The 72,089-nt window shown below is 34.4% G+C and overlaps 1 protein-coding gene, 1 long non-coding RNA gene and 2 other non-coding genes across 4 annotated transcripts; 3 read left to right on the plus strand and 1 right to left on the minus strand.

Annotated features, from left to right (window-relative positions):
• The first annotated feature begins 22,231 nt into the window (after positions 1–22,231).
• On the plus strand, positions 22,232–25,728 carry LOC107614347 (uncharacterized). Its single transcript, XR_002352327.2, has 3 exons — positions 22,232–24,107; positions 24,934–25,075; positions 25,410–25,728. It is a non-coding gene; the product is annotated as an uncharacterized LOC107614347 (long non-coding RNA).
• A 25,090-nt stretch (positions 25,729–50,818) lies between these two features.
• Positions 50,819–51,949, plus strand: LOC107614442 (cuscuta receptor 1-like). Its single transcript, XM_021108212.1, has one exon. It carries the CDS (start codon positions 50,819–50,821, stop codon positions 51,947–51,949), a length of 1,131 nt encoding a protein of 376 aa, XP_020963871.1.
• Positions 51,950–61,499: 9,550 nt separating this feature from the next.
• LOC148547737 (small nucleolar RNA R71) lies at positions 61,500–61,607 on the minus strand. Its single transcript, XR_015897145.1, has one exon. It is a non-coding gene; the product is annotated as a small nucleolar RNA R71 (small nucleolar RNA).
• Positions 61,608–70,673: 9,066 nt separating this feature from the next.
• On the plus strand, positions 70,674–70,781 carry LOC148547738 (small nucleolar RNA R71). Its single transcript, XR_015897677.1, has one exon. It is a non-coding gene; the product is annotated as a small nucleolar RNA R71 (small nucleolar RNA).
• The last annotated feature ends 1,308 nt before the right edge of the window (positions 70,782–72,089 follow it).

The raw sequence follows: 72,089 nt of genomic DNA on the forward strand, positions 1-72,089 counted from the left end.
TTACAACTCTCAACTTCTTCAGATTCAATAATTAAGGCCCAAACTTAGTTATCCACATCATTTGAAGCCTTAATCACATGCAGAAAATTGAAGATCTGGAATATTAGTTATTTAAATCTCTCTAGAAGCATAAGAGATTTGGTAGTTTCATATTTAATTTGAATTGCTATTTTGAATTTGAAATTGGAGCCAATACCTTATCTTTCTCTCTGAAAGATTTGATTAGGATAGTTATCTTGTCTTCTAATTTAAAGGATAAGATTAATTTAGTTTTGAAATTTGAATTCTAAAAATTAGGCTATAATTAAATGAGCGTATCTCACAAAGAGGATGATCCAATTCCTCTGCTTTTTGTTTCATTATTTTCTTTCTATTTCATGGGTAACTAATTTTCTGTCAAAGAGTTAGGAGCTCTATCTATATTTTCTATGGGTTATTAATCTACGTTTAGTTTATTTTGAAGTTTTGCATTGATCTATTTCATGATTGAGTTATTCGTTCTTCATTCGGATTAGTAAATTGAAAGGTAAGCTAATCTCTTTTAAATTCATTTATTAGAATTGAAAATTTTGATATTTGAATTAAAAATTGAAAACTCTTTCACATGAATTTTTGAATTTGACTAGGGATAGCGGCTCAATTAGTGTGCGACACATACATGATTTTCAATCACTCTAATTTGAATAAGTGACTTATAATCCAGATTAGAACAACTTTCAAAAATTGTGTTTTCTTTTAAGATTTAACTGGACATGACTAGTTCGAATATGTGATATATAATTCAACCTAAGGACTACTTTTAAATCTTATTTAAATTTAAAATCAATTTTTGTGTTTAATCTCTTGATTAATTAATTGACGCCTAATTAATGCTTGAGAAACTGAGAAGTCAAGGAATTAAAAATCAATTACTAAAGGTTTTGTTGTGAAAGATCTTTGCAAACTTCAAGATAAATAAACAAGATTGATTTTTCTAAGAGTATAAACATATCTAAAGCCCTTGACTCTCATAATCACTGTCTTCTCTCAATTCATCATTCAAGATCATTGTCTATGGCATCCAAGCATTCAATATTTTCAAGATTCTCAAGCCCTCAACAAGATATCTCTTGCCCTCTTCGATCATCAATCAGGTTCTTTTGATCTAATTAGGTATTTAATCTACCCTTTGATTGCTCAATCCTTTAATTTTCGTGAAAATAATATCCACTTATCGTGGTATTACTTGTGCGATCTGATGCACTTGTTGATATCCGTGAGTTTAGATTTCCACTCATCAACGATATACACAATTTTGTTGCTTGATCGCACTCGACTACTTCTCCCGTTGGTCTCCTATCGTCGTGAATGTGTCCACCGACCAAAGGGACTTATTTTGTGCAAAATAAATACACTTTTTGTATTTGATGTTTTAAAAAAAATTTAACATTTTACTAAATTCTATTTTATTATTTTTAACATTCTAAATAAATTTTAATTCTATTTCTAGTCTTCTATTGTCAATTTTTTTATAATCAATAATTAATCAAAATTTTCTTTTAATTTTACTCTTATCAAAATTCTAATTTTAACTCCAATTTAATCCAACTCAATAATCTTAAATTAAACCCTAATCCCTTACCATCCCACCCATTTCCTTCTCACCTTCCACCAAGCACCCCACTATCTAATGTCATCTCACCAACATCACCTCCCATGTCGTCCCCTTATCAGTTATCACCACTGCTTTCCCTCCCATTTTCCACTGCCACCAATCACTATGGTCACCCATGGCATTGCAATATTCACCCTACATGGCGGAGAATAATGCAACGATATCACAGGCAAAGGCGGCAAGAAAGCAGAGGAAAAAGGCGAGGGTGAGCCGAAAAGTGGCATACAAGAGAACGGTGACGCGGAGTAGATTTCGACAAGCAAAAGTTGAGGATGAAGGCGGCGGTAGTGGTAGACACAAATCAACAATGCAGCAGTGTCAACTCATGGTGGTAGCTGATTTGACGGCGAATAGAATTGCTACTCTATATCTCTCTCGATATCTCTTTTCGATCGATTTCTATTTGTGTTTTATTTTTAGATTAAATAAATTAAATTAATGACTAAGAATGATACTAAAAAATAATAACGATACGAAAATAAAGATAAACAAAAAAAATATAAATTAAAATTAAATACAAAGAGAATCACTTAACTTTTTATCTAGCTAATTTTTTGATGAAACAAAAAAGAGACTCCTCAACCTAATTTATCCACACCATAATTTGAAAATTGAATTGAAGAGACTCACTAAACATTTTACTCAATTTTCCGCTGTAATAAGAGACACTCATTCAACTTCATTTGTCCATGCCATGGTTTTATCATGAAACCAAAAAAGAGAATTTTACACCTCTAGTCACTCAATGACAAGTATAATAATTTATGAGGTTTTTATAACCTCTTATTAGGCTAAAATAAAGATAAATCCTAAGTCCATAAACATAAAGACTAATTTAGTAATTAAATAAACAAAATTAAAATACATCAAACTAAATTGAATATTTTAAAAATATAAATTAATAACTTCTAAATAATACTTAAACTCTTCATATCATGAACATTTAAAGCATATATCATTCTCTTCCTCTTCAAAAAAGATTCATCATTGAATCTTGTAGTTAAAAAAATAGTATTTGAAAAGAACAAATACAAAGAAGATAATTTATATTTTTTATTTCTTTTTTTTTTTTTTTTTGCTTTTCTTTTTGCATCGAATGCTTTTCTTATTTTTTTATAAATAATAAAATCAACAAGAACGACAAAACAATAATAAAACACAAATAAGAAAGACAAGTACGACAAGAACATAAAGAAGGACGTGAGAGATACTGGAACTCTTTTTTTAGGACACAAGAAAAACAAATATAGATTAATAAAATTAATCTAATATTTGAAATCTGATACCAAATGGTACGGAAAAAAGATTAACAAAAATATATGAACAGAAATTGAATAAAAAAAAGATAAATTGAAATTGAAACAAAAAGGATAGATTGAAATTGAATACAAAAAAAAAAGTTCTAGTGTTTCTCGCGTCCTTCTTTATGTTCTTGTCATCATTATCTTCTGTGTCTGTATCTCATTATTGTTGTATCATCCTTGTTGATTTTATTGTTAAAAAGACATACATTGCAAAAAAAAGAAAAAAATATATAAAAGAGAAAAAGAAAAAAAATCTTTGTATTTGTCCTTTTTATATATTTTTTTTTCTACTTACAAGTTTCGATGAATCTTTTTTGAAGAGGAGAAGAATGATACGTGTGTTAAATGTATATGATATGAAAAGTTCAAGTATTATTTAGAAGTTATTAGTTTATATTTTTTGAATTTTTATTTTAATTTGATGTACTTTTCTTTTATTTATTTAGTTACTAAATTAAGCTTTATATTTGTGGGTTTAGAATTTTCTTTGTTTTAAACTAATAAGAGGTTATAAATACCTCCTAAATTATTGTAGTTGTCACATAGAGAGATTAGAGGAGTGTCACAAACCTCTTTTTGGTTTCGTGATGAAACCATGGTGTATGTGGACAAGTGAGGTTGAATGAATCACTCTCTTGTCAAATAGGAAAATTGGATAGAAGGTTGAGTGAGTCTCTTCGATTCTATTCTCAAACTATGATGTGGACAAATCAAGTTGAGATGTCCCTTTCTTGTTACATCAAGAAACACTACAAGAAAAACACCCATTCAGGCACTCTTTTTTTAGGTTACATTTGAAAAGCGTAGCCTATTCCTAGAATAGGCTACGCTTTTCTCCGTGTTTCCTTTTTGTAAGAGAATAGAAAACACATTTGTGGCATCACTTGAAAAGTGTAGCCTTAGGTATTATAAATATCACTTATAAAGTGTAGCCTTATCTTAAAAGTTATAAGTTCACTTTTTACACCAAAGAGTACACTTTTAAAGAGTAACCTATTTGTCAAGTTTCAGGTGCGCTTTAAAAATGTTGCCTAATGTATCTCAAGTCAAATGTCCAACACTTAGTAAAATTTTTTTCAATATTCAGCAAATGATACACATACAAACATTTAGCCAAATAAAATGAAAACATAAAATCCCACCTTAGTTTTTCCCTTCTTCGCGCCACCCCCAACTCAGAGAAGACTCTACGCCATCACCACTCACTGCAACATCCCTAATTTCTAACCCTAAATTCCAAAATCCCCAAATTAACTCAGAAAATCCTAATTTCCCCAGTTTCTAACCCTAACAGCCACAACCTCACACTCCTTCAACGTACAAACAAAAGCAGCCACTGTAGAGAGAAGAGGGATCGGAAGAAGAAGAGAAGAGAGGAAAGGCCTGCCCAGCCGTCACCATTGCAGCGCCGTTGCAACTATTGCCACCTTCAGAGCTGCGGAAAGTCGTCCTCCCTGCTATTGAATGCCGCCGTTGTGTCGCACATGAGAGAGAGAGAGAGAGAGAGAGACAGATTCGAGAGGAGCTACCCACGATCGCTGCCGTCGAAGCCAGGCTCGTCGCCGTCAGCACCCACGAAGCTGCGAGGAGCCGTTGTCGTGCTCGTGTCGCTGTGCGCCGTTGAGCTTCCCTCACCCTGAGCTGTCGATCTGTCGCCACCGCTACAAGGGCTTGTCGCTGGAGCCACGACTGTCACTGAGCTTCCGTCGCCGCAGCCGTTCAAACCGCTGCTGCCGTCGATTTGGAGTTGCTGCGATTGGAGCCACTAGCGGGGGTGAGTTGCTACTTCCCTGTTTCCGTCCTAATCATATTCAACGTCCACTGCCCTAAGCTGTTTCTGCCCTTGAGTTCGTTGAGTTCGGATTCCTTGTGCTACTGTAACTGTCATTACTGCTGTAGGAACCAATGTTTCTGTTTGGCTGCTGTTGAAGGTCTTCCACCATCACTGGAGCTGCCCAAAATCATCGTGGAAGTTGCCAAGATATATGGTTGATTTCTAATTATGCCAAGACATCATCACTAATTAAGTTTTATGTTGATTTTTTCGTGTTGTACTACTTTGCAAGTTATTGTTGTACGAAATTAAAATGAATTGGAAAGAAACTGAGTTGTCTTGTGCCCCATCTGAAAATGATTTTAATCTGTGTATGACTGTGGTAATATTACATGTCAGAAACATATAGGATTTTAATCTCTTTATGTACTTCTTTGAAACTTACTTGGTGAAAAAGCCAGATTACAATATTAACCGCTTGACATTGCTGCTCTTATACTTAGCCTTATGTACAAGAATATGATAACAACTTTGAATGGACCAGTGTTAAAGAAAACTGCTCTGAAATATATGGTGATCATGGAAAAAGAAAACTTTTTCTGCTGCCTTTTCACTCTCATACTAACTACTTTTTTTGAATTTGATCTTTCCAGGATTTTGGGAACTCCAACTGAGGAGCAATGGCCGAGAGTTACTTTGCTTCATGATTGGCATACCTACCCAAAGTGGGAACCTCAGAACTTGGCGAGGACTGTGCCAACTTTGGGACCTGATGGAGTAGACCTTCTCACGGTTAGTGTTCCTCTATAAAAGCATTATTCTAATGAGTTCCTAAGAATAGGATCCTCTAAAGTGAGGACAGATAACTGTAAAGCAACAATGTTAGGGCCTAAACACAATGAAGTTATTGATGCAAGGGTGCAAGATGATTAATTTCTCATTTTCTCACTTTACATTTTAATAGCGGTAGAAACTCACAGTTCTAATATTAGTTCAAAGGTTGAACTGGTCTGGACTGGACTTGAATAGCATTTGTTAAACAGTGCTCTACATAGTAATATATCTAAAGTTTTTTAAGTTATCTGAAGTAGCTCACAAGGTGTTGCTTGGGAAGTATTATCTATTGTAGCATTTGAAATAACTAGAATTCATGTTACCTTCAATTTGGCTATAATAATACGTTTACTTATCTTCTGTACAAACTTAGGACTGACTATACTAGATATTTTGTCGTGCAGAAAATGCTCAAGTATAATCCTGCTGAGAGAATCTCTGCCAAGGCAGCACTTGATCATCCTTACTTTGACAGTCTTGACAAGTCTCAGTTTTAACAGCAGATACTGTCCAATGCTTTTGTGCAGATGTTGTATGTCAATGATAGTGATATATGGAAGTAAATGAAAGTTCACTCCTAGCGTGGAATTTAAGCATATGTGAGATTGATGTTGTTTGGTGTTAAGTAATAGTTTGTCATCATCATATTGGTGATATGATCAGCTAAGTAGAAACTCTACTGAACTTTTATCACTCTGTATTACTCATGTAGGCTGTGCATGATCACCATTGTCCTTGTGTACTTGAAAAAATGTCCTTGTGAGATGTATGAATTTTTACGATTAACTTCATTCTAGTACTTTTGGATCATTATTATAAATATATTTTAGTTAGAAATAATTTTTATTATTTAAAGAAATTATTTAGTATAATTATGTATTTATTTTTATTTTATAATATTCAACTCATTTAAATAAAAAATACAGAATTATTATACATGTAATCATATTAACTATTATGTTGTATTAATAATTATTATATATAGAGAGAGAAAAAATGAGACTTAAGGCTACACTTATATACAGTAGCTATAGTATACAAAAAAAATGAGACCTAAGGCTACACTTATATACAGTAGCTATAGTATACCAAAAAAAATGAGGGACCTAAGGCTACACTTAAAAAATATAGCCATGGTATATAATGTGGCTACGCTTTACAAGTGATGCAGTAGTGTTGAAAAGCGTAGCCTATTCTGGCAAAAATGGAAGCTGAAAAGCGTAGCCTTTGGTCCTGGACAGCATCACTTGAAAAGCGCACCCTATTCCCAAACACCAAAAACGTAGCCCTTGGTGCAGAAAAGCGTAGCCTTTGAGAATAGGCAACGGCCGAATAGAAATCACCCCAGAAAGCGTAGCCGTAGCCCAGAAAGCGTAGCCGTAGCCTAAGGCACATTTTTTTCCACTTTTGGCTACACTTTTCAAATGTACCTGAATGAGTATTTTTCTTGTACTGAAATTAGATAGAAAGTATAGTGATTCTCTTTGTATTCAATTTTAACATATTCTTTTATTTTCTATTTTCTATTTTTAATTTTAATTCATCATTTTATATTTCAATTCTTATATTCTTATTCATCATTAATTTTTTTTCATATCATTTGATATCAAATTTCAGGTATTAGACTAATCACTATTAATCTATATTTGTTCTTCTTGTGTCCAAAAAAAAAGTTCCAGTGTCACTCGCGTCTTTCTTTATGCTCTTGTCGTCCTTGTTTTCCATGTTTGTGTCTCATTATTGTTTTGTCGTTCTTATTGATTTCATCATTAAAAAAAATAAAAAATATACTGTCCAAAAAATATACAAAAAGGAAATGAAAAAAAAAATCTTCTTTGTATTTGTCCTTTTTATATACTTTTTTTCCACCTATAAGATTCAGGACGAATTTTTTTTGAAGAGGAGAAGAATGATGCGTGTTTCAAGCGTTCCTGATATAAAAAGTTAAGTATTATTCAAAAGTTATTAGTTTATATTTGTAGAATGTTCAATTTAGTTTGATCTATTTTGATTTTGTTTATTTATTTACTAAATTGGACTTTATATTTATGGACTTAGGGTTTCTTTGTTTTAACCAAATAAAAGATTATAAATACCTTCTAAACTATTGTAATCGTCATATTAAGTGATTAGAGGTTTAAAAACTCCCTTTTTTAGTTTTGTGATAAAACTAATAAAACTGAAAGAGTACATAAAGAGTACGCAAAGATAAAGAACGTTTTGTTATATATTTCTTGATCGATATGAAGGTAAAACTATATATATATATATATATATATATATATATATATATATATATAATAAGATAAAGATAAGATAAGATAAAATAATAAAGGCTAAAATTGTAACTGAATTTATGTATTCTATTAACCCGAATTTGTGGACTGTGAGACTTTTTTATTGTTGTCATGGGCTAAGGTGAAAGAATGGTACCCACAAGCTGGAGGATGAAAGATGATAAGAACACCAAGCTTATTGAGATTAAGATGGAAAGGTTGAGGAGACAAAGGCTTGGTGAAGATGTCAGCTAACTACCCAGAAGAAGGAATAGGGAGAAGTTTCATCACTTTAGCTTGAGCTTTTTGTCGAAGCAAGTGACAATCAACCTCTAAATGTTTAGCCCGTTCATGAAAAACTGGATTAGCAGCAATATGAAGAGCACTTTGATTATCACAATATAAAACTGGTGGGCGGATAGGAGAGTGCGTAAAAATTATAACACATTTAGTATCCATTGAAGTTCACAAATTGTGTTGGCAAGTGCACGATATTCTGCTTCCGTGGATGAGCGGGCAACGGTGGTTTGTTTCTTGGTCTTCCAAGAGACTAAAGAGCTACCTAAGAAGAAACAATAGCTTGATAAAGATCGCTGAGTGTCAGGACATCCGGCCCAATCAGAGTCACTAAAGCCGAGAAGCTGAATTTTTTATTCTCTTGGAAAAAAAGTCCTTTACCAGGGCTAATTTTCTAATATCGTAACACATGCTTAGTAGCTTGAAGATAAGATTCAATAGGAGATTCCATAAATTGACTTAATTGTTGAGTGGCATACATGATGTCTGGTCGAGTAGTGGTAAGATAAATAAGACGCCCAACCAAATGGCGATACACAGAAGGGTCAGATAGCAAGGGACTTTTATCTTGATATAGTTTTGTGGTACTATCCATTGGAATAGAGGCAGGTTTAACACCTAATAAATCAGAATCCTCCAAAAGATTAAGACAATATTTTCTCTAAGATAAGAAAATTTCTTTTACTGATTGAGCAACTTCAATACCCAAAAAATCTTTTTAATGGGCCCAAGTCTTTAGTTCGGAAGTGTTAGTGCAAAATGGACTTAATGGAAGCAAGTTCAGAAATGGAATTACCAGTGAAAATGATGTCGTCAACATAGACTAGAAGTATAGATATTTGAGCACCAGTAAATTTAACAAATAGACTATAATCAGATAAGGTCTGCTAATATCTATAAGATAGCAAAATATGAGAAAGTTTGTCATACCACATACAACTAGATTGTCGTAAACCATACAATCACTTTAGTAGCTTGTAGTATTGATTTGGTCGAGGAGATGTAAACCCGGGTGGCAGAGTCATGTAAATATCTTCAGAAAGATTCCCATGAAAGAAAGCATTATTGACATCTAACTGATGTATGGATCAATGCTTCATAGAGGCCAATGCTAAAACTAATCTGATGATGGCAGGCTTGACAACAGGAGAGAAGGTTTCCAAAAAATCAACACCATCAGTCTGGGTGAAATCTTTGGCCACAAGGCGTGCCTTATATCGATCAACTAAACCATCAGGCTTGTGTTTGATGCGATAGATATATTTACAGCTAACCGGCTTAGCACTTGCAGAACAATCAACAAGACACCAAATTTTGTTCAGCTCAAGAGCATCAATTCATCTTTCATAGCACTACGTCAATTAGAGTGTTGATTGGCATTCTTAAAGAACTTTGGCACAATGCCAAAATGTAGAGATAAAAGAAACCTTTTATGTGAAGATGAAAGAGAAGAAAAAGACATGACTGAAGATAAAGGATACCTACACTTTGAGAGAGATTGATTTGTAAAGGTGAGAGAGGAATTGCACAAGTAATCAGAGAGATATGCTGGAGGTCGCTCGGAATGACGAGGATGGGGTTGCTCAGGTGGTGAGGAAGGTGACGAAGGATAAGGAGGTGATGGTGGACTAGTGTCTAGTGCAAAAGGAGAGGAGGGTGTGTGCCTCGAAAGAGATTCAGTTGTCATGGGTTCAAGTTGGTTAGGACACGATAGTGAGGAAGAATGAGAGGTTATTAGAGAAAATAAAGAATTAGATGGAGTTGGGTCAATGGGTATGGGTGAGGGTTCAACTAGAAGGGTTGGTGTTTTTTTGGGTTATGTGTGTTGACTGAAAAATTGTTTAGTTCAGAATTTATTGTTGGGTTGGAAGGAGAAATTGGGCCATTAGTGTGGACCAAAGGAAAGACTAATTCATAAAATATAACATTTCAAGAAATTTCAATCTTTTTGTCATCCAAAGATAAATGATATATCCTTTAAAACCATTTTGAAAACCAATGAAAACACCCTTTTTGGCTCTTGGGTCAAGTTTTGATCTATTTGTCATTAGGGTAGAAACAAAACATAAACATCCAAAAATATTAAGGTCATGATAATTTGGTGGATGATTAAATAAAATCTCAAATGGTGTTTTAAAATTAATTGCAAATGATAGAACTCTATTAACCAAATAAACAGCATGTTTAACAACATAAGACCAAAAAAATAATGGTAAATTAGATTGAAACATAAGAGAACGAGCTATATTTAAAATATGTTGATGCTTGCGTTCTACCTGTCCATTTTGCTGAGGGATTTCAACACAACTACGTTGGTGAATAATGCCCTTTGAAGCATAAAAATCATGTAAAATAAATTCTAGTCCATTATCGGAACAGACAATTTTGGCTTTAGAGTTGAATTGTGTTTCAACTAAAGCAATAAAATTCTTTACATGATTTTGCACTTCTCCTTTTGATTTTAACAAAACAACCCATGTAAAGTGACTAAAATTGTCAACGATAATTAAGAAATCTTTATGATTATGAATAGAATTTTATCGAAATGGGCCCCAAATATCAAAATGTTCAAAAATTACATTAGCTTTATTAAAGTTTTGAGAAAATGAAAGTTTCTTCTGTTTAGAAAAATGACAAATATCACAAGCTTTATCATGATGCATAGAAATAAAAGAAAATTGCTTATGTAAATAATTAAGTCTTTGTTAAGAAAGATGGCCCAAACGGAAATGACATAGGTCGGATGGTGTAATGGCTGATTTTGTTTGATAGTATGAATGGAGTGTGAAGCTGATGGATTGTGAATGAGAGTACTTTTAACAACATACAAGTTTTCTCTCATTCTACCCAAACCAATCGTCTTCAAAGTGATTGCTTATAAAGTACAAGAAGAAGATAAAAAAGTGAGTTGACAATGAAGATTGGAAGTAATTTTGGATATGAAAATAATGTTAAAATTGAAATAAGACAGGTAAAGAACATCATGAAGGATTAAGGATGAAGAAAATTGCACAACACCCTTATAGGAAGCAATGACTTTAGTGTTATTTGGTAAGTGAATGATAATGGGAGAGACTTTGTAATATGAAATAAACCAAGATAAATTTGATGCAATATGGTGTGTGGCACCAGAATCAATAATCTAAGAATTTTAAAAGGTATTTTTGTTGAAAAAATCATTTAAAATAGAAAATATCTTTAAAGAACAAAGATATGAGTACTCGAACTAGGCAAAATCCCATTTTGATTTGATGAACCATTATCTATATATTCTGAAGAGGGAGACTCGGCCTTTTTGAAAAATGCTATGAGAGCTTGTTGTTGGTTTAGTAAGAGGTCCAAAATTGGGTTTGAATTGGGCTACTGGGTATGCTTTCAATATGACCTAAGGCTACCCTCTCATCATGAACTGGAGCGGCGATTGAAGGAGGAGTGGCGGCAATAGCATTGGCGGAGGCAACGGAGTGATGTGGACGACCAGGGTGACATGGATGCCCTAGCGGGTACCCGTATTTCGAGTAGCAGACTTCAATCATGTGGCCATTACGACCGCAATGCATGCAGAACTTAGAAGAACCACCACATCCTGCGCCAGAGGAAAAATTAAACCACCGTGACCCGTGCCGGAAGAAAAGCCACTACGACCGCGACCTTGTGAAGGGTGCCGCGAATCGTCTAAAATCCCGGCAACTGCTTGTAGCTGTCGTTCATGTTGGATGACCAATGCAAAAATCAAGTTCTGATACCATAATAAAATTAAAAGAGTACATAAATAGTACGCAAAGATAAAAAACGTTTTGTTATATATTTCTTGATTGATATCAAGGTAAAACTATATATATATATATATATATATAGAGAGAGAGAGAGGGAGGGAGGGAGGGAGGGAGGGAGGGAGAGAGAGAGAGAGAGAGAGAGAGAGAGAGAGAGAGAGAGAGAGAGTATTTGTCCATGAAAGATAAAAGATAAGATAAAATAAAATAATAAAGACTAAAATTATAACTGAATTTATGTATTTTGTTGGACTAAATTTGTGGGCCCTGAGACTTCTTCATTGTTGTAATGGGCTAAGGTGAAAGAGTGGTTTAATAGAAATTATGGTGTGGATGAGTGAGGTTGAATGAGTATCTCTTGTTGCATCAAGAAATTGAGTAAAAAGTTGAGTGAGTTCTTTCGATTCAATTTCCAAATTATGGTGGGGATAAGTTAAGTTGAGGAGTTTCTTTTTTATTATATCAAAAAATTAGATAAAAAATTGAGTTATTTTTTTTATTCAATTTCAAATTATCCTTTTTATTTGAATTTTAATTTTAACATATTTTTATTTAATTTCAATTTTTTTGTTTATCTTTATTTTCGTATCAAATAAATTTTGAAAAATCTTAAAGTATTTATCTAAAATTAAATCAAATTAAATGTTAGGGTAATTTTAAAATTTTTTGAGAATGTTAGATATAATTACCAAAATAAAAATATAGAGTGGTTATGTTAAGTAGTATAATTTTCTCCCTCTCTTTATGCAAGTTTCTCTTCTCTCTTGTCTCTCGTATCTTCTATACATTTAGAGTTCTATTTTGAACCAATTATCGTCTAGACTTACAGGCAATCCTAGCACTAATGACCGTAGTCGGTAAAAATATCAAAACTAGCGGGTATAGGGCTGAACATGGATTGGATAATATCTGCAAATCTGTGGTATTTATCCGTATCCGATCCACAAATTGCAGATATTATCCGATCTGCACTTTAAAATGATCGGGTTGCAGATATCGCACCTGTATCCACAGATCCGCACTTAATAAATAAATAATATAAATAGTTAAGTTTAGAAATCAAACACCCTAACCCTAAAACCTTCATTTTGGCGCTGCACATTTTTCTCTTTATCTCCCTTTTCCTTTCTCCGTCTTCTCACTCCTCAGACCTAGACATCTCAAGTCTCATTCTCTAATCTACTCATCAGTGATCATCACTGCCGTTCACCTCTTCTTAAATCTCATTTGTTCGCCGTCTCGCATCCCGTGGCCTTTCTATCTCGCATCCTGTCGTCTTCCTGTCCGCATCCGTGATCTCTTCCTCACCACCTCGCCGTTTTCTCTTCTCGTTTCTTTCTCAGCAACGCTCCTCTCTTCGTGGATCAGCGGTTGCGCTGCTCTTTTCGTCCTCGACAGTCGCGTTCATACCTTCATCGTGGTTTTTCTCTACCTTGCCTCTGTTCTTTGCCAATCTCATCTTTATTGTTATTTTACGTCTGTTGGGTATTTTAGTCACCATTTTGTTTTTGTTTTTGCTCCAATTTTTAGTCTGCTTAAGTCCTTTAGTTCTGTGTATCTTCTGTTTCTTTCTTTGATGTCTTTTTTGTTTAAAAAAAAAATAAATTTTATGTTCTGTAATTTCTTGATTTGTGACTTTTTTGTTGTATTTTTTTTATTTAGATGCTATTAAGGTTTGATTTAAGTTTTTGCTTTTTGTAAAACTACTCGCAATGTGTTATGATTTGATTGTAGTTTTTTTTTTTAATTCTAAATTTTTTTAGTATGCTATTTTTTGTATTTTACAGTTAAGATATTAATATATTTTTTAATTTTTAAATTTTAAAGTATATTTTTATTTTTGTTTTTTTATCAGATATATTCGATATCCAATTTTATTCGTAAATATACAGATTAAATCGAATCTGAGTATAAAATGTGCGGATATTGGATGAAAAAATATTTTTCGTTATCCATTGTACTACTGCCTAATTGATATGCAGTCAACTCAACTTCATCCAAAATTAACACTCGGCGTCTACTGCGGAGGATTCTCCCCCAAATAAGTTATCATTTATCATAATAGATAACCCAATGAAAATCACCAAAAAGAGGAACGATCAAAGAGTGTTGACTTGAAGACTTTGCCAAATTGACTTGACCCAGCATCGTGTCTAACGGGCTAATGACTTAGTTACTACTAATTTTGACTATCGAAAAAAAAAATATTTAGCCCAGTACATGCCGAAAGCTATTGAATATGTAGCATCTTGCAGTTAGTTAATTCCTTTTTTTTTTGGTGACTAGTTAATTTCATTTTTGTTTGATTCTTCCAAGGTTGCGAGAACTGGACCGGTGAATAAACTGGTGAGGTCACTAGTTCAATGATTTATTAGTTTGATTGGGGTTCAATTGGAGTTCAACCAGTTTAATTAAATATTAAATAAAATTATTAAAAAATTTAAAAATAATTTTAAATATATAAATTCAATAATTTCTAACTTAATAAAATTTAAAATTTTACATAATAAATTATCCATAACTTAATATTAGAGGTTCACAAACAAGTTCAAACATCAAAGTTTATAACTAAACAACTTTATAGATCATTAAGGAAGAGAAATATAGTGATACTAAGAATTTGAAAAGTGCCACGTTCAACTCTTAAGTAGCAAGTTTAAAAACAGAGCAATTTCTAGAAATTTGAGCAGCAAGTAGCAGCAAAATATAAGCACATGAATCCAAAAATTGCAATTAACATGAGAAAAGCATGGATTGCATGTACAGAGGCAGCATCAAACTTAATTTCACAAGTACAGTTCAGCAGGGCAGCAGGTAGAATCAGGTCACATGAAACAGAAACAGCACAGCAATGATCACACCAACATCATTCAGCAAACAAGCAGTATTAAGCCATGTTGGATAATCAAGAACGGAGCAATTATCAGGCCTAGAATCCTCTAACCACAACCTACCTACCTAACAGCATATATATCTATCTATCCTAACAAACAGAATTAATCAGCAATCTAACTAAAATTAACAATAGAAGTAATAAAAGAAAGTAAAGAAACAGAGCAGGAAGCAGGGATGAGGCAGGGGACCTGGAATATAGCAGAGACAAGCTAGGAAATGGAAAGGGGAAGAAGAGCAGAAGTAGTGCCGCCCAGAGTTGGTGGTGGCCGGCTGAGCTCGCGGCGGCGTAGAGAGCGGCGCGAGCGGCGGAACGATGCAGGGCAGAGAGATTCAGCTTCTCTCTGTGGCAGTGGCGAGAGCTGCGGGGCAGAAGCAAATCAAAATCGCAAACACATAAATCAAAAAATCAAAAACCATGAACAACTAATAATTCTTCAAAATCATGAGGCAGCAAACAAGCAAATCAAAATCGCAAACAAATAAATCAGAAAATCAAGCACATGAAATTAGAAGGCAGAAAAGAGGAATAACCGAATAAGTGAATAACAGAGTATTACTTACCGGCGGCGAGTAACGGCGACGAAAGAGGAGGCGAGCTCGGCGACGACGAAAGAGGAGGCGAGCTCGGCGACGACGAAAGAGGAGGCGGTGGTGGTTACGATGGTCAACGCCGTCGTTGCTGTGGCTGCGGGATGCGGTGGCGACGGAGATGGGCTGCTCGATTGATGGTGGTGGCAACGTCGTGATTCCTTTTCTGGCTTCTGGGTGTTACTGAAGAGTGAAGATTAGGGCTGTGAAGAATTGAAGATTGATTAGTACTTCGTTGTTTAGACATTTAGCCTTTCTTTTTAAAAAAAAAAAAAAAAAAAAAAAAAAAAAAAAAGACAAAACGACGCTGTTTAGGGATTTTACCTTTAAACCAAAAACCCGTTAAAAAACCGGACGGTTCAGTCGCTTCATCGGTTAATCGCCGATTCGACCGATTTTTTACCAATTTTTTGCCAAACAGTTTCTAATCTTACCCGGACCGATTAAGTGACCGATTTCCGGTTAATCCGATTGAACCGGCCGGTCCGGTTCGATTTTCAGAACCATGAATTCTTCCATACCATGTTTTTGAAAAAAGAAAAAAAAATAAACTACTAAAATAGTATCCAAAAATCTATATAGTTGATAAAAATAACTCAAAAAATACTAATAACAACAAATTTTTAAAAAGTTTAAAAACGTGACAAAAAAAATTAAATATTAAAAATATATTCTAAAAAAGATTTTATAGATCATATTTTACTGTAATTCTTTAATCACTATTAAAAAAATAAAATTTTAGTCGCCAAAAAAATATCTTTTCATCTTTAAAATTTGATAATTTTATATATCAAATAAATCTTTTTAAAAATATTATTGTGAATGACCAAATTTTTCAAACTTCAGATCCCCCTCTCTCTCCCTCTCTTTCTGTCTTTGTCGTCACTTCCTTTCCTCCCAGCCTCCATCATCGCCAAAGGCAGCAACCCCCACTCTATTATTCACCGCGTGTCTCTACTTAGTCTCTCCTCACTGCGTGCATCATTGCTGCTTTTTCACCCCTTGCCGTGAGTCGTCGCTGCTCCCCTCCTCGCCATGGGTCGCTGCTTCTCTGCTCCTCGTCGCGCGTCATTTTTTTTCTTTGCCTCCTCGCTAATCTTGTTGTTGCTTCTCTGCCTCCTCGCTAGTCTTATTGTTGCTTCTCTGCTTTACATCGTGTCTCGCAGTCGCTAATGTCCTGCCCCTAGCGTGTCTCTCTTTCACTGTTGGGTGGTCTCTGCTCTTGTGATTTTAGGTAATTGTCTCACACTCTCACTGCGAGCTCACTGTCACCACGAGCTCACTCTGTTATCACCGTTCATCTCTCACCATTTCTCCGGTAGGCTAAGACTTCTTCAGTTTCATCTCTTTTTCCAATTGATTTTAAGATTCTCTGGCTATAGCACTCTAAGGTCCTTGCCACTTGATATTGAACATTTTCTTCTGTTAGATACTTTGGTTGTTGATAATTGTGACAAGTTAGAATTATCAGAGGGACATAATGATTAATATTCCAATTTGAGATAAAGGTTCTAAATTTTGTATCTGTGCCAAATTTGGTGACCTTGCCCTACTGGCTTCAAGGATCTATAAAGACAAATTACAAGAAAAATGTTGAGTACCATCGAATTTATCGTCCGATTTAGCGTCGCAGAGTAGCGGTGGATTTACCGGAAGTAACGTCATCGAATTCGTAAGGTTAAGAAATTACCGGCGGATTTACGTTCCAACGGTAAATTTACCGATAATAATTGGAGGGAAACAAAAATAAATTGGCGTGTCCTTTAGGGACGGATTTATCGTCGGAAAAATCCAACAGTAAATTAAACCCACTTAGTGAAATGCTGCATTTTGGTGACCCACAATAGTTTACCATCGGAGTTTTTCGACAGTAAATCCAACGGTAACTCTGTCGTAAATTTGAAGTGCGAACCCTCTTTTCCAACATTCAAATTTCTCTCTCTCTCTCTCTCTCTCTCTCTCTCTCTAACCCTCTTGCCTCCCACTCTCTCTCTAACCCTCTCGCCTCCCACTCTTTCTCTAACCCTCTACCCTTTCTCTCTTTCTCTTCCTCTGTTTCTCCTCCTTCCCTGTCACCACCGGCCACCCTAAGCTGTCGCAGCAACCTTCTCTTTCTTCCCTTATCTCTAACCCACTCTAGCTCGGCCCTTGTCTCTCATTCTCGTTCGCAGAACAGAGCAACCACGCAACCCCTGTTCCTCATTCTGGCTAGTTTCAACTTTTGCAACCATTCGTTTGCCGCTGCAACTCCTTTCATCTTCTTTGTTCCGCTCTGTTTTGGCAACCCAGGTTACTACTTTGTTTTTAATTTCTATTTTAGTTAATTTTAGTTTTATTAATCTGATTTATAGCTAGTTAGTTATAATTAATTTTCTATTAGTAGATTTTAGGTGGTTAGAATAAGTTAAATTAGGTTATTAGGTTCTGAATTGCTGAAAAGTGTTTGGATTATTGAACTGAATTGTTGAATATTATTGCTGGAGTTGTTTAAAATTGTCTGAATTATGTTTATTCATTGTGTTACAGCTGATTTTACTGAGATTTGATTGCCGGATTATTTGAATTATACTTGGTTGTTGCTAGTTTTGAATTGTTTGTTGCTGGTGTTGATTGTTGATTTGAAATTAGGACTATCAATTGCTATTTGATTTTGATTTTGCATGTTTGATATTTGTGCATGCCAAGTGTTTGTCAATATGCCTCAGAGCTTTTAATCCAATTTTCGGTCTAATTCTTGAAAATCAATGCTCGTTTGAATGTTATGATTGTTATTGTACATTGATAATAGAATTTGATTTATTTTTAATTGATCAAAACTTTTGAATTTTTGAATGATTAAGACATTTATTTAATAGTACAAGATTAATTAAGTTGGTCTTTTTTAACCCATTTATATCAACTTCGTATGTTTAATTGGTTTTGGGTTATATTAGGAATGAATTTCAAATGTTGAAATTAATCTTGTGGTATTAGTTACAAGAATTACATTGGTGTTTAAACTTATTATTGATTATTTAGTTCTGAACTTAGCTTACTGAACTTATTTTGAATTTAGGATTTTCTAAAATTCTGAACTTAGGGTATTGAACTTGTTTAGTTTTAATTTTAATTAGAACATGTTCTAATTTCTGTTCCTTGTTTAATTCTAAACTTAAGGTACTGAACTTGTTTTGAACTTATGGTTTTCTAAAATTCTGAACTTAGGTTACTGAACTTGTGTGATTTCAATTTTAGAATATTGGCAGATTTATGTTCCTTATTTAGTTCCGAACTTAGAGTACTGAACTTGTTCCGATTCTAATTAAACATGTATTTATTATTGTTGATTTGTTGTTTTGAATTTTTGATTATTGTTGATTTGTGTTGATTATTGTTGATTTAGTTCTCTTTGTTTAATTGGTATGATCTTTGCGGACATGATGACAGGTGAAAGTGTTACAAATCAGCCTAGTGGTCATGGTAGAGGGAGGTTTCTGCCGACACCCTTGGGAATTTTGGATCATCTCCCTCTACTCTGACTACCCCAGTGATGTCACAGGTTGCAGGTGCATCGGACCAGCCGTTCATCATGGTCCCTAACTCCAGCTACGTCCTTGCGTCTACGACGACACCACCGCCTCCATCTGCTCAGTAGCCCAATGTCTTAGCGACGCCGCTTCCAGCGACGGATATCGCGACCCCAGAATCCTCTCACAGAAGTGACCCAGCTGATGCCCCTCTACCACCTCCCATCATACGGTTGACGATTTGGCTTGATGGCAGAACGACGCAAGTATTACTTTAAGTCTTGTATATGTTGATTATGTATGATTATTGATTCTAGTTTTAGTGGATTTAGAGTTGTAGGTTTGAACTACTAAAGTATTTGATATATCGTGATTAGTGATTCTTAATAGTTGATTCTAGTTTTAGTGGATTTAGGGTTGTAGGTTTGAATTCCTAAGAGTGTTTGATATATCCTATTTATTGATTCTTGATTATTGATTCTAGTTTAGTAGATTTATGGATTTTGCTTCTTGATTATTGATTGTTGTTAATTGATTGTTAACAACTAGTGTTGTTTAAGTTAATTGTTGATGGATAGAGTTTGTGGCACATTCCAGTTATAAATGAAACTCTGCAAAAATTTTTAAAAAATTCTCTATATATTATGGTTATTTGCTTTTGAAGTTTTAATTTATATTATCATATTGGTTTGTTTGTAAATTGTTGATAGGTAGGTTTGCGCCTAACAACAACGCATGTACTCAGGAGATGACCAACATTATCAAGTTGATGTACGGTATCCAAGGCCGAGCTACAAGAAGATCCCCTCTGAGACCAGAGAACAATGATTTCAGAAGTGGACAGTAAGAACTTAATATAGTTAAACCTTCTTAACTAGTTAATGAAAGATATTTGAATTATCTATGTTATTATATATTATATAAATGTTGACTTGTTGAGTAAATTAGTTAATATATTTTTTAATTAAAAAAATAATATAATCTGATAAATTATGTGTGTAATTTGTATTAAAAAAATTATTACAAAATAAATAGTGTTTTGTAACTAAAGAAAAAATGTTACAAAATCAAGTTACATTTTGTAACAAAATTTTATGATAGGAAAAAATAGATTGTCACAAAAAATACCTTGAAGATCAAAATTTGTTACCACTTTTGTAACGACTTCTGATTTTTTATATCAGAAAAATTTGTTACAAAATATCATTTTGAATTGTAATAGTTCCGTTTTTTGTTACAGAAACTTTTTGTAACGGGACATACTGCAACGACCCCTTTTTTTATTACAAAATCCTTTTGTTTCAAAATTTTGATTTTTTGTAACAATTTTTTTTGTTACAAATATTACTTTTTCTTGTAGTGTTTGTTTAATACGATATATTTTGATTAAGTAATTTTAAAGTTTCTTTGTGCAACTAAACTTTATATGGGACAAGGAGCAGGATCTCATCATCAGGAAGATATACGACCATCGTATCGGGAGGAGGCTGCAACACATGCTGGAGGATGTACGTGAAAAGCGCTACCACCTCATTTCCTAGCTCTGTCCAGAAACCAAGAGGACTCTGTACGTTCACTAGGAGACCAATGAGGGGTTCAGGCATCAACATTTCACAAACAGAGCTAACATTGACACAGACATCACCGCCTTCTTCGCCTCCTTAGCAGGGCCATGGGATTGACGACAATGATGAATACCAGGATCTTTAGGGTTTAGGTCTTTGTTTTACTATTTCATTGTATTTGATTTATTTGACTTTTAATTTATTTGAACATTTGATATTTAATAATATTACATAATTGATTTCTATTATTTATACTTTGACCACTAATTGTGTGAAAAATAAATTTAAATAAAAAATTAAAATTAAAAAAGAAAAAATTTAAAAATAAATTGTGTCACAATATTTTTTTTTACCAAAGACATAATCCAATGGAAATAGTGGGGAAACTATATGTTGTGGCGCCAACGTTACCATCAGAAAAATTTGCTGGTAACAAAAAGATTTTTTGGGCCAGTAATTTGCCACAGAATTCAACGGTAATTACCGTCGGATGATAAAATCTGACAGCAATTGATTACCGACGATGTTTATACAGTCGGATTACTTCTGACAGTAAATCTAATGGTAATTAACTTTTCATCGGATTTTATTCGTTTTCCGACAATAATTCTAATAGTATTCAACTTTCTTTTGTAATGACATTACAATATTTGTTGGTTTCAAGTTGCATCAATCTTGTGGTGCTTCTTGAGCGGCTACCAACTATAAATTCAATTTAATTTTTATTGTTGATGTGCTTTTAGAATCAAAAATCAGAATTATGATACTGATTAATTGATTAGAATTCCAAAAATTAAATATGATTATATGTTTTGGCTTTCTTATATTTAGCCCGTTTAAGAATTTGTAATTGAATTGAACTTTGTTTTGTGTTAATATTATATATTTTTTGGTTTGAAAATTTGTATTATTCAATTCTTTATGTGATATGTTAAGTTAATAGAAATTTTTTTTTAAAAATATTTTTAACGATAAATTATGGATGAGTTATTTTGTAAAATTATAAAATTTTAAAATTAATTTAAAAATAATTGAATTTAAATTTTTAAAATTATATATTAAATTATTATTAATTTTATTATATATTTAATTAAATCGATTTAATTACAGTTCGAATTCAGTTAAATTATTAAATTAGGTTTATTTAATGACTGATTCCGTTTTCGCAACTTTAACAAAATAGTATATATGATATATTTTTAAATTTAATTAATATTCAGAATGGATATATAAGAAGATATAAAGTTAGGATTTAAAATATAATACCAACTAATATATAATTTTTACCCTTCGCTAAGAATAGTATAGGAAAAAGCACCTTATTTTAAATATTGGAAATTTTAAATCTAGGTATAAGTCAAATAGAAGAGCCATATTCATCTCAGGAAATTTGAATACGTCTCCCAACTTGAAGAACTATATTTAGGAAATATATGGATAGGATGAGATAGGATCGAATTATGGGAGACTAAGATTTTTGCTTGTGCGATGTAACCCTACCCCAATTCTGCCCTTTTTCTTTCTTCCGAAAAATCACGTATTAAAATTTTATTTAAAAATTTATCGTTGATTAATAAATTTATTGATAATATTAAAAAAATATTAAAATTTATCTTATTTAATATTTATTAATTATTATAACATTATATATATAAAATAAAATTTAAATTTTAATATTTATTTAAATAAATTAATAAATTAATTATTAAAACAATTCAAATCGATTAGTTCTGGTCCTACTTATCCTGTGGCTTTTGCCTTTAGTCATGAAAAACACGGTCCAGGGGTGTAAATGGTGTGCCAATTTTCTTCGCTGATTCAAGTATGACTAAACTTAGCCACTCCATTTCATAGGCCAAGGAGGGAACAAGAAAGATAAAAAAAAAGAAGAAAGAGAAAAGAAACAGAAACTGAGAAAAGGCTCGAAAAATATAATAGAGTACAACTATTTCTAAGAAGTAGTATTCAATCTCCTTTTCCATATGGAGTGGAGTTGGAAGAAGCCATGGTTGGTAATGATGATAGCAATAATAGTGATAGGACTACTTCTATTCCAAGTATCCGGGAGTAACAGTAGTGGTTACTTCCCAGAAGAGAAGAAGGCACTGCTAGAATTCAAATCTGCTTATTCCAATGAGTCTTTGCTGCCTTCTTGGGTGAATGACTCGAAGAGTAATTGCTGCGAATGGGAGCGGGTCACTTGTGATCGCTCTTCCGGCCATGTTAACTACCTTTCTCTTGAGACGCTAAACATTTAAACAAGAACCATGGTCTTGGAAACGGGGTCATCGGGGGCATGAACAACTCAGCGACACGTGTCAACTGGTCCTTGTTCCATTCCTTCAAGGAGTTGAGAAGCCTAAATTTATCGGATAATTGTTTTGATGACTTTATTTGGGAGGAAGGTATTCTCTATACTCTAATCTAGTTTTTTTTTTTTTTCCAGATTTATTTATTTTATGATTTACAATTCACAGAATGAATCTAAACTTATCATAGATTATTACTAAGCTGATTATATATATGTATGTGTGTGTGTAAAGAACGAGGAATAGACACAAACAGACAGAATAAATTAAATTCAGAAAACTGAATCAGGTAAATAATAGTTGATAGCGATAGAGATTGAAGATCAAAGAGAAGAGCGACTACAAAATTATTTTTTATATTATTATTCTTTTTGTTTCGTTTTCTTGTACTCAATTAATGTTATATTTAATTTATCTATCACTCCATGAAAAGAAATGTTTTTTGTTGGTCAAATGGTCAGAGTCCAGCAGGAGGACAGAAAATTATTTTTATGAAAAATATTAAAAAATTATTAAAATTTATTATTTTTAGTTATTATTTAATTATTAATTTATTTTTTTAGTTTAATTCTTTTAATTTAATAATTTAATAATATACTTTATTTTATATTTTTAAATATTAATAATAATTAATAATAAAAAATTAAAAATTCTGATCATTTTATAATATTTCTCTAATTTTATTATGGCAATAAATCTCATGTTTAATCAGAAAATGGTGCATTTTAGTATTTCCTGCGTGTTTAACACCAAGGTTCTGAAAATTGGACCGGACCGGCCGGTTTGACCGGTTTAATCACGAACCGGCGATGTAAACGGTCCGGTCCTCCTCTAAAAAATGCTCAGAAGAACCGCTGAAGAACCGGTGAACCGGCCAAAAATCGGCCGGTTGGGTCGGACCGGTGACCGACCGGTTCTGCTAAACGACGCCGTTTTGATTTTTAAAAAAATAAAACCGTAACCCGACCCGACCCACTCGTGGAGCACCCCACCCCCCTCTTCTTTCCCCGACCCCATTCATTCCTGATTCATCTCACGGTGAGTGAACCCTATCCGCCCTCTGAAGTCTGAACCCAAGCCGGCCAGTCGCCCTCCATCGTCGCCGCGGTCTCAGGTGGTCAGCGCCACCGCCGTCGCCTGGTCCTCAGCCCCAGTAACCCTCCATCGTCGCCTGGTTCCCTGCCCAGTAGCCCTCCATCTCCATCGTCTTCATCTTCTCAACACCAGCAGGCAGTAGCCTTCCATCTTTGCGCGGTCATCAACACCATCTCATCGTCTTCATCGTCGCGTGGTCCTCAACAGTCAACACCAGAAGCCTTCCATCGACCCCAGGTGAGTGACTCATCCTCTGCTCATCTTCTTTGTTCTTCGCCTCTGCTCATCTTCTTTAGTATAAGAAAGATGAAGTTGATACTCTGTGAACTTCCTCTGTGAACTTAGATTTCTGTTCAATTTTTGTGAACTTCCTTGTGAACTTTGATTTCTGTTCAATTTCTGTGAACTTTCTCTGTGAATTTTCTCTGTGAACTTCCTCTGTTCAATTGTTGGTTAGTATAAGAAATAAATAATCTGAAAACTGTTGTTATTCCATTGTATTCAATTTGTGAACTTCCTCTGTTCAGTTGTATAAGAAATAAATAATCTGAAATCTGTTCAATTGTTGTTCAATTTGTGAACTTTCTCCTGTTCAATTGTATTCCAAATTGTTAATTTGTGAACTTCCTCTGTTCAATTGAATTCCAATTTGCAATTTGTGAACAAATGGTTTAATTTCTGTTATGTTTAGTTTCTGTGTGCTAACTACTTGTATTGTTTAATCAAGTTTGTTGGTATTTAGAACCTTATAAAAAGAAATGAGCAATTATATAGCTCAGAAAACCCTCCCAGTGGTATATCTTTACCTTTTATTCTGGTACAGGTATACCCGCATCGCACTGTCTCTTGTTTTTTGTTCAGTAGAACATGTCATTTTTTCCCCTTGGATCTTCATCTGTATAGTCATTCTTATTCTATATTTTGTTGTTGTTAACTCCCTAATTGGCATGTAGCAATCGACTGATTTTGAAACTATATGAAATATATGAGATCTCGCAGTGTTGTGACCCTTGTATTGAGTTTTGGTAGATTTCATACATCTGACTTTTTTTTTAAACTGTAGACACGTCCTCATGCACTGTTGAAGTGGAAATATTAGGCCAAGCTGATACAATAGGCATTGCGATGGGAAGAGTTTTGCTTGGAGAAATAGAGGGAACATGTATCACACAAGATATGCAGCTTGTGCATTTTGATTTCAATAGGTAAGAAAGCTTCGACTGCATGTATCTCATTTTGATGTTTTCTTGTCCCAACTTTTCAATTCATATATAACTCTCTCTCTCTCTCTCTCTCTCTCTCTCTCTCTCTCTCTCTCTCTCTCTCTCTCTCTCTCTCTCTCTCTCTCTCTCTCTCTCTCTCTCTCTCTCTCTCTCTCTCTCTCTCTCCAGTACTCCTTTTGAGCTGCATGATGACAACTATGTGCTAAAGGCAATGAAGTTCTGTGGGAGACCACAGAGTCATAGTATATTTAGTTTCTAATGATTTTTTAGAATGTTGCTAGCTTTTAATATAATGATAACATGTCTATTTTATTAGGTGAAATTGATGCTGATTTATATCAAAGTGGCGGTGGTAGTAATGGTCTTTATGCTGCATCTCTTATTCTTCTGCTCAACAGGGTGTGAATGAAAGTGAAGATCATCCCACCGAAGTAGATTTGCAACAAGTTCTTGCGGATTTTGATGATTGATAAACCATGATGTTGGGATTTAATATTTAGATATGCTTTTATTACTATTTAACTTTTGAGTTTGGATTTTGATAAGATCATATGTATTTGGTTGATGATATTTTATGTAGTGTTTTAAATTTCGAAGATATTTTAAGATTTATATTAGACTATAATTATATTTTAGGATGTGTATTTATAATTTATTTATTATTCTATTCTAAAACAGTTTTTTCGGTTGAACCACTGGTTAGACCGGTTAGACCAATAAACCAGTAAACCAGTGACTAGAGCGGTTTGATGACCGGTCCGGTTTTCTGAACCTTGTTTAACACTTTAACCAGTATAGCCGGTCACATAAATAAAGAATTGGTTGAGTTAAATTTTTCACTTGTCATAAATATATTTTTACAAATAGTAATAATAAGTGGATAATTAAAATATTTAACATGATTAGTTCAATTTTTATTTTGGTTTAAATTAAAAAAAGGCCGCACTTTAAAAAGAAGGCTTGGTGTCTGCTTGCATTTTTTGAATAAAAAAAAAAAGTAAATCCCCAAAAATGCATCTGAATAATTTTATCGTTAATAAAGATGTATTTAAATTTTGTTATCGATAAAAATACTTTCGAATAATTTAAAAACACGACAAAATATCGAGCATTAAATATGTATTCTCAAAAAATATTTTAGAAATTGAATTTTGATGTAGCTTTTTGCAAGTATGTTAAAAAAATAAAATATTTTTATCCTTAAAATTTAGTAATTTTTTGCTAAGTATCTTTTTTTTGTAATTTTTTCGTCAACAACTAATAATACTTTTAAAAAATAAAAATGTATAGAGATAAAATTTTATCCGATTTTTATGTGTATTTTTTAAATAGTTATCTAAATATTTCTATAAAATTTTGGATCAAATGCACAAGCAGTTTGTCAAATACAAAAGTCGTTTGTTACTTATAAAAAAATTGGACATTTTTGTCGCATTTTTAAATTATGAGAACGTTTTCACTGATAACGAAATTCGAGTGTATTTTTATCAGTGATAAAATTATTCGGGTGTGCTTTATCCTAAAAAAACTTGAATAGTTAAAAGCTCAAAGTCCATTGCATGGTCTATTTTCCAAAAAAAAATTTAAAATAAAATAAAAATAATACTCAATTAATATTTACTTAGCAAATATTTCAATCAATATAATAAATAATTTAATTTTTATTATTTGACTAATTAATTTTATTTTTTCATATGTTTAGCTAATAAGATCAAATCCTATGATAACTACAATTATTTCCAGCATTTTTTTTACACTTATTTTTTTTCATATTTTATTTTCTCATTTATTTTTCTTCTTCTTCGTCGCCTTTTAATATTCTTTTTCTTATTCACTTAAATATCAGCAATGTATTTCACCCTTTTTCTTCTTTTTCATCCTCAATTTCAATTTTTTTAATCATTTTTCATCTACATAATTATTACTCTTTCTTCTTTTTCGTAGGTCATCATTATTTTGTCATTATTAATCTTTTAATTTTTTTCATTTATGCTTTTTCATTGTTCATGCTATATAATCGTCTCTTGTAAATTTTTGGTGATTAAGAATATTTCATTTTTTTTATTTATAGGCTATATAATATATTTTGTAGCTCATCCCAGTCTTCACACTATAATACATCCATACACACGCGGACACGCCTATATAGTACACCGATATATCTCATAATATTTTTACATTATATGCAACATAACACATTCATGCTCTCATGTTTTGATTTTTTGGTTTTTATTTTGAATCTATTTTGATTTTGTTTTGAATGCGATGAGAATTTTTAATAATATCACCTTCAAATTCAATTATATTTTGTGTATATTAAAATTTAGCTTTTCAATTAGTCATTAATATAAAATAAATATTAAAATATAAAATATATATTGATGACTATTTTTTGTGTGCATATCATATCTTTGTTTTGAGTTTTAAATGGATAAGATAGGTGTGAAAGAAATAAATTTAAATTTGTTGTCTCTATAATTATTTTGTTATATCTCATTTATTATTTACTAAACAATGACAACCAATTAGTGTTGATTATCTATCAGCATTGAAAATAAAAAAAAAAAAATTAATGGACATCAATTATATTGTTCTTTTCTTCCTAGCTATATTGTTTACACATACTCCAGTACTCCACTTATTATTCTTTCTCTTCCTATTCTTAGCTCCTTTCAAAAAAAGAGAATATTATTCCTTTCTTAGTCACAAATCCTTTTTTAACCACCAGTTTTTTCTGTTTTATTTTTTCTCTTCATCATACAACCAACCATATTTCCTCTTCATCTTTATCCACCAATCTTGTTCCTCTCTTAGCTTTCATCGTATTATCAACTATATTCTTCACCACTCTATCTATCTTTCCACCAATTTTTCTCTGATCGAGGGGCAAAGAGGAGAACGATAATGTGGAATAACAACTTTATATCAGACTATTTATTAGTTAGGACAAGAAAGTTATGCCAATTAAAAAGTTAGTAGTTAGTTATTTCGGTTAATGTAGTTTCTCTCTCCTTTTCATTTCTAGCTTTTATATATATATATATATATGGTTAATAGTCAAATTCGTCTCTAAAAGATCACCAATTTTTTAAATTAGTTTTCAAATGATTTTTTTAGTCATATTAATCTTTGAAAGATAAAACATAAGTCAAATTGGTATTTCCATTAGTTTGATGATGATGTGTCACATTAAGTGCCACGTGGCATGATGACGTATCACGTTATGTGCCACGTGTTACCAGATGATTGGTTGACGTGTCAGGTTAGTGACACCTAGCATGTCACGTGTTACTTAACATATAAATAAGTTATTTATAATCAAAATAGTCTCTGAAAGTCCAAACGTAAGACATTTTCATCCCTAAAATTTTAAAAATTAATCAAATTAGTCTTTATATAATTTTTTTATTTTTTTATAATATCAAATTAAAAAATTTTTTATAGTACTTTAGACCTTAATAAACAAAATTTTCTTTACATAAAATAATAAAAATAATTAAATTATTATAAAATTATTTTATCATTTGTATTTTAAAGTTTTATATTTTTAAATTGTAAGTTTTTTTTATAGTGAAATTTTTTTATTTAAATGAGTTTATCAAATTATTGTTGATTATATATTTAAAAATTTAATATTTTAAATCTCACTAAATAATATAGTAGTTATTTTAAAATTTAAATCTTTTAAATTTTTTAAAATTATAATTTATATTATTGTTTAATTTATATGATAGAACTTAATAATTTAAAAATCAATTTGTGGGATCACTTGTTGAATAAAAGATTACAATATTTAAAATAACTACTATATTTATTTAGTGAAATCTAAAATATTAAAACGTTTAGTATATACTAGTTACATACTAGTTATTAAGATTCAACAATAATTTGAGTTCTATCATATAAATATATTAATATTCTATCATATAAATATTTTATATTAAAATATTAAGATTCAACAAGTGATTCGACAAATCGATTTTTTAATTATTGAGTTCTACCATATAAATTAAACAATAATAAAAATTATAATTTTAGAAATTTAAAAGATTTAAATTTTAAAATAACTATTATATATTATTTAATGAGATTTAAAATATTAAATTTTTAAATATAATCAACAATAATTTGATAAATTTGTTTAAATAAAAAAATTTCACTATAAAAAAATTAAAATATGAAAAGGTAAAATTTTAAAATACAAATGACAAAATAACTTTATAATAATTTAATTATTTTTATTATTTCATGTAAAGAGAATTTTGTTTATTAAGGTCTAAAAATAATATTAAAATTAGTACTATCAAAAAATATTTTAAATTTAATATTATGAAGAAAAATAAAAAATTATATAAGGACTAATTTGATTAATTTTTAAAATTTTAGGGATAAAAATAACTTACGTCTAAACTTTCAGGGACTATTTTGATTATAAATAACTTTTTTACATGTCAAGTGACACGTGGCGTGCTAGGTGTCACTGACCTGACACGTCAACCAATCATCTGGTGACACGTGGCACTTAACATGATACGTCATCATCTAACTAACGGAAGGACCAATTTGACTTATGTTTTATCTTTCAAGGACTAATATAACTAAAAAAATTATTTGAAGATTAATTTAAAGAATGGATGATATTTCAAGAACGAATTTGACTATTAACCCTATATATATATATGTGTCATAATGAAGTTGACTTTTGGTGAGTCTAAATTTTCTTTGGGATTTTCTTTAGAATTTTGTGACTCCTCATGAATGATGTTAATGGCAACTTTTGCGGATTATTTAGTGACTCTTGTTGATGACTCCGTAGTTTGAGAAGTTTTAAGGATAGTCATTTGGCTAAGGAGATGGTTGATTTTTTTGTAAAACTTCCAAGTCTCCTTAATCTTATTTTAATATGGTAGAGTTTGTTACGATGGTACAAAGGGTTTAAGAAAGAAAAGAAGAATAATTTAGAAAAGTATCATTGATTTCTTGTCACTTTTGATTATAAGGTTCTTACCAATATATAGACCAAGAGTACACTAATGAGTATGCTAATTATGAAATAATATCCTAATAAATTAATTGATTTTTTTCTGATCCTCTTTGATATTTTTCTGATTTTGTTCCCTAATTATGATATTCTAATACTCCCCCTCAATGTGAGTAGTGGGATCACCAACACTCAGTTTGATTAGAACTTTAGCAAGAACTTGTCGTGAAACTGCTTTAGTAAGAATATCAGCCAACTGATCTTCTGATCTTACAAATGAAAGCTCAATGGTGCCATTCTCAATTTTTTCTTTGATAAAGTATCAATCCACCTCAACATGTTTTGTTCTATCATGTTGTACGAGATTTTCTAAAATGCTGATTGCAACTTTGTTGTCACTTGTCACATTTCAACTAGCTTGACAATTGTTGTGAAAACCCAATCTCAGTCACCAATTTTCTTATCCACAATACTTCAGTTATGTCTTTAACGATCCCTCAAAATTCTACCTCTGCGCTTGAAAGTGCTACAAATTTTTGCTTCTTACATTTCCAAGTTACCAGGTTGCCTCCAACAAAGGTAAATTAACCAGCGGTTGATCTTCTATCGTTTGGGTTGCTCGCCCAATTTGCGCCAGTGTATGCCTCAACCTTCAAATGGCCATTCCTTTTGAATATGATTCCACTTCCTAGAGCTCCCTTCAAATATCGAACTATCCTCATGGCGGCTTCCATATGATCTTCTTGTGGCTTATGCATAAACTGACTTACTATTCCACAGCATAAGCTATGTCAGGCCGAGTATGTGATAAGTAAATTAGTTTTCCAACCAGCCACTGGTACCTTTCCTTAACTGCTAGGGTGGCACCTTCTACTATCTTCAACTTGTGATTAACTTGAATGTGCGTATCTATTAGTTTGCAATCCACCATTCCTGTTTCTGCCAGAAGGTCCAAAATGTACTTTCTTTGGGAGATAAAGATTCCTTTGCTGCATTGTAGAACCTCTATTCCTAAGAAATATTTTAGTCTTCCCAAATCCTTCATTTCAAAGTCTGTAAATAGGTTCCTTTTTAATTTTGTAATTTCTTTAGCATCACTTCCCGTTATGATCATATCATCCACATAAATTATTAGGCAAGTGATTAAATCTTCCTGTTTTTTTTTCAAAAAAAAAGGGTATGATCAGAGTTGCTTTGCTTGTACCCATACCCTTTCATGGCCACTGTGAATCTTCCAAACCAGGCACGTGGAGATTGTTTAAGCCCATAAAGAGCCTTCTTTAACCGATAAACTTCATGTTTTCTAAATCCTGTTGAGAAACCTGGAGGAGCATCCATGTACACTTCTTCTTTCAACTCTCCATGCAAGAAAGCATTCTTGACGTCAAATTGATGGAGTGGCCATTCTTCATTTGCTGCTATTGAAAACAACACCCTGATGGTATTAATCTTTGCAACCGATGAAAAAGTTTCAGTGTAGTCGATACCATAGGTCTATGTATAACCTTTGGCCACCAACCTTGCTTTGTACAGTTCAATGGTGCCATATGCTTTGTGTTTAATGGTGAAAACCTATTTTCATCTGACTAGCTTTTTTCCTATCAGTAGGATACACTTCTCCCAAGTTCCGTTCTTCTCTAGAGCTTCCATTTATGTATTCATGGCTTTTCGCCATTCAGCTTTCTCATTGGCTTCTCGAACAGTTCTTGGAATGTCTTCTGTCAAGAGTGTGGTGGAAAAAGTCTTTGCAACGTTCGCTATTCCTTCCCTAGCCACCCTTATCGGGTATCTTGAATTACGGGAAACATGTTCTGGTGAGTACCGATCAAGAAGCATCCCTTTGTTTCTTTTTGGAGGAAGAATAAAGGTTTTGGACTCTAGTTCTTTATGTTCTAGTACTATACTGTTATTGTTAGTGGCCTTATTAAAAATAGGGAGTAAATTACCAGATTAGCAATTACTTACCTCTTGTCTGACATTCTCAAAAGGACTCTCACTAGTTGTATGTACCGAGTTGTTTCCTACGTTGAGTGAAGTATGCTCAGTGGCTCCATCTGCTTGCTCTGTTTGAACAGTTTTTGGGCAACAAAGGTTACTTTAGCCAACTTGGTGGTTCATTATTGTTCTTTCCCTGAATGCCATGTTGGCAGCTGAAGTAAAATTTGGATTCTAAAAAATCACAGTCCATGGTCATATGAACATGACGAGTGATTGGATTGTAGCACCTATACCCCTTTTGGTGTGTAGCATACCCAACGAAAACACATTTTTCTGCACAAGGATCAAGTTTAGTTCTATTGACTTTGGGGGTATGGACAAAGATGGAACATCCAAATACTCGAGGTGGTAAGGTTAGAAAAGGCGGGATTGCAGTCTGAGTAGCCAAGACTTGTAAAGGTGTTTTGTGGTGGAGAACTTGGGTAGGTAGACGATTCAGTAAGTAGGCAGAAGCCGCTATAGCTTCAGACCGAAAATTTTTTGGAACTTGTGCATCAAAAAACATGGCTCGAGTCATCTCAAGTAACTTACGTTTTGCTGCTCAGCCACACCATCTTGTTGGGGTGTATTTGGGCAGGAAGTTTGATGGATAACGCCATTTTGCATAAAAAAAAAAATCGTGCATTGATTGGTTTATAAATTCTCCACCATTATCTAAACGAAGTACTTGAATTTTCTTGTTGAATTGAGTTTGAATCGTTTGGTAGAAAGCAAAGAATTTATCAGGTATTTCAGATTTGTGTTTTAAAAAATATACCCAAGTCATGCAAGAGAAATTTTCCACAAATAACACAAAATATTAAAAATTATTCTTGGAAATAGGGGATGGACCCCACACATCAGAGTGTATTAGAGAAAATATGAAATTGGCTCTAGTGTTGGTTGGAGGAAAAGAAACTCTGTAATTTTTTGCACGAATACAAGTTTTACATTTGAGGAGTTCAGTGCTACTTGTAAAAAGACTAGGAAATAAAACGTGGCCTTAATGAAATCCTTTTGCCACGCTTTTAAAACGTCCTTGTTGCTCTCTATGGACACGCTTTTGAAGCGTGACAATTTTAAAACGTGGCCGTTTCTCTAATCAATTGCCACCCTTATAAAAGCGTGGCCGTTGATCCTTTTTGCCACGCTTTTGAAGCGTGGCAAAAAAAAGGTGGCCAAATCTCTAATCTATCGCCACCCTCATAAAAGCGTGGCCATTGACCACTTTTGGCCATGCTTTTAAAGCGTGGCAAGAAAAAAGCGTGGCCATAGGCCTTTTTTCTTGTAGTGACTTGAGGTACCCAAATGAAAGATGTTCGAGACGCTTGTGCCACAACTAAAGTTTCCTAGTAACCGTTTCGTAAGCAAGCATGGCATGACCCTGGTGTGCTATTTCATCAGCATAGTAAAGGCCTTCTCGCTCAATACCACGCCCAATGATCTCCTTCGTAAGAATGTCCTGTAAAAGAGAAAAGGTAAAGTACATGAGTACCACACAATTTAGTTCCTTTGTTACTTGACTAGCAGACAATAATTTTGATGATAGTGCAGGGACATAGAGGTAATTTTTAAATTTTAATTTTTTTGAAAAGTAATGGAGCCTCCTCCTTTAACATGAATTAATTTTTCACTAGCTATTTTAATATGGACTTTTGAGCGCATAGTCAAGCTGTTAAAATCATGGAGGTCATGAGTCATAGTATCGGTAGCCCCACAATAAAAAATTCATTCATTTATTTTTTTTAATTGGATTCTAATTTTGGGTCTCCCTTTTATATTGAGTCACGATCTGGGCTGAGCAGCCAAGGAGTTCAGTAGTCCTTGAGCCATAAAATCTATTAGGGCTCAACAAACTTTCTTCCTCCTTACCTTCTGGCACAGTTTCAGCCCTTACTGCTGCTACTGCCTTGCCATCGCGACTTGCTTCCTTTTTTCTGGCCTCGACGCTGCTGCTACTGGTGACCTCTGGGATCCTCACAGCGACAGCTCCCTTGCTCTGATTTCTCCATGACTTGGGATTGTTTTTCCACCAATCTCGGTAACCCACAATTGTAAAGCAGTTTCCTTTTATGTGTTTCTTCATTCCACAGTGTGTGTAGGAGAGATGACTTTTATCCTCCTCGTCTCGTGGCGACGAACGCTTGAAAGCAATTTCTGAGCGACTACGTCCTTGTACATCTTGGTTTGCTCTATTTTTTGCAGCTAGTCTGATCCTAATTTCTCCTTGTGATGCATCGCCTACGTAATCGGTGGTGGGCTTCAAGATCTGAAGTCGAGCCACCTCCCTACGGAGAGCGGCGTAAGCGAACTCGACTGAAGGAGATGTCTCTTGCTTCAATAAATCCCTTCTGATTGTTTCGAATTTTTCATCAATTCTAGTAAGAAACTGATACAACCTCTGTTCTTGTTTTAATCGGTTGAAAATCAGAATATCTTCAGGGCATTTCATGGGATTTGGTTGTTTTCTGTCGATGGTCATCCATATGGCTTGCTATTTGTTCCAAAATTTGTCTAGGGTATCCTGTCCTTGTTTCTGAGTGTTGACTCATCGATGTAGGTTGTAGATCTGCATCAGATCGATACCGCTTCCATAAGTGGTTGCCAGACCGTTCCATAATGCCTTTGCAGTTGGAAATTGAGACATGTTGTTCATCAAGTTTGCTTCGATGTTCTGGATAATCCAAATAAAAATTATTTGATCTGCTTGTTCCCATTGATCATATGTTGGTTCTGTCTCTGCTGGTGCCGGAGGTACCGCTGTTAGGTGAGCCTTCTTTCCTCTTCCACCAATTGCTTTTTTCATCAGAATTGCCTATAATGGATAATTATTTACATTTAATTTGAAACCAATTGACAAATTGTCAAAATTGGTTTGTGATGATCGCATTCCAAGACTATTGCATAGCATATTTGCAATTTGTAATGTTAATTCGTCAGAAATGGTTGATTTTAGGTTGGTAGTGTTGCTGGTTTTTTCAAATTCGGACATGTTGGGTTTTGGTAGTGTTGTTGGGACAATGATGATACTTCTGAGTTCCCAGAACCTAACTCTGCTCGGATACCATGTTATGATGGTACAAAGGGTTTAAGAAAGAAAAAAAGAATAATTTAGAAAAGTATCATTGATTTCTTGTCACTTTTGATTACAAGGTTCTTACCAATATATAGACCAAGAGTACGCTAATTATGAAATAATATCCTAACAAATTACATTGATTTTTTTCTGATCCTCTTTGATATTTTTTTGATTTTGTTCTCTAATTATGATATTCTAATAGACTTGAGGCTTTGTCTAGCTTTGTGGTTAATTTTGAAAGGTTAAAATAAGGATTTTTTTTTCAGCAGTTTAGATGTTGAAGCCTCTTATATGCTAATTTTTTTGTTTTGAAAGGCGAAGCCATAACGAAATTATGTGTTGCATCAATTGTATCTGTAGGGATAAATTCTTTTATTAGGGGAAACTTAGATTTAACTAAATCTCCATCCTTAATTTTTTAGGTTATTATGATGTTCGTAGAATGAGATATGCTCATGTCAACTTTGAAATGAGAATCTATGTTATGTTTGATGCTATATACATAAAACCATTCGAAGAACGAGATATGCATTTTGGCTTACGGGAGAAAGTTATAATATTTTTTCCTAAAATCTAAGACTTGTGGTGCCTTCTAAGTCTATACAAATTATTCTTTCTGAAGTGTTCATTCTTCAGAGTTAATGTTTTTACGTAAGGATTCTTTATTAATAGTAAACTTTTCAGATGACATGGACATCATCATTTAAAAAAGAATATGTTGGGGGATTAAATAGACTGTTCGTCTATATCCTCTTTTTTTTGGTATGATAGATTTGGGAATGTTAGAATTAGTTTGTAATCCTGTAATATTAATTTCAGAGTTGGTGGTTTTGATATGTGGGTTTCGAAAAGAAGATTGAGAAGAGATCGAAAGAGGCCTTCTGGTTGAGGCAAAGTCTAATCTATAGGTAAAAGCTACTTTTGACCTAGAAGAGAATGAATTTTTTCTATCAAAAAAGATTTCAACTCTACCAATTTCATCTTGTTTAATCTCTTGGAGTTGGGAGACTTGTCTAGGAAGACTTGTCTAGGAAGACTAGATATAACTCTGTCTATGGTCCAAGATTTAGGAAGATCAATTTCATCCCATTTGATAAAGACGTGGTATGGTTACATTTGTCTTTGACATGTCTGTGACAAACAAAGTTGTTTTCCGATCACTTGTTTTTAACAAGACTCGAGAATTACAAGTGTTCATAACCTTATATTGAATCCTATAGATTAAAGCTACAGGAATAGATCTTTTTTTCATGTCTAGACCATGAAGCCGGATATTCAGGAATAATGAATCTAAGATATTTCTATATAAGAAACTCATTGTTTTGTTTGAAAAACAATTGAAATATATTGGATCATGTCCTAGAATGGTTTCAATTGTCCCAATGAGAGTCATGAAAATTGTTATGCCGAATATCTCTTAGACACATGAGGATAAAATCATTTAAACCTTCTCTAATTAGTGGTTTAATTGCAACCTGAACACATCCGATGCAAAGGTAATTATACCTTCTAGTATGTTTTTGTATAGATTGTTTGTTTAAGAGATGAAATTCCTCACTAGATTTAGGCTCTAGAGGGATGTTATTTTAGCCGTTTTAAATATATAATCAGATTTGCTGCAACGTTTGGTTTCTTCTGGAATGTATATTTCATTCTGGGAGATGCTTGGTATCTCCCAATTGTCTATAACTTGATTAATATCTTCGAAACAGACCTCTTCTTCAAGGATATTATGTTTGTGAGAGAGTTCCTCAGGTAAAGTCACTTTTTCAATAAGAGGATTGGATTGTGAATGTGTGGAAGAGCTTGGATTACTAGGGCTTTTAATGGTAAAGCGATAGGAGATAGAATGGATTATCTTTGACATAAATTCAAAACATCTGATAGCATTTTCCTCCTTTAATTCTGTAAAAATATGCTTATAAATATTAAACTAGCACTCATCAATTGAAACTGGGTTTTTACTCTTTTTTTTCACCAGTTCCATAGCCACCAGAAATCTTTATCGTTTTGTTCTTATCATTTACAAGAACATTGATAGGTTAGTCTTACTACCCTTCTAGCAGGTCTTACTACTACTGTTTTGTAAGAGATAGGAAGAAACAACCTGTGCTTCCAAATCGAAGAATTAGATTCTTCATAAAATATGTACAAGGAAAAAATAAATAGTAAATCATAAATAATTCTAGTTTCATGTGAATTAGAGTTATTCTAATATTAATAAGAACATTTTCTTACTTCTTCATTAGGCTCTGATATACAAACTTTACCATTATTCTCTCAAAATTATTTCTCTTTTTCTATCTTAGATGACATTATCCAGACTCATCCACATCCCTTCAACCTTCTTTACAACTCATTCTTCATATTCACTCTCTAAAATTTTTTCTTTTTTTTCTCTATTTTTTCAGTCTCATACTCAAAGTCCAACAACAAAGCTGATAAGAGTTGTTTGACTTAATGATTCAATAACTTGATGAAATGAATGCTCTAATTATGAGACTGAGTGTGGGAGATCTTTTCATTCAATCTCCACATTCTTTTTTCTTCTTCTGCAGATCTTCAAAATCCTTCAACCACAACAGATCTCTATGCACTTTCTGCAGCTAATCAACTAGTTCTAATTCTTGTCACTCGGCAATCACTAAGGAAAATTAACACTCATGGAGAGTCGTGCCATGAAGAAAGTTCTCAATGTGAAAAGAAAGTTCATGAAAAATCGTGGCTTCCTTACCTAATTAAATTCTGAGCTTTGTAGAGCTCGACGCTACGGTCGCGTGGCTGCAAACGGTGCGGTGATCAGAGCTCCGAATTGAAAGTTATATGAGATTTAGTGAAGGGTTAGGGTTTGGAACTTACCCTCTTTGGTGTTTCTGCATTCTTCACATGCATAGGAAAGAAAATGAGCTGAAGCTCATTTATATTAAGGAATTGGGTTGGGCCTTAGGCCTAATACGGGTCCGGTTTGCCCGGTTCGGCCCGTTTGGCTCAATCTTGGGCCAAATTCTTTGAAATTAGTGTCAAAATTCTTGTTTTAATTAGCTCTACCTCACTATAAAATTCTATTTCCTAATTATTTTAATTAATAATTAATTTATTGGATAATTATTTACAAATTTTGTGGAGTTTACATCCTACCCTCCTAACAGAAATTTTCGTCCTCGAAAATTCACTCTCAAATCTTCATATACGCCCTCTCAGATTTAACCGACCTCTTACCATTCATTTTGCCATTCTCCCAACATTAATTCAAATACTAATTCACATTCTCTAGTCTCAGGTAAAAGATCATAAACTTAGTCAAGTCCGAGCCTAAGTTATATCATTTGTTTCACTCTCAGTTTCGTCTAGCTCTTTCTCAATAGTTAATCAGATGTCTAACTTGCCTCATCTCTTATAAAACCTTCCACAACTCTCATCCGAACATACTTTCAAAACTCCCAACACCTTCCAATTTCTCTTCAAGTTTATCATTCAAAACTCATCCATTCCGTCAATCATTCATCAATGCCATACATATTCTATACAATCCCTCAACCAACCAATCAATCCTCATCAATGCTAATGGTCACATAAGCCTAAAGTATTTATGATCATCCTCTAATACTCCTCATTGCAACTATCCGCAAGCTTCTACTGCACCACTCTGATCTCAAATCACTAAGGGCTTATTTATCTATCAATCTCAACTAAAACTCTCCTTGAATCTCTTTACCTTACTAACTAAACATAGCCCACTTCACCAGTGCAACAATAAAGTCCACTGTATCACCTCGCTGGCGTCCACGAGTCACCATTTGGGTTCTGTTCACACCGGACGAGTGATATTAAGGTGATCAATCTTAATATCTCAAGTCTAGTGCTTCGAATTCCCAAACATATGCTCATGAACATTCATGCCACATATGTCAAGCAGACATCCTAGACAACATGTACACACAACCAGAGTATGCTCAGAAGCATAGTCAGTCCATTTCCCAAGCTCTAGGGGAACGAACTGCTCTGATACCATAATGTAACACCCTACCATACAGAACCTTATGCTCGAGTCATAAAGTAAAGGGTGGCGAGGTATTACGACCTCTAAAATAAAATGTGTATATATATAATAATTAAAATAAGTGTACTATACGAGGAGCCTTGAAGGATAGTTAAAGCAAAACCGTAAAATTAAAAGTGCAACGCTCGGAAATAACGTTTACTTGCGTACGAAGAAAGCTTAAACACATAATATATAGGCATATATAGACAAAGAGAGTAGAAGGTCAAGAATACATGATAAACAAGCTCTTAACTCGACCTTCGAAGCAAAGGTCGGCCAGAGTATACATATATATATACAACCCAAAATTGTCCCAGAAACATAACAAAACACCTATCTCTCTAAAAGTCCACTCAAAAGGCGAAATACAATGTATATATATATATATATATATATATATATATATATATATATACACACACACACACACATAGAATAACCGAAAATATAGTAATCCCAACCTTCGCTTGCAAAATGAACTCCAGACGCTTACCGAGGTGCCTCTCGACCTGCATATGAAAAACAAAAATATTGTATGGGATGAGAACCGGGGGTTCTCAGTATGGTAACAGTGTGATAAGCGAGAGTTTTGTTGTGTCGGTTTAGATTTTCTTCTCATAGAGATAAGAACTTCTTCGTTGTAAGCATAGCTCCAAACCAACAAATAATTCTCACATAAAAAATTTTGGTTGTCACAATAACAAACCCCAATAAAAATTAACCGAAGTATTTAGACTCTGGGTCGTCTCACAAGGAATTGCATTGAAGTGGTCAATTATTGGCTATGACGAACAAGGGGTTTGGTTGATAAAAGGGCAATAAAATAAATGACAAGAAAGTAAAGAGAGCAATTAAAGAAAGCAATTAATAAAGAGAGACATTCATAGCAAGGTTTGAGATCATAGGCTTTCTATCCTAGTCATTAATCATAACAATACTTAACAAGAATTTATCTTATTTCGTCATCCCCAATGTTGGAAGAAGGTGTAAATTATCTTCCATTAGAGAAAGTCAAACAAGACTAGTTAATCTCAAGTCAAAATTCATAATCAACTCACTAATTAAATTAGCAAGAGATTAGAGTCATTGAAAATGATATTAACTAACAACTCTAGATCACCAATCCAAATTGGGTATTAATGACTCAAGATTGCCCAATTACTCTTTCCAAACCAAGAATGCTCAAAATCTACTCAAAAGCCCAACCAAGCATTTTGTCAAACACTTGGTGGGTACAAATGGGAAGCATGGTGAAAATGCAAGAATTATAAATCTACCAACTACCAATTGCAAGGAAAGTAAATCAACAACTCAAATCATCAATTAAAAGAACATCAAACATTAAATTTCATTCAATGTAAACAAAATCCAACATGAGCATTCATGAACATAAAAAAGACATAAAAGTAAAATTGACAAGAGAACTAAGAAGAATAGAGTAGTATAAACAAGAAATTATGAAGGAAACAAGATGAGAACATGAAAATTGACCTAGATCTAAGATGGAAATATCCTAAGAACCCTAATTCTAGAGAGAAGAGAGAGCTTCTCTCTCTAGAAACTAACCTACATGATGCTAACACTTCAAACAACTGCTTCCCCCTTTGCTTGGGCTTTAATTATGCATGAAATACACTAAAAAACAAGTTGGAATTGGGCCTGGTGAGCTCAGAAATCGCCCCCAGCGTTTTGCCTTTAAGTGAGTCACGTGCGAGTATCGGTGCGTACGCGCCATGTGCGCGTGCGCGTCGATTGGCTTAATTCCTTATCCTTGCGGACGCGTCATGTACGCGTGCGCGTCCCTAAGCGAGGTCACTTTTGCGTGTGCGCGCCTTGTACGCTTGCCCGCCCATTGATGCATTCCCAATTTTTGTTTCCTCATGCATTTTCCACTTTGTATGCTTTTTTTTTCTCATTTCTTCCATCCAATGCTTGCCTTATGAACCTGAAATCACTTAACAAACACATCAAGGCATCGAATGGAATTAAGGTGAATTAAAATCACCAATTTAAGGCCTAAAAAGCATGTTTTCACATTTAAGCATAAATTAAGGGAGAATTACAAAACCATGCTATTTTATTAGATAAATATGGGAAAAGGTGAATAAATTCCCTAAAATAAGCACAAGATAAACCATGAAATCGGGGTTTATCACAGTGCCCACATCTCTAAAATATAATGACTTAGGAAAGGCGAAGGCGATCCTAGAACTTTGACAATCAGATTATGAAACTTAAAGATAATAAATTGTAAACCACAAATAGGGTAGGTCATCTAAGGTTCTAAATCTTAACTAATGTCTAACTAAAACCCTCCGTCATCTACTTTCCTCTAAAACCTCCAACTCCGGGGGAAAACACAGACAAGCAAGGAGACAATAGCGAACACAAGTAGAATACAATTACAGCAGGTAGCAAATTTAGCAAGTAGGCATAATAATCATGTAGGCAAGCCCAATTAATGCAGAATCAAACAAGACACACAAATGTATATGTTGCATGCCTGTCCTATGGCTGATGATATCATCTGTCAGTTATATAGCCAATCCGACATGTCTTGGTAGCTAATCATGGACAGAAACACCCTTCGCGGAGCAAGCGGGTTTGAGCTACAACCCCTTTACTACTACCCGCTTAACCCAGGGCCAGTGGAATAACCACTACTGCGGCTGCTACCCAGGAGGGTGTTTAAAAGCTCAACCTGGAGCAAGCAGAATAATCGACTACTGCTACTACTACCTAGGCGTCACAATCACTGACATGGAGCAAGTGGGACGAACCACAATCCTTGCTACTGCCCAGATGTCACAATCACTGACATGGAGCAAGCGGGACAAATCACAATCCTTGCTACTGCGCAAGTATCTCATTCAAGAATTCATTCAATCTTAAGTCAATCATTAATTATAATTCATCAACATTTCATCATCAATCATTCTCATGTATCATATTCATTCAAAATTCAATAATTAACTCAGTTTTTCATAATTCTCCTTCCTCATCTCATACCCAGAGCAAGTGAACAATGCCAGTGCCTACTAGCCGGGGGTCACATATCACATTTATTTACAAACTATCATTTTCGCACTTCCTCAATCATAATTCATTACTCCAAACCTTTCTTCATCAACAAATTATCTTCCTCACAGCCCAAAATCATACTTCACTACCTACCCAAAGATCCACCTACCAGGCTTTAAACAAATGTTAAAAGGGTTTTGAAAGCTAGTGGAATACATTTAGAAACAAAAATCAATGTTTTGGAAAAACAGGGCTCGCGTATGCATCACTACGCCTGCGTACGGATCATTGAAAAATTCGCCCATCCCGCGTATGCGCCACTCAGCCGCGTATGCAGAGGCACTGGGCAGAGACCACCATCCACGTATAGGGGGTCCGTGTACGCGGGCTTAGCAGCAGAAGCAAAAAGCTGCTAAGTCCAAAATTCCTGTTTTGCACACCGAACATCGAACACGCATAACTTTTTCGTTTTAAAATATTTTTCCTCCGTTCTTTAAACCGTGTAAACCTCTCGGACCAAATTTTCTTTCAAGAAAAGTTTGATAAAATTCAGAGGTCCAGAAGCCAAGTTATTCTTCGCCAAAGTTGGCTAAAAATCATAGTTTTTATAAAACTTTACAAACCTCCACTTTTCAAAACATATCAATTCCAAACCTTTTTAAAACCAACTCAAACCTTATCAATTCAGCATTAAACATTTCCCAACACATATTTTCAACTTCTTCATTCAATTCATAACCTACCAATTCCCCACTTTCATCAAAATCAAATTCAAAGTTTCAAATTAAACCATATTCAATACTTCAACTTCCAACAATACTCAACTTAATCAACCATTATGCATACCAATCAATATCGTATACAAATTACATATTCATCAACAAGAGCATTAATCTTAACCTTCAAAACTATTAACCATATAATCAATACAATGCACCTCAACTAATCAACAACATCAACAATTTAGTTCCTATCCTAGAGGGTCACTAGCCTAAGTTTTCACAATACATTATATTTCAGATACGAGAAACCGAAACCATCCTTGGACAATTTTCTGATAAACCCAGAACACCTCAAGCGTTCTCGCACCACAAGCTCCACAACTCCAGCCCCCTCACCAATGACACCCAGCCTCCAAAGTTAATCCTCTAGCTTCCAATTTTTTAAATTAACTCCAACCGATAACCAATTTCAATCTAACACTACAATTATCACTATAATCAATATAGAGTTCACTAATTCAACATTTTCACAAAGAGTTTGAGGGTTCTTACCTGACTTACCTGACCTACAGCTCAAACAAGCTAACCTGACAATACCTACAAGTTAACTCGAACCTAAACACCGAAATCATGCAAAATTCAACATAATTTTACATTGAGTTTTGAAATTGGGAAAGATAAAATTGAAAAGGAAAACGTGGATTTCTTACCTAATTATGTTCTGGGCTTTATAGAGCTCGACGCTGCGATCGCGTGGCCGCAAAGGGTGCGGCGATCGGAGCTCCAGATTGAAAGTTATATGAGTTTCAGTGAAGGGTTAGGGTTTGGAACTTACCCTCTTCTTCCCTCTTGTGTTTCTGCATTCTTCACATGCATAGGAAAGAAAATGAGCTGAAGCTCATTTATATTAAGGAATTGGGTTGGCCCTGGGCACAATACGGGCCTGGTTCGTCCGGTTCGACTCGTTTGGCCCAATTTTGGCCAAATTCTTTAAAATTAGTGTCAAAATTCTTGTTTTAATTAGCTCTACCTCAATAAACTATAAAATTCTATTTTCTAATTATTTTGATTAATAATTAATTTATTGCCTAATTATTTACAAATTTTGCGGGTTTTATAGAGTTTGTTCCAGATAGGATTGGGTTAAATCTTAGGGAAATTGGTGTTTGTAATCGTTGAAAGATAGTGAAAATTATTCCACCACTGTTGTGGGAGGGACTAGATGTAAGTCGCATTGCACATAGTGACTGAACCAGGATATATGGCTGTTTCACTTTTTTTTTCTCTGTTCTAATTCTGGTTTTATCTTCTAAGAGACAAAATAAAATTATCTTACTTATTCTAACCAACAAGACGTCACAGCTACTCTTGACTCATACAATTTAGTTCTATCTCCTTTATCGAAAAGAGACAAAATAAAAGTGTCTCCTGAACTTTAAACAAAGAAGACTTAGCATATTCTTAAAAGTTCTATCCAGTTTAAAGTAAAAACAAGCAATGTAAAAAGAAACCTAAATTCAACCGTCCATTCTCTAAGTTACTAATATCCATCAGTTAGTTATAGCAATTAGTAAATTAGAAGGTAATTATTTTAGCTAATGCATTATGACTCTATCTCTCTTTTATTTCTAACTCTATCGTTTGTATGTGTGTCAATATATAGATTTCACCCTTATTCTCTCAAAATATCCCTCTTTTTCATTTCCTAATACACTTATTGGATGAGAGAAAAAGATAAAATAAAAGTACAAGACTCTTTTAATTTAATTTTATTTTTTTATTTTTATTTATTTATTTATTTTTTGCGTAGGAATTCCAAATGTGTCAAATAAGACTTTTTTAAAAACTAGTTTAACTACCAATCCGAAGGTGATTCTTCCTTCAAACAATATATGCATGATTATCTTTTTTCTTTGGTTACGTTATGGATGTGATTTTTTTAATAATCTTTTGAAGGTAATAGAAGCAAGTCAACATTAAAAAAGTTGGAGAATTTAGATCTCAGTTATAATAACTTCAAGAAAGAGTGTAATGGAATTCTTTTCTGGTCTAACATCCCTCAACAATTTGAACCTTGCTAGTAACAATATTGGTGGACTCTTTCCTAGCAAAGGTATGAATTTACATGAATTATTAGAACATAATTTTCATGCATTGTAAGTATAAATGAGTTAAAAGAGTTTTATGTAAAAAATCAACTAGATATTATGATATTAGCAAAAATAATTAACTTTCAAACTTACTATTTAAAAAGTCATCTAAATACATAAATCTAATTAGATGATTGTATGTAAACTTTTTTATTGTATTCATGCATCAAAATTAAATTCTTATATTATTTTATACATAAGAATTTGTTTAATTTGTAGATTCTGATTAGAAATATTTGTTTAGTGGTATCACATCTGCAAAACTTGGTGATGTTGGACTTGAGTTTTAATTATCTTTATGGCGGCTTGACAACTCAAGGTACCCATTTCTATTTGAGGATTCATTTTTATCTCGTTTGGTGGGTTTATCAAAAGAATTGTGTTATTCGTATTATCTATCTGAAAGCATTAGGTAGAACTCATTAGTTATAGTATCTATGGTTGATTTTTATTCAAATTTTTATTTTCGTTTAGGAATGACAGTGCAATGGCGCGGGCAGGGATAGATTTTCGCACTACTTGAATTAGTCTAGCCCTATTTTATTCTATATAAATCCTATCCTGTTAGAACTCGTGAATAATAAAAATTTGTATCCTAATTCGTTCCGTGGAGTACTTGTCCATGGACGGATATACCCATATCCGATCCCGTTTCCTCCCAAGCACCAACTGTCTTATCAAAATTCACCATGAATTAGGTTGGATAATTACCCACCCCAGCTAAATAGGAACAAGACGAGTACTCGCAGGTACAAATTATATTATTATCTCTATTTTAGTCATTTTGATTACATTGTAAATTCAAAATTCGAGTGCAAGCTAAGTGCGATTAAACTAAAAAAGTTTTGAACTGACATTATATCTTCACTTAGTGATTAAAAGTTCGTTTTTGTAGAGACATATAAAAATAAGGAAGACCTATTATATTTTAAAACACCATTAAGAAGAGTTTATTAATGAAAGGATTATTTTAAAAATACTTAAGAGAATGACCAATTTTTTTTTTAAGTAGGCATTATATTCTTAGTTGTTGTTGTCAATTGTATTACTATATAACCAAATCTTGAATGGGTGAAAGTATCTACATAAAATTCTACATAAAGTCAGCAGATATTTTAATAGAAATATATATCAAACTGGATTAAAATTACTTGAGTTGATGTAATATTTATAGAAGTGTGAATTTAATGCAGCTGACTATTTCAAAATGGGAGAACTTACTCTGTAGATTGAGGGCACTTAACTATCCTCATTATGAGGAAGGTTTTATGCATAACAAAAAGTTATTCCCTCTACACGTAGTGAATTTGGAGGAGTGAGGGAAGCATATGGCTTGCTTCCTAAGTTAGATCGGGTCATGGATGAAAGAATCCGAATTGGAACCCTTCCGGATATAGGTGATCTATCAGCCGTCAGCGCGTTGGGTCAGATCGAGTTAAACTTTAATATAGAAACAGGATAGGGCTTCTTGAGTTATTGAACTCATATTTTTTTTTGGTGACTAAATAGAAAAGAAAGAAAGAAAAAGAGACAAAACCAAATTAATTGGATAGGGTCATATCTAAATCTATTAGATGTTGAAGCTCACTCCATGGTTGGCTCCAATTCGAGTGAATGTCCGCGACAGAAGCAGCTGCTTTAGCCATACAATCTGCAACACTATTTGCAGTCCTCTGAATTAAAAGAATAGAGACTCTCCAATTCCAATTCATAACCTCCTGTATATGTTTTGCCAAATCCCATTCCGAAATATCCTTACCAAGCATTCTTTGGTTTACCAAGAAAAGAGCTTCTAAACAGTCTGTTTCACAAATAACCTCACGAAATCCACTCTCCCAAGCAAGAAGTAAACCTCTCCAAATTGCATACAATTCAGCAAAAAGAACACTGCACACTTCGACTTTCCCAGTGCAACCTTTCAACCAACATCCATCAGGATTGCGAATGATACAACCAAAACCAGCATAGCCAGAAGGAGCAAACCAACTAGCATCACAATTCAATTTAACAGAATAAACTGGAGGTGGAACCCAATGCAAACAAAGTGAAGGAGGAGACAGAGATTAATGCATAGCAAAAATAGTGTGAAACTCCCTTACTGAACTACGAATCAAACTCACCACTTTACTAGCACTCCATGAATCATCTATATTAAATAAGTCATGGTTCCTGCTTCTCCAAATCCACCAGATGGTCGAAAAGAAAAGAAAAATATTTTCACTCCTTGCACCTCTATAGAGCCAATCATGTAAATTCGAGTTATCTGAATACAGGCCTAAAAGGTTCCAGACCTCCTTGGCACTAGGGCACTCCCGAAGACAATGAAGAATTGATTCAGAACCATTCTGACATCGATGACAGATGCTAGATAAAGCTAAACCACGACCCAAACGAAAATCTGCCGTAGGAATAGCATTATGAAGACTGAGCCAAATCAAGAACTTGTACTTCTCAGGAATATGCAGTCGCCATATCCACAACCAATTATCATGCTCATTCCAGTCAAACTTTCTTTTGACTAGCCAACTGTACCCACTCCTAGCTGAGTAAAGTCTAGAAGATGCCACACCCCACGACCAACCCGAACTCTCTCCAGCATTCAAATCTGGATTATAAGCATTCAAACGCTGTTTGACATCTTCTGGAATGATAGAGAAAATATCATGGAGATTCTATTGACCATCTTTCCAAACGTCTCTAATAGTTAAATCAGAGTCAGATATATGTATAAAAGGGACATCTTGAGCAATTGGACCCTCAATACTCCAATTGTCAAACCAAAAAGATTGATCAAGTGACCCAACGCACCAAGAGAAGGCATCCTTAAGAGCACCAAAAGCCTTTGAGATACTCTTCCAAACATGAGAAGCATTGCAAGGGACAGGGCCATCTAAAACTCTCTCATTCCTCATATACTTCGCCCTCAATAGAGCAACCCAAGGCTTGTCCTGACAATGAAAAAGTTGCCACACCAATTTACCAAGTAAAGATATATTAACACACGTAGGATCTCTAACACCCAGGCCACCAAATTTTTTTGGAGTGATCACGGTCCTCCAATTAACAAGAGAAAGACCTTTACCATCAACTTGACCCTTCCAAAGGAACTGTCTCATCATAAAAGATAATTTATCGCAAACCCAATTTGGAAAAAAAGATATCTGCATATGATAGACAGGAATGGATGCTGCAACAGAATTGATCAGGCAAAGTCTCCCTGCTTTATTTAGAAGCCTTCCTTTCCAATTAGCTAATCTTCCCCTCACTTTTTCAATCACCGAGTGAAAAGAAGCCCTACTCGTACGGGAATGATTAAGGTTAACTCCAAGATATCTTCCTAAGTTCAAAGCAAAACGTATTGAAGAAACACTAGTAAAAATATCTCTTCTACGAGCAGTCACATTTTTAGAACAAAAAGCTTTAGACTTTTCAAGATTCACTTTCATGCCAGATGCCTTGCAAAAAATGTTAAGAGAATGCATGACCATTTGGACCTGACTCTTTGTAGCCTGACAGAAGAGTAAGAGATCATCTGCAAACATCAAATGAAAAAATTTTGGGTCACCCCTAGTGACAGAAACTGGTTTCCACACACCCTCGACCACCTTATGAGATATATAGCAAGCAAGTCTTTCCATACAAAGCACAAATAAGTAAGGAGACATTGGATCGCCCTGTCTAAGCCCCATTCTAGGAGCAAAACTATCCAATCTATTCCCATTCCACATAATAGAAAGAGATGATGCACGGACACAAGTCATAATCAAATTAACAGTGATGATAGGAAAACCATATAGAAACGGATAGAAAAATTTCCGATATTTCAAGTTCAAATATTAACTTTTGGCAATAGAATTGCAAATTAAACTTATTTTAGTTCGATTTAGTTGGAAATTAAATATGAGAATTAGAATTATCTAAAAAATTGAAAATTATATTTTTATTTTATTTTAATATAAATTTTTTTTTGAGAGGAGAGTTGAACCTGAATCTTCTAGTATAAGGATCAACCTAGCAACTACTAGACTGATTTTATTATAGTTATTTTTAATGCTTTTTAAAATATATATTTTATTTTCACATGATATCTTAATTAATACACTATATTTTAAGTATATATTTTATTATTTTTAATTATAAATTTATTTATTTTTTTATAATTATATAATATCTATTAATATTATTTTTTTAATAAATACTTATAATATATAATAGTATAATAGGTATAAATTAATTAATAAATTATTAAAATTTTAAAATAATAATTATTTTTTATAAAAACAAAATAAAAATACTTTGATAGAATAAAAATAATAAAATATTTATTGTTCTTGTTCTATATTATTTTAGAATAGTTTAGTTATTTTTAAAATATTAGTAGTAAAGATATGTATTTTAAATTTTAATTTTAAGTTTTTGATTATTTTATATTTTTATTTACATAGAATCGAGTTAATCAGTTCAATAAATAATCCATCAGTTAAACCAATAACTCAGTAATCCAATAGCTTAACCGATTTGATCATCGATTCAATTCTGATAACTATGAGAATATTTATTCTCGGAATGTTTCAAATCTACTATTAAAGATTTGAATATTAATGCTTTTTTAAAAAATAAAATAAAAGAAAATTACAAACATACACCAAGTTCTCTTTAGGTGCAACCTGTTTTTCTTTTCTTATTTAAACCAAAATAATAAGTTGAAACAATTAAATATGATCATGTGTATATATAGCATCTAAACGTATTTCTCTATCTATTCTTGTAAAGCTTTGGCAAATCTAAGCAATTTGCAAGTCCTTAAATTAGGTCAATTATCTCTCAATGGATCTCTCCCAATTCAAGGTGAGCAAATCTTCATTGTTACCTCCAAAAAAATTTATCTTTTTACCCTCAGCTTTAATTTGAATACCCATGATGACATGATGTAAAATTGCATTCTAATCATGTTATATACTACTCATATGTAGGTTTATGTAAAATGAAACAACTAAAAGTGCTAGACTTATATGGAAATGCATTCGAAGGAACTTTGGATGCATGTGTGGCAAATTTGACATCGCTTCGAGTTCTTGATCTCTTCGGAAACTTCTTAAGCGGGAACGTTTTTGGACCTTGGATTTCTAGCCTTGCATTGTTGGAGACCCTTTCCCTGGGTATGAATTCATTTGAGGGCATATTCTCATTAAACATGTTGGCTAACCATTCAAAGCTTAAGGTGTTAGAACTCGAAGAAATGGATTCTGAAACGTTTCAAGTGCAAACCGAAACCTCCCCTTGGATTGCATCATTTCAATTGGAACAATTAGACATTTCCAGTTGCAAAGTCAACTCGCATACAAAAACACTTCCTTCTTTCCTTTCATCTCAGACCAGTTTGGAAATTATTGCCCTATTAGATAACGATCTAGTTGGTTCATTTCCCATCAATTGAAAGAAGTATACTTTGGCGGCAATTGTTTTACTGGACCTTTTGAACTACCCTTTGATCTAAATTATCATCACATGGATCAACTAGAGTTCTTGGACATATCAGACAACAAAATCCAAGGTGAGCTCCCCAGGAACATAGGAGTTGTCTTCCCAAATTTAATTCTTCTGGATGTGTCTAACAATAAGTTTGGCGGTCATATTCCCCAATCAATTGGAGAGATGGAAAATTTGACAACATTGTATCTTGAAATAACAGATTTTCTGGAAACTTACATGAGCACATTCTTAATGGATGCTTGTCATTGTCTAGTTTGATTATGGATAATAACCAGCTAAATGGAACACTTCCCAGTTTCACTGGAAATCCAAAGCTTGTCTTGTTATTTGCATCAAGGAACAATTTTCAGGGTTCTATAACGAGAGAGTTTTGCAGGCTTGGACTTGCCATTTTGGACCTCTCTTTCAATAACCTTTCTGGTACCTTACCACCATCTTGTTTAAATAGGTCGTTCATAAACTTGCAAGGAAATAGCATCACTGGTAAAATACCCGAGGCACCGACGAACATGTCAGTGTTGATGGATTTGAGTGACAATAAATTTACAGGAAGTATTCCAGAAAGTATATACAGTCTCCCGAATTTGAGGTATTTATTATTGGCAGGTAATGACCTACAAGGCCAACTTTCCAGTCAAATATGTCAGTTAAAAAATCTCCAGGCCTTAGACCTTTCACGCAACAACTTATCTGGCTTTATTCCTTCTTGCTTGAACAAGATACGATTTTCAGAAGAAAGTTATGATACACCGAGTAGAATACCTGGATTCTCTTCAAGAGGTGTAGACATCATCGAGAAAACTTTGATGCTTGTTTTGATGCTTTTGTTTATGGAACAGAAAGTGCAATTCACAATAAAAGCTTCTTCTCGTGAATATAAAGGTGATATACTTGAAGACATATCAGTATTAGATTTGTCATCTAACCAATTGACGGGAAAAATTCCTTATCAGATAGGAAATTTACGTGACCTTTATGCACTTAACCTGTCCAACAATAATCTGAGTGGATCAATTCCAAAGAGCTTCAAGAAATTGCAAAGTATAGAGAGCTTGGATCTTTCAAATAACAAATTGAGCGGACAGATCCCACTTGAGTTACAAGACTTGCACTCATTAGCTATCTTGAATGTGTCTTACAACAACTTATCAGGTAGTGATCAAGGACAATTTGGCACCTTTGGTGATAGCAACTACAAAGGAAACCCATATCTCTCTTGGGGTATTAGCAATAGAAGAATTGCAGCATCGCCACTATCTCCCATTCAATTGGATGAGGTAAACCACGATGATTCTTCAGTGGATTCCACTTCCTTCTATTGGAGTTTTGTTGCCACCTTTGTCACGGTGCTCTTGGCAATGCTGACGATCCTTTGGGTCAATCCTCATTAGCGCGGAGCGTGGTTTTATTTTATTGAAGGAGTTCTTCTCAAATGTTTTGGTGGACTTCTTAGAGATGCATTCTACTAGGAAAAAGAAAATTGTGTATGATCTATCTTGCTAGCTTGCTTAAGAAGCCATACTTGTATAGCATCACTCAAGAAGAATAAAGTTTGTATGCACTTCTGAACTATTTCTATCTCTCAAATTCCCATAACTTTGTTTTTAATGTCATTTAGTAGTTGTGTGCTAGTAATATGTTTTACTATCACAAATTCACAGTGTGCTAAATGTATGCTAAAATATGGTGTTATTAATTAGATAAAAAGTAAATATTAAATACATATTAAATTAGTTGTTATATATTTATATATAAATATATATTTTAATTTTTAATATATATTTTATATTTTAATATATATTTTATACAAATAATTAATTTTAGTTTTAATTTTAATTTTAATTTTAATATTAATTTTAATATACAATTAGCATCATTGTTAAATCAAACTTGATAAATTTTACGTTATTGCTGTCAACGAAAGAAGACTCAAGAAGATATTAATCATGCCAAATATCGTATAATTCAAAGGTTTCATTATCTATTCTATCATATGAAAATTTGAGTTTTTGTACTTATTCATAAAGTTAACGTGACATACTTTTAAGAGTATTTTTTTTTATTTTTTTTAACTCATTAAATATAATTCATTATGATGGATTAATTATATTAACTAATTAATTTAATTAGATATTTAAGTATCACACAATTTAATATTTTGTATATCAATTAATTGAATATAATAAATACAAATTAATTTAGTTAAAAGTTAATTGTTTTATAGTTTTCTATATATATAAATATGACAGAATAAAATTGTAAAAATAATCTTTTTATCACTTTAGTATTTTAACTCTTTTTTTTACGTGTAATTTTGTTTTGTACTAACTTTGTTTATTTAATGATAAAATATACTCGTGTTAATTTTATTATATAATAGTCTATTTTTCTCTCATATATTTTGATTTGTATAATTATTATTGATCTTGCTGTTAGTTTTTATTTTCTTGAATTGTTTTTTTTATGACATGATAATTTAAAAAAAAAAAGCAAAAAAAAATATAGCCAAAAATGGAGGCTAAAAGTCTAAAGCAGCAAGATCAGTCCTCAACATTATTATTATTGATATGAATTTTATTATTTCTTTTCTAACATTCTTTAATATGAGCTTTATTTCTTATTATTCTTTATTATTATTAATATTTTTATTATTTTTCTCTAATTATAATTCTCCTTATAATAATTTTTTGATAAAATATTTTTTTAGTCTAATAGATTTTTTTCTATTTTTGTCAAAAATAATATATATAAAAAGAAAAAAAGAAGATACAAATTAAATTTTAAAATTTAAATTTAAATAAAATGTGCAAAGTGCAACTATTGAATTGAAATCTAGAATTCATCATTTGATAGATTTAAACTCTTTGTATTATCGTCATTGAAAATTTCAAATACTATTATAAAATTTTAGATATTTTTTATCTTATTGTTCTTAAATTATACATTATACTGTTTATTTGAAGAGTTTTATTTTTTTTTAAATAAGTGTGACATTATATACTTTTTTGGATATAAAGAAATAATGAAGTTGAAGTGAATAACAAAATTAATTATATAATAAGATACAAATTTTTAGAATTTCTAACACAATTGACAAATTTTTTGTTTTAAAATAAAATAATTTCATTTCAATTTTAGTTCTTTCCATCCGATCTGATGAGAATTCTTTTCCTATGCCAATGGCTCCATTTTTTTTAAGATATCAATCTTATTTTAGCAAATAGAAATATATGACGGGCTTTAGGGGAAAAAAAAGGGAAGAGGGGCTCGCTTTTCAATCTTGCCGCACAACTCATATCGGCAAACTTCATTGTTTTGTTAAGGTTTCTACACTTTATGATGGAGCTGACATGACATACTCTGGAGAGTATTTCTCGGTTTAATTATTTTAACTCATTCAATACAATTTATTACAATAACTTAGCTATATCAGCTTATTGATTTGATTAGAATAGGAATGGCTTTGGTATACAGGAAAGGTGAAGAATAGGAACGTGGTTGGTATTATTATGGATAAGCAGTGGAAGAAGGACGCAGTGGATGCCAAGAGGGTGGGAGATCGGATCATCTCTATCAAACTTGTGGTGGAGGGAGGTGCTTTTCATGTGATTAGCGCCTATGCACCCCAAGTGGGTTTAGACGAACAACACAAGATAAGGTTTTGGGAGGATCTAGAGAGTTTGGTCTAAGGCATACTGGTGCACGAAATTGTGATCATCAATGGCGCCAACAACTTGGTACGCACAATTGTAATCTCAACTCTTTTTCACAATTCCGCACAACTAACCAACAAGTGTACTGGATCGTCCAAGTAATAAACCTTACGTGAGTAAGGGTCAATCCCACGGAGATTGTCGGCTTGAAGTAAGCTATGGTCATCTTGTAAATCTCAGTCAGGCGGATTCAAATGGTTATGGAGGATTGATAATTAAAAGATGAATAAAAGATAAAATAAGATAGAAATACTTATGTAATTCATTGGTGAGAATTTCAGATAAGCGTATGAAGATACTTTGCTCCTCCTGAACTTCTACTTTCCTATTGTCTTCATCCAATCATTCATACTCCTTTCCATGGCAAGCTGTATGTTGGGTTTCACCGTTGTCAATGGCTACCTCCCGTCCTCTTAGTGAAAATGGTCCAAATGCGCTGTCACCGCATGGCTAATCATCTGTCGGTTCTCGATCATGTTGGAATAGGATCCATTGATCCTTTTGTGTCTGTCACTACGCCCAACACTCGCGAGTTTGAAGCTCGTCACAGCCATCCCTTTCCAGATCCTACTCGGAATACCACAGACAAGGTTTAGACTTTCCGGATCTCAGGAATAGCCGCCAATAATTCTAGCCTATACCACGAAGGTTCTAATCTTAGATTAGAAACCCAAGAGATATACATTCAAGCTTGTTGCATGTAGAATGGAAGTGGTTGTCAGGCACGCGTTCATAGGTGAGAATGGTGATGAGTGTCACATAATCATCACATTCATCATGTTCTTGAGTGCGAATGAATATCTTAGAATAAGAATAAGCTTGAATTGAATAGAAAAACAATAGTACTTTACATTAATTCATGAAGAACAGCAGAGCTCCACACCTTAATCTATGGTATGTAGAAACTCCACCGTTGAAAATACATAAGAACAAGGTCTAGGCATGGCCGTGAGGCCAGCCCCCATAAAGATCTAAGATAGCATAAGACTAATCGAAGATGAAAATACAATAGCAGAAGGTCCTATTTATAGAGAACTAGTAGCCTAGGGTTTACTAAAATGAGTAAATGATGCAGAAATCTACTTCCAGGCCCACTTGGTGTGTGCTTGGGCTGAGCATTGAAGCTTTCACGTGTAGAGGCTTCTCTTGGAGTTAAACGCTAGCTTTTGTGCCAGTTTGGGCGTTTAACTCCAGCTTTTATGCCAGTTCTGGCGTTTTGACGCCAGAATTTTTATGCTGACTTGGAACGCCGGTTTGGGCCATCAAATATAAGGTAAAGTATGAACTATTATATATTGCTGGAAAGCCCACGATATCTACTTTCCAACGCAATTCAGAGCGCGCCAATTGGGCTTCTGTAGCTCCAGAAAATCCACTTCGAGTACAGGAAGGTCAGAATCCAACAGCATCTGCAGTCCTTTTTCAGCCTCTAAATCAGATCTTTCCTCAGGTCCCTCAATTTCAGCCAGAAAATACCTGAAATCATAGAAAACCACAAAACTCATAGTAAAGTTTAGAAATATAATTTTTAATTAAAAACTAATAAAAATATAATAAAAACTAACTAAAACATACTAAAAACTACCTAAAAATAGTGCCAAAAAGCGTATAAATTTTCCGCTCATCACAACACTAAACTTAAATTGTTGGTTGTCCCCAAGCAACTGAAAATCAAATAGGATAAAAAGAAGAGAATATACAATGAATTTCAAAAATATCTATGAAGATCAGTCTTAATTAGATGAGCGGGGCTATTAGCTTTTTGCTTCTGAATAGTTTTGGCATCTCACTTTATCCTTTGAAGTTCAGAATGATTGGCAACTATAGGAACTCAGAATTTAGATAGTGTTATTGATTCTCCTAGTTCAGTATGTTGATTCTTGAACACAGCTACTTTATGAGTCTTGGCCGTGACCCTAAGCACTTTGTTTTCCAGTATTACCACTGGATACAAAAATGTCACAGACACATAACTGGGTGAACCTTTTCAGATTGTGACTCAGCTTTGCTAGAGTCCCTAATTAGAGGTGTCCAGAGCTCTTAAGCACACTCTTTTTTTTTGCTTTGGACCACGACTTTAACCGCTCAGTCTCAAGCTTTTCACTTGACACCTTCACGCCACAAGCACATGGTTAGGGACAGCTTGGTTTAGCCGCTTAGGCCAGGATTTTATTCCTTTAGGCCTTCCTATCCACTGATGCTCTAAGCCTTGGGTCCTTTTTATTTTTACCCTTGCCTTTTGGTTTAAAGGGCAATTGGCTTTTTTTGCTTGCTTTTTTTTTTCGCCATTCTCTCTTTTTTTTTCTGCAAGCTTTTTATTCACTGCCTTTTCTTGCTTCAAGAATAATTTTTTATGATTTTTCAGATTATCAATAACATTTCTCCTTTTCCATCATTCTTTTAAGAGCCAACAATTTTAACATTCATAAACAACAAATTCAAAAATATGCACTGTTCAAGCATTCATTCAGAAAACAAAGAGGATTGCCACCACATCAAAATAATTAATCTGTTTTAAAATTCGAAATTCATGTACTTCTTTTTTTTTTTCTTTTTTTTAATTAAAATATTTTTTTATTTAAGAAAGGTGATAGATTCATAGGACGTTTCATAGCTTAAAGGCATAGACACTAAGACACTAATGATCATGTAGTAAAGACACAAACATAAATAAAACATAAAGCATAATTTTCGAAAAATAGAAAAATAAGAACAAGGAAATTAAAGAACGGGTCCACCTTAGTGATGGCGGCTTGTTCTTCATCTTGAAGATCTTATGGAGTGCTTGAGCTCCTCAATGTCTCTTCCTTGCTTTTGTTGCTCCTCCCTCATGACTCTTTGGTCTTCTCTAATTTCATGGAGGAGGATTGAATGCTCTTGGTGCTCCACCCTTATTTGTCCCATATTGGAACTTAATTCTTCAAGGGAGGTGTTAATTTTCTCCCAATAGTTTTCTGGAGGAAAATGCATCCCTTGAGGCATCTCAGGAACTTCATGATGAGGAATTTCCTCATGCTCTTGGTGAGGTTCTCTTGTTTGCTCCATCCCTTTCTTAGTGATGGGCTTGTCCTCATCAATGAGGATGTCTTCCTCTATGTCAATTCCAGTTGAATTGCAGAGGTGACTGATGAGCGGATAACTTATACGCTTTTTGGCATTGTTTTTACATAGTTTTTAGTATGATTTAATTAGTTTTTAATATATTTTTATTAGTTTTTAAATAAAAATCACATTTCTGGACTTTACTATGAGTTTGTGTGTTTTTCTGTGATTTCATATATTTTCTGGCTGAAATTGAGGGACCTGAGCAAAAATCTGATTCAGAGGCTGAAGAAGGACTGCAGATGCTGTTGGATTCTGACCTCCCTGCACTCAAAGTGGATTTTCTGGAGCTACAGAAGTCCAAATTATGCACTCTCAATTGCGTTGGAAAGTAGACATCCAGAGCTTTCCAGAAATATATAATAGTCCATACTTTGCCTGAGTTTTAATGATGCAAACTGGCGTTCAACTCCAAGGAAGACCTCTACACGTGAAAGCTTCAATGTTCAGTCCAAGCACACACCAAGTGGGCCCGAAAGTGGATTTCTGCATCATTTACTTATTTCTGTAACCCTAGTAACTAGTTTAGTATAAATAGAACATTTTACTATTGTGTTAGACATCTTTGGATTATCTTTTATCTTTTGATCATATTTTGATGATTGAACCCTCTTTGGGAGGCTGGCCATTCGGCCATGCATGGACCATTATCACTTATGTATTTTCAACGGTAGAGTTTCTACACACCATAGATTAAGGTGTGGAGCTCTGTTGTTCCTCATGAATTAATGCAAAGTACTATTGTTTTTCTATTCAATTAAAGCCTATTTCTTCTCTAAGATATTCATTCGCACACAAGAACATGATGAATGTGATGATTATGTGACGCTCATCACCATTCTCACTTATGAACGCGTGCCTGACAACCGCTTCCGTTCTACATGCAAACAAGCTTGAATGTGTATCTCTTAGCCTCCTGATCGTGAGATCAGAGTCTTCATGGTATAGGCTAGCATTATTGGCGGCCATTCTTGAGTCCGAAAAGTCTAAACCTTGTCTGTGGTATTCCGAGTAGGATCTGGGAAGGGATGGCTGTGACGAGCTTCAAACTCGTGAGTGCTGGGCGTAGTGACAGACGCAAAAGGATTACTGAATCCTATTCCAGTATGATCGAGAACCGACAGATGATTAGCCGTGCGGTGACAGCGCTTTTTGGACCATTTTCACTGAGAGGACGGGAAGTAGCCATTGACAACGGTGATGCCCTACATAAAGCTTGCCATGGAAAGGAGTATGAAGGATTGGATGAAGCAGTAGGAAAATAGAGGTTCAGAAGGAATAAAAGCATCTCCATACGCTTATCTGAAATTCTCACCAATGAATTACATAAGTATCTCTATCATTATTTTACGTTTTATTTATCTTTTCATTATTAAAACTCTATAACCATTTGAATCCGTCTGACTGAGATTTACAAGGTGACCATAGCTTGCTTTAAGCCGACAATCTCCATGGGATTGACCCTTACTCACGTAAGGTTTATTACTTGGATGACCCAGTGCACTTGCTAGTTAGTTGTTCGAAGTTGTGACAAAGAACTAAGATTATAAACGTGCGTATAAAGTTTTTGGCACCGTTACCAAGGAATGAACGATCATGATTTCGCATACCAAGTTTTTGGCGCCGTTACCGGGGAATGAACGATCACGATTTTGCATACCAAGTTTTTGGCGCCGTTGCCGGGGATTGTTCGAGTTTGGACAACTGACGGTTCATCTTGTTGCTCAGATTAGGTAATTTTATTTTAATTCTAAGCTTTTTATTTTTATTAATTTTATCTTTATTTTCGAAAAATTTTCAAAAAAAATATTTTTAAAATAAATAAATCATTCTATGTTCTTCAAAATTTTTAAGAATGAATTCTAGAGTTTCACGATGATCTGTTGAATTCTGGCTGGCTGTGAAGCCATGTCTAATCCTTTGGACCTAGATTTCAACTTATCATCACAAGAGTCCGTAGATTCTCATCTAATCAGCTGTTATATGTCTGATTTGTATTTGCTGAAACTTGGCTGGCCATTGGCCAGGTCTAGTGTTTTGGACTGGAGCTTTCACTGAAAGCTTGGCTGGCTAGTAAGCCATGTCTAATTCCTGGACCGGAACTTTAGACTAACATTTCATGATTCCTGGAATTCTTATTAAAAATTTTGAAATCCTTATTTTTCTTTCCAAATAATTTTCGAAAAATCCAAAAAAAATTTAATAAAATCATAAAAACAAAAAATTTGATGTTTCTTGTTTGAGTCTTGTGTCAAATTTTAAGTTTGGTGTCAATTGCATGCTTTTAATTTTTCTTTAAATTTTCGAAGAACACATGCATTGAGTCTCTTTCTTGTTCTTCATGATCTTCAAGTTGTTCTTGACAAGTCTTCTTGTTTGATCTTCATATTTTCTTGTTTTGTGTCTTTTCTTGTTTTTCATATGCATTTTCAATTTGTTAGTGTCTAAACATTAAAAATTTTTAAGTTTGGTGTCTTGCATATTTTCTTGTCTTAAAAATTTTCAAAAATAAGTTTTTGGTGTTCATCTTGACATTCAAAGTGTTCTTGGTTTTCATCTTGACATTCAAAGTGTTCTTGCATGCATCATGTGTTTTGATTCAGAATTTTCATGTTTTGAGTCTTTTTGTTGTTTTTCTCTTTCTTCATTAAAAATTCAAAAATAAAAAAAATATTTTTCCCTTATTCACTCATAAATTTTCGAAAATTTGAGTTGACTTTTTCAAAAATTTTTAAAATCTAGTTATTTTTTATGAGTCAAATCAAATTTTCAATTTAAAAATTCTATCTTTTTCAAATCTTTTAAAAAAAATCAAATCTTTTTCATTTTTCTTTAATAATTTTTAAATTTTCAAAATTTATTTTCAAAAATATTTTTTAATTCTATTTGATATTTTCGAAATTAATGCTAACAATTAATGTGATTGATTCAAAAAAATTTTAAGTTTGTTACTTACCTAGTAAGAAAGGTTCAATCTTTAAATTTTTAAATCATATCTTTTTGTTTCTTGTTAGACAAGTAATCAACTTTAATTTTCAAAATAAAATCTTTTTAAATTTCTTTTTCAATTTTTTTTTCAAAATAAGTTTCAATCACATCTTTTTCAAAATCTTTTCTAACTTCTTATCTTTTCAAAAATTGATTTTCAAATATTTTTCAATTAACTACTTGACTTTTTGTTTGATTTTAAAAGTTTACTATTTCAATCATATCTTTTTCAAAACTACCTAACTAATTCTCTCTCTAATTTTCGAAAATCACCTTCCTCTTTTTCAAAATTCCTTTTTAATTAACTAATTGTTTTAACTTTTAATTTAATTTAATTTTTCTTTTTTTTTAAATTTTTGAATTTTAATTTTAATTTTAAATTAAAAACAAAAATATTTTTCTCTTCTTTTAAATTATTTTTGAAAATTCTTCTCTCTCACCTTCTCCTAATTATTTATTCATCTACTAACACTTCTCTTCTTCTTAAAAATTCGAACCATCTCCCTCTTTCTGTGTTCGAATTTCTTTTCTTCTTCTACTCACATAAAGGAATCTCTATACTGTGACATAGAGGATTTCTCTTCTTTTCTGTTTTCTTCTTTTTCATATGAGCAGGAACAAGGATAAGAGCATTCTTGTTGAAGCCGATCCTGAACCTGAAAGGACTCTAAAGAGGAAGCTAAGGGAAGCTAAAGCACAACTCTCTGGAGAAAATCTGACAGAAATTTTCGAAAAAGAAGGAGACATGGCCGAAAATAATAACAATGCATGAAAGATGCTTGGTGACTTTACTGCACCCAATTTCAACTTACATGGAAGAAGCATCTCAATCCCAGCCATTGGAGCAAACAATTTTGAGCTAAAGCCTCAATTAGTTTCTCTGATGCAACAGAACTGCAAGTTTCATGGACTTCCATCAGAAGATCCTTTTCAGTTCTTAACTGAATTCTTGCAGATCTGTGATACTGTCAAGACCAATGGGGTTGACTCCGAGGTCTACAGGCTTATGCTTTTCCCGTTTGCTGTAAGAGACAGAGCTAGAATATGGTTGGACTTTCAACCTAAAGATAGACTGAACTCTTGGGATAAGCTAGTCACGTCTTTCTTAGCCATGTTCTTTCCTCCTCAAAAGCTTAGCAAGCTTAGAGTGGATGTTCAAACCTTCAAACAGAAAGAAGGTGAATCCCTCTATGAAGCTTGGGAGAGATACAAGCAACTGACCAAAAAGTGTCCTTCTGACATGCTTTCAGAATGGACCATCCTGGATATATTCTATGATGGTCTGTCTGAGTTATCAAAGATGTCATTGGACCATTCTGCAGGTGGATCCATTCACCTAAAGAAAAATCCTACAGAAGCTCAGGAACTCATTGACATGGTTGCAAATAACCAGTTCATGTACACTTCTGAAAGGAATCCTGTGAGTAATGGGACGCCTCAGAGGAATGGAGTTCTTGAAATTGATACTCTGAATGCCATATTGGCTCAGAACAAAATATTGACTTAGCAAGTCAATATGATTTCTCAGAGTCTGAATGGATTGCAAGCTCCATCCAACAGTATTAAAGAAGCATCTTCTGAAGAAGAAGCTTATGATCCTGAGAACCCTGCAATAGCTGAGGTGAATTACATGGGTGAACCCTATGGAAACACCTATAATCCCTCATGGAGAAATCATCTAAATTTCTCATGGAAGGATCAACAAAATCCTTAACAAGGCTTTAATAATGGTGGAAGAAACAGGTTTAGCAATAGCAAACCTTTTCCATCATCCACTCAGCAACAGATAGAGAATTCTGAGCAGAATCCATCTAGCTTAGCAAATATAGTCTCTGATCTATCTAAGGCCACTTTAAGTTTCATGAATGAAACAAGGTCCTCCATTAGAAATTTGGAGGCACAAGTGGGCCAGCTGAGTAAAAGGGTCACTGAAACCCCTCCTAGTACTCTCTCAAGTAATACAGAAGAGAATCCAAAAAGAGAGTGCAAGGCCATTACCTTACTTGGTGTGGCCGAACCCAAAGAGGAGGAGGAGGACGTGAATCCTAGTGAGGAAGACCTCCTGGGACGCTCAATGACCAATAAGGAGTTTCCCTTTGAGGAACCAAAGGAATCTGAGGCTCATCAAGAGACCATAGAGATTCCATTGAACCTTCTTTTACCATTCATGAGCTCTGATGACTATTCATCTTCTGAAGAAGATGAAGACATTGCTGAAGAGCAAGTTGCTCAATATTTAGGAGCAATCATGAAGCTGAATGCCAAATTATTTGGTAATGAGACTTGGGAAGATGAACCTCCCTTGCTCACCAATGAACTAAATGCATTGGATAGGCAGAAATTACCTCAAAAGAAATAGGATCCTGGTAAATTTCTAATTCCCTGTAACATAGGCACCATGACCTTTGAGAAGGCTCTGTGTGACCTGGGGTCGGGCATAAACTTAATGCCACTCTCTGTAATGGAGAAACTGGGAATCTTTGAGGTGCAAGCTGCCAGAATCTCATTAGAGATGGCAGACAACTCAAGAAAACAGGCTTATGGATAAGTAGAGGATGTGTTAGTAAAGGTTGAAGGCCTTTACATCCCTGCTGATTTCATAATCCTAGACACTGGGAAGGATGAGGATGAATCCATCATCCTTGGAAGATCCTTCCTAGCCACAGCAAAAGATGTGATTGATGTGGACAGAGGAGAGTTAGTCCTTCAACTGAATGAGGACTACCTTGTATTTAAGACTCAAGGTTCTCCTTCGGTAACCATGGAGAGGAAGCATGAAAAGCTTCTCTCACTGCTGAGTCAACCAAAGCCCCCACAGTCAAACTCTAAGTTTGGTATTGGGAGGCCACAACCAAACTCTAAGTTTGGTGTTGAATCCCCACATTCAAACTCTAAGTTTGGTGTTGGGAGGTCCCAACAATGCTCTGAACATCTGTAAGGCTCCATGAGAGCTCACTGTCAAGCTATTGACATTAAAGAAGCGCTTGTTGGGAGGCAACCCAATGTTATTTAATTATATCTATTTTATTTTTATTGTTATTTCATGTTTTATTAGGTTGATGATCATATGAAGTCACAAGAACAACTGAAAAATTAAAAATAGAATCAAAAACAGCAGAAGAAACAGCACACCCTAGAGGAAGAGCACTCTGGCATTTAAACGCCAGAAACAAGCATCAACCTGGCATTAAACGCCAGAAACAGGCTACATTTGGGCGTTTAACACCAAAAACAGGCAGCAGTCTGGCGTTAAATGCCAGGATTGCACTGCAAGGGCGTTTACACGCCTAATAGGAGCATGGATGATACCTCCTTGACCCCTCTGGATCTGTAGACCCCACAGGATCCCCACCTACCCCACCTATTCTTCCCTCCTCTTCACACCTTTTCATAACACTCTTCCCCAAATACCCTTCACCAATCACCTCCATACCTCTTCCCCAAATGCCCTTAACCACTCACATCCATCCACTCTTCCCCATAAACCCCACCTACCTCTAAAATTCAAATTCTTTTCCCTCCCAAACCCAACCCTAATGGCCGAAACCTACCCTCCACCCCACCCCTATATAAACACCTCAACACTACTCCATTTTTGCACATTACAACCATCACTTCTACCCCTTGGCCGAATACACCTTCTCCCTCTATCACCTCCATTTTCTTCTTCTTCTACTACTTTCTTTCTTCTTTTGCTCGGGGACGAGCAATCCTTTTAAGTTTGGTGTGGTAAAAGCATTGCTTTTTATTTTTCCATAACCATTAATGGCACCTAAGGCCAGAGAAACCTCAAGAAAGAGGAAAGGGAAGGCAATTGCTTCCACCTCTGAGTCATGGGAGATGGAGAAATTCATCTCAAAAGCTCATCACTAAGAAATGGATGGAGCAAACAAGAGAGCCCACTCATGGACCTCAATAAGAGCATGAGGAAATTCCTCACCATGAAATTCTTGAGATACCTCAGGGGATGCACTTTCCTCCACAAAACTATTGGGAGCAAATCAACACCTCCCTAGGAGAATTAAGTTTCAACATGGGACAACTAAGGATGGAACACCAAGAGCAATCCATCATTCTCCATGAAATTAGAGAAGATCAAAGAGCTATGAGGAAGGAGCAACAAAGACAAGGAAGAGACATAGAGGAGCTCAAGAACACCATTGGTTCTTCAAGAGGAAGAAGACACCACCCTCACTAAGGTGGACCCGTTCCTTAATCTCATTGTTCTTATTTTTCTGTTTTTCGTTTACTATGCTTTATGTTTTATTTATGTTTGTGTCTTTATTACATGATCATTAGTGTTTAAGTGTCTATGTCTTAAAGCTATGGATGTCCTATGAATCCATCACCTATCTTAAATGAAAACTGTTCTAAAAACAAAAGAACAAGAAGTACATGTTTGAAATTAGTTTAATTATTTTGATGTGGTGACAATACTTTTTGTTTTCTGAATGAATGCTTGAACAGTGCATATGTCTTTTGATATTATTGTTTATGAATGTTAAATATGTTGGCTCTTGAAAGAATGATGAAAAAAGAGAAATGTTATTGATAATCTGAAAAATCATAAAATTGATTCTTGAAGCAAGAAAAAGTAGTGAATACAAAAGCTTGCGAAAAAAAAAGAAGAGAAAAGAAAAATGGCGAAAAAAAAAGAGAGAAAGAAAAAGAAAAAGCAAGCAGAAAAAGCCAAAAGCTCTTTAAACCAAAAGGCAAGAGAAAAAAGCCAATAGCCCTTAAAACCAAAAGGCAAGGGTAAAAAGGATCCAAGGCTTTGAGCATTAATGGATAGGAGGGCCTAAAGGAATAAAATCATGGCCTAAGCGGCTAAACCAAGCTGTCCCTAGCCATGTGCTTGTGGCGTGAAGGTGTCAAGTGAAAAGCTTGAGACTGAGCGGTTAAAGTCAAGGTCCAAAGCAAAAAAAAAAGTGTGCTTAAGAACCCTGGACACCTCTAATTGGGGACTTTAGCAAAGCTGAGTCACAATCTGAAAAGGTCCACCCAGTTATGTGTCTGTGGCATTTATGTATCCGGTGGTAATACTGGAAAACAAAGTGCTTAGGGCCACGGCCAAGACTCATAAAGTAGCTGTGTTCAAGAATCAACATAATGAACTAGGAGAATCAATAACACTATCTAAATTCTAAGTTCCTATAGATACCAATCATTCTGAACTTCAATGGATAAAGTGAGATGCCAAAACTATTCAAGAGGCAAAAAGCTACTAGTCCCGTTCATCTGATCGGAGCTAAGTTTCATTGATATTTTGGAATTCATAGTATATTCTCTTATTTTTATCCTATTTGATTTTTAGTTGCTTGGGGACAAGAAACAATTTAAGTTTGGTGTTGTGATGAGCGGATAATTTATACGCTTTTTTGCATTGTTTTTACATAGTTTTTAGTATGATTTAGTTAGTTTTTAATACATTTTTATTAGTTTTTAAATAAAAATCACATTTTTGGACTTTACTATGAGTTTGTGTGTTATTCTGTGATTTCAGGTATTTTCTGGCTGAAATTGAGGGACCTAAGCAAAAATCTGATTCAGAGGCTGAAGAAGTACTGCAGATGCTGTTGGATTCTGACCTTCCTGCACTCAAAGTGGATTTTCTGGAGCTACAGAAGTCCAAATGGCAATATATAATAGTCCATATTTTTTCCGAGTTTAGATGATGCAAACTGGCATTCAACGCCAGCTTTCTGCCCTATTCTAGCGTTAAACGCCAGAAACAAGTTGCAAAGCAGAGTTAAACGCCAAAAATAAGTTACAAACTGGCGTTCAACTCCAAGGAAGACCTCTACACGTGAAAGCTTCAATGCTCAGCCAAAGCACACACCAAGTGGGCCCGGAAGTGGATTTCTGCATCATTTACTTATTTCTGTAACCCTAGTAACTAGTTTAGTATAAATAGAACTTTTTACTATTGTATTAGACATCTTTGGATTATCTTTTATCTTTTGATCATGTTTTGATGATTGAACCCTCTTTGGGAGGCTGGCCATTCGGCCATGCCTGGACCATTATCACTTACGTATTTTCAACGGTAGAGTTTCTACACACCATAGATTAAGGTGTGGAGCTCTACTGTTCCTCATGAATTAATGCAAAGTACTATTATTTTTCTATTCAATTCAAGCCTTTTTCTTCTCTAAGATATTCATTCGCACATAAGAACATGATGAATGTGATGATTATGTGACGCTCATCACCATTCTCACTGATGAACGCGTGCCTGACAACCACTTCCGTTCTACATGTAAATAAGCTTGAATGTATATCTCTTAGCCTCCTGATCGTGAGATCAGAGTCTTCGTGGTATAGGCTAGCATTATTGGCGGCCATTCTTGAGATCCGGAAAGTCTAAACCTTGTCTGTGGTATTCTGAGTAGGATCTGGGAAGGGATGGCTGTGACGGGCTTCAAACTCGCGAGTGCTGGGCGTAGTGACAGATGCAAAAGGATTACTGAATCCTATTCCAGTATGATCGAGAACCAACTGATGATTAGCCATGCGGTGACACGCGCATTTTGGACCATTTTCACTGAGAGGATGGGAAGTAGCCATTGACAATGGTGATGCCCTACATAAAGCTTGCCATGGAAAGGAGTATGAAGGATTGGATGAAAGCAGTAGAAAAACAGAGGTTCAGAAGGAATAAAAGCATCTCCATACGCTTATCTGAAATTCTCACCAATGAATTACATAAGTAGCTCTATCTTTATTTTACGTTTTATTTATCTTTTCATTATTAAAACTCTATAACCATTTGAATCTGCCTGACTGAGATTTACAAGGTGACCATAGCTTGCTTCAAGCTGACAATCTCCGTGGGATCGACCCTTACTCACGTAAGATTTATTACTTGGACGACCCAGTGCACTTGCTGGTTAGTTGTGCGAAGTTGTGACAAAGAACTAAGATTATGAACATGCGTATAAAGTTTTTGGCGCCGTTACCAAGGAATGAACGATCACGATTTTGAATACCAGTGACAAATGAGATGAGGGAAGGCTAACCTTGCCAAAGTAGAGGACTTGTCCGCCACCTTGTAGAGTTCTAGGGATATAACCTCATGAACTTCTACTTCCTCTCCAATCATGATGCTATGGATCATGATAGCCCGGTCTATAGTAACTTCAGACCAGTTGCTAGTAGGAATGATTAAGCGTTGGATGAACTCCAACCATCCCCTAGTCACGGGCTTGAGGTCATGCCTTCTTAGTTAAACCGGCTTCCCTCTTGAATCTCTCTTCCATTGAGCGCCCTCTTCACAAATGTCTATGAGGACTTGGTCCAACCTTTGATAAAAGTTGACCCTTCTAGTGTAGGGGCGTGCATCTCCTTGCATCATGGGCAAGTTGAATGCCAACCTTACATTTTCTGGACTAAAATCTAAGCATTTTCCCCGGACCATTGTAAGCCAATTCTTTGGGTCCGGGTTCACACTTTGATCATGGTTCTTGGTGATCCATGCATTGGCATAAAACTCTTGAACCATTAAGATTCTAACTTGTTGAATCGGGTTGGTGAGAACTTCCCAACCTTTTCTTTGAATCTCATGTCGGATCTTCGGATATTCACCATTTTTGAGTTTGAAAGGGACCTCGGGGATCACCTTCTTCTTGGCCACATCTTCATAGAAGTGGTCTTGATGGACCTTTGAGATGAATCTCTCCATCTCCTATGACTCGGAGGTGGAAGCTTTTGCCTTCCCTTTCCTCTTTCTTAAGGTTTCTTTGGCCTTTGGTGCCATCAATGGTTATGGAAAAACAAAAAGCTTTAGCTTTTACCACACTAAACTTAGAAGGTTTGCTCGTCCTCGAGCAAAAAAAGAAAGAAAAGAGTAGAAGAAGAAAATGGAGGAGATGGAGGGGGTTTGTGGTTCGGCCAAGGGGGAGAAGTAGAGTGTATGATGTGTGAAAATGAATGAGTGAATATGGGTTTATATAGGAGTGGAGAGAGGGGTAGGGTTCGGCCATGTATGGGTGGGTTTGGGAGGGAAAGTGGTTTGAATTTGAATGGTAAGGTGGGTGGGATTTTATGATGGATGGATGTGGATTGGGAAAGAGATTATGGAGAAGAGGGTAGGATTTGATAGGAGAGGGTTTTTTTTGGGGAAGAGGTATTGAGATGATTGGTGAAGGGTATTATGGGAAGGTGTGAAGAAGAGAGAGAGAGATGAGGTAGGTGGGGATCCTGTGGGGTCCACAGATCCTGAGGTGTTAAGGATTTCTCATCCCTGCACTATATTGGCGTGTAAACGCCCCCTTGATTGCCAATCCTGGCATTAAACGCCAGGTTGCTGCCCATTTCTGGCGTTTAACGCCAACTTTTCTCCCCTTTCTGGCGTTTAAACGCCAGCTTTTCTCCCTTTTCTGCCGTTAAACGCCAGTTATGTGTCTCTTTCTGGCGTTAAACGCCAGTCTGGTGCCCATTCTGCTACCCTTACTAGCGTTTAAACGCCAGCAAGCTTCTCCTCCAGGATGTGCTATTTTTAATGCTGTTTTTCATTCTGTTTTTGCTTTTTCAGTTGTTTTTGTGACTTCACATGATTATCAACCTACAGAAAACTTAAAATAACAATGGAAAATAAATAGATATGATTAAATAAAATTGGGTTGCCTCCCAACAAGCGCTTCTTTAATGTCAATAGCTTGACAGTGGACTCTCATGGAGCCTCACAGATACTTAGAGCATGATGATGGCCTCCCAACACCAAACTTAGAGTTTGAATGTGGGGGCTCTATTTGACTCTGCATTGAGAGAAGCTTTTCATGCTTCCTCTCCATGGTTACAGAGGGAGATCCTTGAGCTTTAAACACACGGGAGTCCTCATTCATGTGAAGAACCAATTCTTCTCTGTCAACATCAATCACAGCTTTTGTTATGGCTAGGAAGGGTCTGCCAAGGATGATGGATTCATCCATACTCTTCCCAGTGTCTAGGATTATGAAGTCAGCAGGGATGTAGTGGCCTTCAACCTTTATTAGAACATCCTCTACAAGTCCATAAGCCTGTTTCCTTGAATTGTCTGCCATCTCTAGTGAGATTCTTACAGCTTGCACCTCAAGGATCCCTAGTTTCTCCATTACAGAGAGAGGCATGAGGTTTATACTTGACCCCAGGTCACACAGAGCCCTCTCAAAGGTCATGGTGCCTATGGTACAAGGTATTGAGAACTTTCCAGGATCCTGTCTCTTCTGAGGTAATCTCTGCCTAGTCAAGTCATCCAGTTCTTTGGTGAGCAAAGGGGGTTCATCTTTCCAAGTCTCATTACCAAATAACTTGGCATTTAGCTTCATGATTGCTCCAAGTTACTTAGCAACTTGCTCTTTAGTAACATCTTCATCCTCTTCAGAGGAAGAATACTCATCAGAGCTCATGAATGGCAGAAGTAAATTCAATGGAATCTCTATGGTCTCAGTGTGAGCCTCAGATTCCCATGGTTCCTCATTAGGGAACTCCTCGGAGACCAGCAGACATCCATTGAGATCTTCCTCAGTGGAAATCACTGCCTTTCCCTCCTCTATGCATTCGGCCATGTGGGACGTGTTTATAGCCTTGCACTCTCTCTTTGGGTTCTCTTCTGTATTGCTTGGGAGAGTACTAGGAGGGAGTTCAGTAACTTTCTTACTCAGCTGACCCACTTGTGCCTCCAAATTTCTAATAGAGGACCTTGCTTTAGTCATGAAACTGAGTGTGGTATTGGATAGATCAGAGACTACAGTTGCTAAGTCAGAGTGGCTCTGCTTAGAATTCTCTGTCTGTTGCTGAGAAGATGATGGAAAAGGCTTACTATTGCTAAACCTATTTCTTCTACCATTACTGTTGTTGAAGCCTTGCTGGGGCCTCTGTTGGTCCTTCCATGAGAGATTTGGATGATTTCTCCATGAAGGATTATAGGTGTTTCGATAGGGTTCTTCCATGTAATTCACCTCTTTCATTGATGGGTTCTCAAGATCATAAGCTTCTTCTTCAGATGAAGCTTCTTTGGTACTGCCTGTTGCTGCTTGCATTCCAGACAGACTCTGAGAAATCATATTGACTTGCGGAGTCAATATTTATTCTGAGCCAGTATGGCATTCAGAGTATCAATCTCAAGAACTCCTTTCTTCTGATTTGTCCCATTATTCATGGGATTCCTTTCAGAAGTGTACATGTATTGGTTATTTGCAACCATCTCAATGAGTTCCTGAGCTTCTGCAGGCGTCTTCTTCAGATGAAGAGATCCTCCAGCAGAGCTCTCCAATGACATCTTGGACAGTTCAGACAGACCATCATAGAAGATACCTATGATGCTCCATTCAGAAAGCATGTCAGAAGGACACCTTCTGATCAATTGCTTGTATCTTTCCCAAGCTTCATAGAGGGATTCACCTTCCTTCCGTTTGAAGCTCTGGACTTCCACTCTAAGCTTACTCAATTTTTGAGGTGGAAAAAATTTGGCCAGAAAAGCACTGACCAGCTTTTCCCAAGAGTTCAAGCTTTTCTTAGGTTGTGAATCTAACTATGTTCTAGCTCTGTCTCTTACAGCAAAAGGGAAGAGCATAAGTCTGTAGACCTTAGGGTCAACCCCATTGGTCTTGACAGTGTCACAGATTTGCAAGAATTCAGCTAAAAACTGATGAGGATCTTCCAATGGAAGTCCATGAAACTTGCAATTCTGTTGCATTAGAGAAACTAATTGAGGCTTCAGCTCAAAGTTGTTTGCTCCAATGGCAGGGATAGAGATGCTTCTCCCATAGAAGTCGGGAGTAGGTGCAGTAAAGTCACCAAGCACCTTCCTTGCATTGTTGGCATTGTTGTTGTTTTTGGCTGCCATGGCTTCTTCTTGTTTGAAAATTTCTGTTAGGTCCTCTCCAGAGAGTTTTGCTTTAGCTTCTCTTAGCTTTCTCTTCAAGGTCCTTTCAGGTTCAGGATCAGCTTTAACAAGAATGCCTTTGTCCTTGCTCCTGCTCATATGAAAGAGAGAAGAAGAAAGTATGGAATTTTCTATGTCACAGTATAGAGATTCCTTGAGATGTCAGAGGAAAAGAAGAATAGAAGGAGGAGGTAGAAAGGAGAGAATTCGAACTTATAGAGAGAGGGAGTCCGAATTGCACTTTGAGGAAGAGTGCTAGTCCCTTAAATAGAAGAAGGTGAGAAGGGGGAAAAGAATTTTAGAAATTAAATTTTGAAATGATTAAAAGAAATTTTGAAAAAAATTGATTGATGATTTTCGAAAATTAAAATTGAGAAAGTAGTTAAGTGATTTTGAAAAAGATTTTGAAATTAGAAATAAAAAAAGATATGATTGAAAATTATTTTGAAAAAGATGCGGTTGAGAAGATATGATTGAGAAAACATGGTTTAAAAAAAATATGATTGACAAACAATTAAAAATATTTGATTTTTAAAATTAATGCCTTGGCTAACAAGAAATTTGAAGGATATGATTCTAACATTCAATTATTGAACCTTTCTTAACAAGGAAGAAATTTTTGAATCACATCTCTAATTGTTAGCAAGGATTTTTGAAAATAGTAAAAAATGAAAAGAAATTGATTTTGAAAAGATATGATTGAAAATATATGATTTGAAAAAGATTTCATTTTGAAAAATTATGAAAATTTGAAAAAGATTTGAATTAAAATTAAAATCTTTCCTCTTGTGCCATCCTGGGGTTAAACGCCCAGAATGGTATCCATTCTGGCGTTTAACGCCCAAAATACTACCCTTTTGGCCC

This window comes from Arachis ipaensis, chromosome B8 (genome assembly GCF_059453495.1).
Source record: "Arachis ipaensis isolate K30076 ecotype BB chromosome B8, ASM5945349v1, whole genome shotgun sequence".
Classification (NCBI taxonomy): Eukaryota; Viridiplantae; Streptophyta; class Magnoliopsida; order Fabales; family Fabaceae; genus Arachis; species Arachis ipaensis.

Coding starts and splice junctions, on each gene's coding strand:
- LOC107614442 (XM_021108212.1), top strand. CDS start 50,819: ATGGATAATAACCAGCTAAATGGAACACTTCCCAGTTTCACTGGAAAT.